Below are 72,089 nucleotides of genomic sequence, written 5' to 3'. Positions count from 1 at the left end.
ATAGGTGCCTCATTACTATGAGCATATTTGTGTAATGTGTTTCTTCAGTGGCATGTGATGGAGCACTCTTCATTTTGCAAATGTTCTAGTGTAATGAAGAGTAAACTTAAATGGACGTACTAAGTTTGCATGTGCATCATGGTGGGTGACCCTTCTACGAGGCCCAAATAGTGACACTAATTTATAGAGCCATAGTTAGTTGGTGAGTAAGTGAAAGCCTTGGGATGATGGCCTTGAATAGATCATTTGTTGCCTTGAGTCTATACTCCACTTCAAATACAGCTTTGCATTTGATTTAGTTGGAGTGGGATATCTGGCATATGCTTCATCTTGAAGATGGATTGTTAGAGCAGGCATGTGACATATGCTTTAGCCAAAAGATTGATTGTTCCCAAGCTATGCCATGTATTACATGAGAGTGATTCTTTCAAAATTACATAACATCATTGTTTGAACACTTTTGAAAGCAAGGCCAAGATGTGCCTTGCTATGCCAACAATGGTCAACCATGACTCTTGTTTGATCTACATCGACTCTACATAATAGAATTGGATAATGAGAGATTTATTGAATGATTAGTTTGGAATTCCTCAATATTTACAATCTTGGGATCCCAAACTAGATTGCTAGATGTAGCATCCAACTATGAGAATCTTTTTTTTTGCCATATTGTTGGTGTAGGTAGAACCCAATTGTGTTGTTTCCCTTCTTGTGAGCAAAATTGTGCCTATTGAACCTTTGTTCTAAGATCCCCTGAAAGCATCATCAAACATTAGGATGATCTTACACTATTTAATCATAAAACATTAGGATGGCCTTGCACTATTTAATCATCATAACATTGTCATCATGTTAGTGCAAACTTGCATTGGATTCTTTTCCTTACATGTGAGATTAAAATTTGGAATGAAAAAATACAACACAACAAAAGGAAATTTTGGAGTAAAATAATATAAAACAAAAGGCTAGGCTAAGGCACTATTGGGTAGGCATTTTCCCTCAGCACCAGGCACACTTCTCGGTAAGCCCTCAACATGAGGCACATTCGACAGTAATCCCTCAACATGAGGCAAATTTGACGGTAAGTCCTTGTTATGAGACAGTCCCATCTACATTAGTGTAGGCTGATCCTAGTGATGTATAGCCACCACATTCACGCATGGATACGACTCCATCTTTTGCCACAAATGCTACAGATACTCAACCGGATTTTACAATTGATCATGCAGTTATTCAGCAACAAGTAAGTCCTCAGTAAGAGGCACTCACATCTTTTGCCACATGTAGAGATGTATGTCCCAACGCATTCTGTTCCTCAGGTGATTCCATTCCAGCATCCATCACTGATGCTTTTACCTCTAATGTGGGGCACAACATCTCCTTGGACACAGTTTCCATGACGAGTAGTACAGATGAGCAAATCAGTCTTTAGGACATTCCAACATCGGCTCACTCATGTCGCATTGCATCCTTGGATCCAGTTATCACCACAACCTCTTTCAATTAGCAGATCATTTCTAAGCACAAGGATACCCATGCATCAGTGCAATCCTGCCCCAGTGCAGTGGACATTATCAAGTTTAGCCATAGTGCAACTTGGGGAGACTCAGTGTTTCATCTTGCGTATACAGTCCATACTTGATGCAGATCAGTGGTTGGATCCATGACTTCATATCGGTCCCTACATCAGCATTCGGCACCTCATATGCCTCAGGGACATCTTATGCACTTTCAATTGTATTTCAGGCTTCTGGGCCTTTATACTCTCAGCTCCTTCTCAACGAGCCTTTGAGAAATGCTACATCCCATGTTGATGGATGTTTAGCTATGCACACATCAGATCCTTTAGCTCACGACAGTTGAGCATATAGGTTTGACAGGTTGCCATACCTTGTCATTTGTACAGGCCTCTTCTTCAATAGAGCAATGTATCATACCTACACATTTGGCCCCAAATTTTCAGCCCCTAGATCACTCTGTCCACACTGACTATGCGGTCTTCTTTGACCCCGCATCATTTGACAAAGATTATAGTTCTACTACAGCATACCTCACCCATTGCTATCAGTTCTTTTGGGTTGGTGACACTCTCATATGTCACAACCTACCGGATTCTTTCTCCATCGCTACATTGACTAGCCTCACATCCGGATGCCTCAGAGTAGTAGCTACATAGTCCACGGCGACTTATGACATGTTCAGCATGCATATTTCCTTCCTCTTCCTTTCGGCCTATCTTCTAGGTTTTATTCCCAAAGGCGAAGGATGATCCACAATTAAAGAGGGGGGGAACCACATTATGTACAAGATAAAAAGTTGTACTCATCATTGTACATGCTTCTGCCACATAGTCACTGTCCTCACACATGCACATACTGCTCTGATTTTGGATGCTAGCATATGCACCAAACGAAATCCACAAAAATATCTTGTACATGCACCCTCTACTTACACAATGCAATCTAAGAGGGGGTGTTGAGCATGGTGTAAATTGCACCATCTACATAGGACATAGGGGCAAACCCTAACCCTAACCCTAAGGGGCTCACATGTATATCTTCAAGTTCATTGTCAATACACTTAGTGTACAGGTAGCTATATCATGTGCACTCCTCTCTCTCTCCCTCTCTCACTTTCGCTATCATAGAATACAAGCTACACATGCTCAATCCTTACGCACACTTTATGAACTACTATCTTTGAACTATTTCCACAAGCTCAGGGGCCCCCTTTCTAAATCTAACATAAGAAAGTTGGACAATGTAGAAACTAGAGGGACTTTGCTTTTTACAACATCTTGAATGGATGTCAAGGACAAAAGTTATAACAAATTTGGGCTTTATGATGCTAATTAGCATAAGCCATTCAAATTGGAGCATCACTAAGAACCCACTATTATTTGATCTTGACCATCCAAATTGGAAATCTCAAGAAATTGAACACTTCTCCTTTTTATAGCATGGTGAGATTCTTGTCCCATCAAAAGATATGGGCTTCAATAATTTTCACTTTAACATTACAATATATTTAATGTATCCCCCCACATATTACATGAAAATACACTCAGCTCACTGATAGATTCAAACCCTGAGAAGGAACCCATAGAGCCACATCAACGATGACATCATTAGTGCTATGCCATCATCATACCATGTCAGGAGTAATATGCCAATAATGCTACATTATCAACATGTTAATAATGCTACATCATCAACAACATGTCAATGATGCCACATCATGAACAATGCATCAATAGTGCCATGTAATAGGAATGGCATGTGGCAGTGTGAATACTCAACACATGTGAAAATGTAGGTGGAGATAGGTGGTAGCACATGAAGTGTGAAAGTGTGAATCATCAACACATGTGAAAGTGTAGGTGGGGATAGGAAGTGGCACATGAAGTGTCACAGAAGTAAAATGTGGTGGCATCAGGTACTACAAGAATTGCATACATGGCATGGGTAGATGGGATAAGTGGCAGGCAGACAACAGATGTGCAATGAGGCATGGAACAAATGCACTAGAGGTCGTAGATTAGACACAAAGTGGGGAGCAAGGGAACACCTAGTAGAGAGGTAGAGGAGGTACATGTTAGTAGAGAAAGCGAGGGGTGGATATTGCCATCATGGCCGGGGAAAGAGGTCTATGGGGTGATTAGGAGGGAGCAAAGGTGGACGCGGTGGCAAGGGGACAAAAAATCCAATGAACGAGGGCCGAAAATGTGGCAAGGATAGCCAAGCGGAGTTGGCAAGGCGCGGAGGGAGCGACAGCCAAGTTATAGGTGTATGCAAAAGAGTTTAAGGCGAAGTGAAGGACTAGCTGGCAAGCAGGAGAAGTCAGAGAGGATAGTGCAGCCAAGCGGTCGAGTGGCAACATTCACACAATACCCAAGCCAACATATGGGAGACACAAACGATGACTACAGTAGACAGGGAGATTAGCAACAAGAGGGGAGAGAGAAAGAGAGAGAGAGAGAGAGAGAGAGAGACACACACACACACACACACACACATACATAGAGAAATCATCATAGCTACAGTGACATGTGCGTACATGCATATGTGCATGTGTGTGTGCATGTGTGCATGCATGCGTGCATGTGGGGGCTAGGAGGGGGGAATGGTGAAGGAAGGGAGGGAAGTGTGAGAATGGATTGGAGAATCAGAGGGGGGATTGTCACAAATTCTAAGTGGAGAGAGGACCGATGTGAATTTGAAAGTCTCCTACATGTCAACTTGCATGAAGCTTGCATTTCTTGTTGACATTTTATGCAACATGTGTCTCTTTATGAGGCTCTGTTATATTAGAAGGGGTGTGAATCTCAATGCCACCCCCAACATCTACATTATGACAAGTTGGAATCTCAAAACATTGAGAAACACTTGAGAAGGTGACTATATTATGATCCTACACTTAATATGAATTTTCATCCTCTTCTTTCAAAAAAGCTGTTGGTCCTCATCTCAATTTAACAATGGAAGCTTATGCCACTCCCACTACTTTGAGCTTCAAGTGTTGATTAAAGAAAGTTTATTTTAGTGCTAGCACTATCCACAATAGTTTTTAATAGCTTTAGCACTATCCACAATGTAACAAGACTTCTTTTGTTTATGGCATGTTCGTCAGTTAATGCATCAAGTTAGGGTTTTTGGTACCCGTTTCCTTTAAAAGCCAAACCCCTTTCTCATTATCTTATTTAGGACCAAAACATAACAACAAACTCTTCTTATTTTTTCAATCACTCTCCTCTCAATTTGATTGTTTACTCTTTTTCTCTTTAACCTAAGGAAACTCTAGCCCAAAAGTAAAGAGTAACTACAATATCCATCCTTTGAAGGACATTCAATCCAACCCACCCAGCAAGACACTAAAGAAATCAAGGCTTAGATTAATTCTAAAATATAGATCAAAGGTGTGCCTTGACCTTAAGTACTCTTTTAAGGGCTCGTATTAGAAGAGCCAATTCTAGAGTGCTTAAGTGGAAAATATGACATGGTGAAAAACGTGGCTCTCTCTCTCTCTCTCTCTCTCTCTCTCTCTCTAAGAAGTGGAAAGCATGAAGGGAAAGATACATCAAGGACCTAATGAATGCCCAAACCTGTTCACCACATCTCCTTCCCCCCAACGCATACACCCCCTCAAAGCAAAACACATGAAGGGAAAGATACATCAAGGGCCTAATGAATGCCCAGACTCGTTCACCATAGCTCCTTCCCCCCAACTCACACACCCCCTCAAAGCAAAACACATGAAATGAATTTTTGATTGACTAGATCACAAGTATTTTAGTGACCAAAATAAGAATATTTTACATTCCCTTCCTCAAGTCATAGAACCCCTTAAGGCAACAACTCACCACATACATTTACTTGGAAGGATAACCCAAATAGGAATAAAATCAATCTCAATTCAATTGGGTATCAAGACTCCTGCTACTAGCAATTTCAAACTCTTTTGTAGAGGCTATAAGAGGACAAAAGGTATATCCCATTAAGACAGAAGATGTCTTATTCGTGGCTTTTGCATTCTTACACATTAACTATGAGAGGAAATTCCTTTCAAGGGGTTTCATACAATTTGGCTCCACTAGTTAAGTGCTCGTATTAAAGGCAATTGTTGGGTGCTAAGTGAAAACCTTGAGCAAGTTCATTCCTTTTATCTTGGGCATAGCATGATTTATAAAGCATCAAACTAGAACATGGGCTTTCCATTTCTACAAGGCTTGTCCTAACATAGAACCCAACTTTGTGAGGAAATGCAAACTAGGATGGAATATTTTTCAACCAAAAAATTTGTAAAAATTATGTGCCTAGTTTCAAAATTTCAAATTTTAATATATAGTCCTAGGGACAAGGGGGTAAAGCTAGGTTAATTACTTAAATCCATATCCGCCACTCTCCTAAAATGGCTTCCAGTCCCAATTCTTTCTGCATCTTCGCTACTTCCAGGATATTCCTTGCTAAGATCATTTCATGACTTTAGGAAATGTACTAATCAAATGCTTGGAATCTGCTATCAACTATCCTACAAATGTCACATGGTTCGAGACAATTCCTGGTTTTGTTTGTTAACATATCTTTAACTAAATTGGTGTTTGTCCATAGGACTAGCCCATCTGTATTTCTCTTAACAAGCAAAGAGCATAAAGGTCGAGAAAGAGGTCGATGAGGAAATCAAGAGTGAGAAGTGTGTGGGGGTTAAAGGTCATTGTGCCTTAACCCCAGTTATGTACAATACTCAAACACATATATAAATGAATGAAAAAGAAGATTAGGGTGGTTCTGCACCCACCAAAACTTGTGTGGCTCTCTGTCTCCCTCTCTCTCTCTCTCTCCTTCTTCCGTTCTTGCTTCCGTTGAGAGCACTCTCAACTAGTATCAGAGCCCGGGTGATCTAGCTGAGCGTGCGTGAATGCTTGAAGCTCAGCAGCTCTGTGGGAGGAAGGAGAAGCTCTGTGGGAAGCTTTGTGGGCGACTTTACTTGCATCCGAGTATGCAAAGACCTTGGAGGAACATTTGGAAAAGTCACTTTGGCTTTGCGAAGTGGTTTTGAGAGCCTGTTAACTGGTTTGAAAGAAAAAGTCGTTTTTTGAGCTTTTCCCTATTCCGTTCGATGATAGAGACTCCATATTGACTTGTAGAGGCAACTATTGCTTGCTTTTGGTGTCCACATTACTTCAGGAGCTTGGAAACACCTTCATTCTTGAATCTAGGATCATTTCATTCTTGAATCTGGGATCATTTCATTGTTAGTTCCTGCGTTTTTTGCCCGGGTGTTGGAACTCAAGTTTGGAGCAACCATTTGCAGATCTGTCAGTTCCGATGGACTCAGGGGGTCTTAAAACTTCTATGTTGCTCATCATTCGCACTCCGGTGGAGTTTACAAACAGCTCTATTTCAAAAAAAGTTTTTCAGTCCGTGTGTTGGACCCAGTGATTGAGACCATGGTTTCCAAAACCGTCTGTCCCATTGCGTTCCGGACGCCCAAAAACCCCTACCTATCAGTTCTTGCGTGATTCGGTGGAGGATTTTCAGAGTTATAAATCTTTGTGTATTCGATTTCGTCTCTCTGTTATGCATTTTTCATTCTAAGGTTTTGAAACCTTAGATTTATGCCACATGGCAGTGTATAAGTGTTGACTCCCATTTCTCACTCATCGGTTGGGATTTTGGAGTTCTGGCAAAAGAGAGATATTTGCAGATTTTCTTGCCAGTAGCGCTCATTACCGTGGGACTATGATTTCTTGAGCATACTGTGACATGAAGTTGGGGGTAATAAACTTCACGCACCTCTTCACTTCCTGTAGCATTCGAACTGACTGCCAAAGATACTTATCATTGAGAATGAGACATTAGAAAGAAGCTTTTATGCCAAGATACCACACCATACTTTCCTCCCTTAGATGAGAATGAAGATGGTAACATCCCAAGTGATGTTGTAGTCAAGCATAGGGAGAAGGAAAGGATCAGCAGAGGCCATAATCTCAGCGAGCCGGTCTGCACCAAAGAGAAGTGCGATACGTTGTTGAAAGAAGATCTTGTGGCTCAACATGACATGAACTGATATATATTGAGGAGTTTGAAGGGGCTGATTAGGTCGGATGGGTAGATTCCGAGGAAACATTGCACCTCCTTCATAGACACCTTTATACTTACCTCAAAACACTCTACAAACTGTCATTAGACACAGAGGCCTATAACTTTCAATAGAGACATGATATCAAAAATTCAAGTACATAAAGAGATGCCCTTGAGATGGGCTTCGCGCTGATATAAGTTTCATTGAAAACAGACAGACGGTTGAAGAGATATGGACAGTTTACTGGAAGGGGGTAAAAACTGTCATGATAACAGACTGTCAAACACAGAGACTCATAACTTTTTGCAGCAGTATCTGATTCAAGATCTGATTATACAAGAACATGCGCCTTGAAGAGAGCTTTGCGCTGATATAAAATTCATTACAATCGGACTACCGAGCAGAAAGTTATGAGCAAAACACTAACAGGGGGTCAAACTGTCATGAAAACTACCCTCCACCTTAATTTCGCTTGAGCAGGATGCTCCCTCAAGACTCCACCTTCATCAACGATCCACCCCTCATAGATTTCGCCTAGACGAGGGGAAGAAGTTTGCATAGTGGCTCGGGAAACAAATGGACCATGTGTCCACAGTGAGCAGCCGAATAGAAAGAACTTTTAAGGCTTTGAAAGAAAGAAAAGGGAAGAGACACTCAAGAGAGAGAGAGAACCTAAAGTGACCTTCATTACAAATAGAGTGAGAATCCACCTCAACACTACAAACACAAGGGAGAAGAAGAGGTTTCATACATACAAGAGGGAGCGGAAGCTCCAAGACTACTCATAGAGAGAGAATAAACTAGAGAGAGAAGGACTCAAGAGTCTACATAAGAGAATATCTACAAGAGGAAGAGAAGGCTCATGGAAGAGGCTTGGGGAGACTAGAACTACCACAACATAAGGCCCAATGGTGGAAGAGATTCTGATGAACAAGGGAGAGGAGGGCTCCTTTTATAGAGATTTTGTTACCCTCCTTCACCCATTTACAATTGCTGCCTGTAGATTCCTTTCCCCATCAATCACATAAGCACGTATGTCACCATCCATGTCCTTTTTGGCTACTCTTGCCATGTGTCCCATCAAAAGATGCTCAAGACTCTTAAAATATTAAGAAAGTCAAGAGTCTCCTCACATGGAGCCCATAGGGACCCTCTCTTTTCCACATGTCCACATCCTCCTTATTCCACATAGGAGTTCTAGAAGGATTCCTCTTGACTTCACACTCCTCCACATGCCTTCCACACGCTTGGCATGTGGCCTCTCTTATATTCTTGGAACACATGGACATGAGCCCACCTCTTTATATGACTCACTCTTCCTATTTTCTAAAAAACTCATAATATCCCATACAGAAATAACTCTCACCCCATACCAAGGTATTTATAATTCATACCTATGGTATTTACAATGAGCCATTCCACTCATCCTCTCAATCCCATACAATATCATAGAAAATAGAAATAAGTGAGAGCCGCTAGGCTATCACTTGATACTCAAACTCTTATCAAACATAGAGAGAAACAATATCAATGCCAAGTTAAAAATATCAATTTTTGGCATCACATCTTTCCCCCCCCAGCAGATCCTCTCTAGTATAGAGAGGATCTGCTGGCCCTCAAGGTGGTCGAGCATAGAAGAATTTAAGGCGATACTCATTGGTGCGTCCGGGTATCACCATGCCATCAACATCCTCAAGCTGAAAGGTTCCATTCATGACATTCATATACATCCTTATGGAAGCGTGGCCGAAAGTAACCAATCTCTGCTTCTGTTGTGGAGTTAACCCTCGAGGAAAGATGCCTTCTTCCACATATTATTGAACATCTTTTAGTTTTGGCCATCCAGTGTCTACCCAAAAAACCACCCCCCGATCTGGCACTACAATGGCTTTAGCTAACTCATCTGCCCGTTGATTTTCTTTTCTATTTATATGAACAACCCTGCAAAAATCAAACCGACTACATTGTGCCATAGCCTTTTGATTAAGCTCCTTCAAATGAGGACTTCTTGTCTTGTAATGCCCTTGCATTTGCTTTATAATAAGCTGAGAATCTCCTCTTACTTCCAATTCTTTAACTTGACTTTGAAGACAACCCTCCAGACCAAGAATCAAAGCATTATACTCAGCTGCATTGTTAGTTGTGATACCTGAAAGCTCTTGTCCTCTTGCCCATACCTCTTGACCTTCAGGATTCATCAAGACTATCCCCCTGGCTCCTTGTTGGCATGAAGGACTAAAAGCCCCATCAAAATACAAAACAAAAGCTGTTGGTGGTGTATCCCTTTCATCTTTAATGTTCTCCTTACATTTCTTTTCTTCTCCTAGATCCTCCCGCCCTGTGAGCAAATCTGCCATAGTGGACCTAGTGGTATTTTCAGTGACAAAAGAGAAAGAGAACTCTTGAAGCTGTGACAACCATTTTGCAAATCTCCCCCCAGGATTAGGCTTGCGAACTAGATATGCTAATACAGACTGAGAGGTAAGGAAGAAAAATGGTCGAGGTAATAAATAGGAGCGAAACTTTCTGACTGAAAACACCAAAGAGAGAGCTTGCTGCTCCATTTCTTCATACCTTGTTTCCACATCTGTAAGCTGTCGACTGGCATAATAGATGGGTTGCATTCTACCTGCCTCTCCTTTTTGTAGCAATACAGCACCAACTGAATGCAAAGGTACACTTGGATTTACATAAAAGTCTTGAGACCAATCAGGAGGCTTCAATATTGGGCCCTTACTCATGGCCTCCTTAAGTTGCTGGAAAGACTCTTGTTGCTCCACACCTCCACACCCCATTGGAAAGAAACTCCTTTTCTTGTCAACAAGTTCATGGGATGCACTATCTCTATGAAATCATCACAAAAGCGTTGATAATACTTGCTCTTCCCTAGAATTCTGCGAACACCAGTGACATTTTCAGGACTTGGCAATGCCATGATTGCTTGAACCTTGGCAGGATCCATTTGCAGGCCTTCTTCAGACACAATATGCCCCAACAAGACTACTTTTGTTTGAGCCAAATGACACTTGCTAGGATTTAGACACCCTTTTGCTTCATCAATCCTAGCTAAGGCCATCTTTAACTTCTCCATGTGATCTATGCGCCGAGAATAAATGCAAAAATCATCCAAAAACACCCTTATGAACTTTCCCAAGTAAGGCTCCAGGACTTGACTCATGAACCTTTGAAATGTAGCTGGTGCATTGGTCAACCCAAAAGGCATCACTCTGTAAGCAAAAACTCCCCAAGTTGTGATGAATGATGTTTTCTTTTGATCCTCCTCCCGAATACAAATTTGAAAGTACCCAGAATACCCATCACATACAGAATACATCTCATGCCCTGCTACTTGGTCTAGTATTTCATCTTGGAATGGCAAAGGAAAATGATCCCTCTTAGTGCATGCATTCAAAGGACGAAAGTCCACACAAATTCGCCACTTATTTCCTTTCTTTGGTGTGACAACTACAGGAGATATCCATTCTGAATCATCAACAGGAAAGATGAATCCTGCCTCAAGTAGTTGTGTTACCTCTTTCTTTAGTGCCTCAGCTTGGATCACCCCCAATCGCCTTAAGCGTTGCACAACTGGCTTGCTTTCTGGCTTCAACTCAATCTTGTGCTCCACAAGAGGGACTGGTCGAACCTGTGAATAGCTTGTTGCAAAGAGACATGGAAAATCATCTAGCATATCCAAGTACTGGAGGTTCTCACTACCTGATAGAGAATCACCAAGAAGCTCTTCATTGCGTTGGCGTCGTTTAGTGTGCTCCACATCCTCCACATGAAGTGTCTCTACAGGATCTTCTTGCACCACGACCTTGTTCCTTCCTGACTCATCCCGATCAGCACCAAGACAAAGACCAAAGGCCACTCCTTCCACCTCACCCTCTGAGTTGGACTCCTCGGAGCTACACCCTGTCTCTTCTTCTTCATCGGTTAAGTCAGAGCTTGAACTCTCTGATGTTGAAGACTCCTCCTTGGCAACTTCCTTTTTGCGGCTTCTGATGTTGTAGCGCACCTTCTTATCATTTCCCTGCAAAATCAATTCTCTAGTATCCCACTTTTGAACAGCCTTCACCTTGCGTAACCAAGGCCTTCCCAAAATCAATGGATAGGCACGTGCATCTGGCTTGGTAGGAATCACCTGAAAAGTAGTCGGAACAGAAATTCCACATACATCCACTTCTAGATTCTTCACAACTCCCAAGGTCTTAACCCTAGTGTTGTCAACCAATTTGATGCGATAAGGAGAGGTAGTACTAGAGTATTTTAAATTAGCATCAATCATGGTCTTCTCACTCATGACATTAATCGATGCACCTCCATCAATGTACACATTAGAAATCACTTGACCATCAATGATCACATCAACCACAGGTACATCATCACCAACATCTATATCTACCTTTTGAACAACAGGAATGACACTTTTCTTCTTTTTCTTCTTTGACCCTCTTGTGCTTGCTAGTTTTCCCCATTCCTTCCGTAGTTTTGGAGACAAAGCAAGTAATTGACCAAAGGTGATATGAGCTTCCTTTTCTTTAAGGTCGGACAACAAGTCATAGCTTTGAATTTCTTGTCCTAAAGGAAAGTCTGACTGGCTAACTCTCCTTCTAGATGCCTTCTTTTTCTTACTATGGTGTTCCTCTTCCTGATGTTCCTCATCTACTTCTTTATTGCTTTCTTCTTCTTCTTTTGCTTTACCACGCCCTCGTTTAGCCATCATTACCTCTCTTTCCTCATCCCCTGAAGAAGCTTCTAACAAGGATACTTGTTTTTCTTCTTTCTTTCTCAATCTAGGACACTCGGGGCGATAGTGACCTTTTTCATTACATTCATAGCAAGTGACCCCACTCCTATCTCGAGGCCTATCTTCACTCTTTGCTGCTCTAGGTTGTCGTGCATTAACCAAATGCAATTTCAAATCAGCAAACTCTGCCATCAATTGGGAGATATTATGATCTAACTCAGAGGACTTTGGTACCTGAGGAGTGCCCATTACCTCCACCTTAGAAGTTGAAGCTGTTGAAGACACAAAAGAGGATTCGATCTTAAGAGAAGCTTCTTTCTTGGTCGCAATGCAAAGCGCCTCCACGTATGTTGTTGGATCTTTACTCATTACCTTTGAACGAAGACGAGGCTCCAAAGCCATAACAAATTTGCTTATCTTTAAGTGCTCCATCCCTGAGAGACTTTGAGGGCCGATGATGCAGATGCCACAGCTCGCAAAGCTGCCCTTTCATACTTTGTCCATAAAGTTTCATATCGGATTGCCAACGTAGAGACCAACTCACCCTCTCCTTGACAGAACCGGTCCAACTGCAACATCAAAGCATTTGGTGACTCCACTGCCCCAAATCTCTGCTTCATTGCTGCCACCACTTGGTCCCAGTCCTCCTTGGTAGACCTTTATCTCATACAAACACATGCCTCTTCTAGGCATAACATGCAATCAAGTACACCCGAGACTGTTCAGTAAGGTGGGATGAATCCAATACCAAATGTACCCGGCGTCTCCACCAAAAGATGTGACATGAAGTTGGGGGTAATAAACTTCACGCACCTCTTCACTTCCTGCAGCATTCGAACTGACTACCAAAGATACTTATCATTGAGAATGAGACATTAGAAAGAAGCTTTTATGCCAATATACCACACCATACTTTCCTCCCTTAGATGAGAATGAAGATGGTAACATCCCAAGTGATGTTGTAGTCAAGCATAGGGAGAAGGAAAGGATCAGCAGAGGCCATAATCTCAGTGAGCCGGTCTGCACCAAAGAGAAGTGCGATACGTTGTTGAAAGAAGATCTTGCGGCTCAACATGACATGAACTGATATATATCGAGGAGTTTGAAGGGGCTGATTAGGTCGGATGGGTAGATTCCGAGGAAACATTGCACCTCCTTCATAGACACCTTTATACTTAGCTCAAAACACTCTACAAACTGTCATTAGACACAAAGGCCTATAACTTTCAGTAGAGACATGATATCAAAGATTCAAGTACATAAAGAGATGCGCCTTCGCGCTGATATAAGTTTCATTGAAAACAGACAGACGGTTGAAGAGATATGGACAGTTTACTGGAAAGGGGTAAAAACTGTCATGATAACAGACTGTCAAACACAGAGACTCATAACTTTTTGCAGCAGTATCTGATTCAAGATCTGATTACACAAGAACATGCGCCTTGAAGAGAGCTTCGCGCTGATATAAATTTCATTACAATCGGACTACCGAGCAGAAAGTTATGAGAAAAACACTAACAGGGGGTCAAACTGTCATGAAAACTACCCTCCACCCAGGCTAATTTCGCCTGAGCAGGATGCTCCCTCAAGACTCCACCTTCATCAACGATCCACCCCTCATAGATTTTGCCTAGAAGAGGGGAAGAAGTTTGCATAGTGGCTCGGGAAACAAATGGACCATGTGTGCATAGTGAGCAGCCGAATAGAAAGAACTTTTAAGGCTTTGAAAGAAAGAAAAGGGAAGAGACACTCAAGAGAGAGAGAGAACCTAAAGTGACCTTCATTACAAATAGAGTGAGAATCCACCTCAACACTACAAACACAAGGGAGAAGAAGAGGTTTCATACATACAAGAGGGAGCGGAAGCTCCAAGACTACTCATAGAGAGAGAATAAACTAGAGAGAGAAGGACTCAAGAGTCTACATAAGAGAATATCTACAAGAGGAAGAGAAGGCTCGTGGAAGAGGCTTGGGGAGACTAGAACTACAGCAACATAAGGCCCAATGGTGTAAGAGATTCTGATGAACAAGGGAGAGGAGGGCTCCTTTTATAGAGATTTTGTTACCCTCCTTCACCCATTTACAATTGCTGCCTGTAGATTCCTTTCCCCATCAATCACATAAGCACGTATGTCACCATCCATGTCCTTTTTGGCTACTCTTGCCATGTGTCCCATCAAAAGATGCTCAAGACTCTTAAAATATTAAGAAAGTCAAGAGTCTCCTCACATGGAGCCCATAGGGACCCTCTCTTTTCCACATGTCCACATCCTCCTTATTCCACATAGGAGTTCTAGAAGGATTCCTCTTGACTTCACACTCCTCCACATGCCTTCCACACGCTTGGCATGTGGCCTCTCTTATATTCTTGGAACACATGGACATGAGCCCACCTCTTTATATGACTCACTCTTCCTATTTTCTAAAAAACTCATAATATCCCATACAGAAATAACTCTCACCCCATACCAAGGTATTTATAATTCATACCTATGGTATTTACAATGAGCCATTCCACTCATCCTCTCAATCCCATACAATATCATAGAAAATAGAAATAAGTGAGAGCCGCTAGGCTATCACTTGATACTCAAACTCTTATCAAACATAGAGAGAAACAATATCAATGCCAAGTTAAAAATATCAATTTTTGGTATCACAATACCTTATGCAGATCACTCTGGTTGCAGTTTGAGCAGTGTGCGCTCATTCGTGGTATGCATTGGGTTGTAATGGATGATTTATAGGCCATTTGGATGCATTGCGGTCCTTGTTGGATGCGTTGATAGGCCCAAATTGCCTTGTGGGATGCTATTTTTTATGGACGCTTTGCACATGGATGCTATTTTATGCTGAGGGACAGCTTTGACACATTGTTGGTGATGCACTGATAGTGCTATGCTCTCTTGGATGAGATATAATTGATGCATATGCCAGTGGACGGTGTTTATGCTTGAGTCATTTGGCACTTATTAGCATTTTCTTTTGGGTCAGATTTGCTCATATGGATGCATAGTGTATGCACATGAGTCAGATGCATCTTTTGATGCTTTGAGCTTTGAGTTTTTTGTGATATTTCAGTCTATTGTGGCATACACATTTGGGTGCACCTGGTATTTGGTGTGATTCTCTTTTGTAGGGACTAGCATTTGGGATTTTGTTTCATTTGCATCATGGCATCCTCTTCCATGCCTGAAAAGGAGTTTTTCAGCATTAAAAAGTTTGATGGGACAAACTTTTCTTTGTGGAAAGAACAAATAAGGGATGTGCTTATTCAAAAGAAGCAGATTAAACCCTTGGCAGGGATTGAAGCTAAGCCTGCAAATATGTCTGAGGATGATTGGAATGAGTTGGATGCATTAGCGAAGTCTACTATTAGACTTCATCTTGCAGAGTCAGTTTATTTCACAGTAGTATAAATGAGCAGACTATGGAAGATTTGTGGAAGAAACTGTGTGCCACTTATGAGAAGGAAACTGCCTCTAATAAAGTTTACCTCATGAAGAGGTTGTTTGAGCTGCAGATGAAGGAAGGGGTCTCCATTGCTTCTCACTTGAATGAATTCAATATTATTTTCAGCCAGCTTCAGGCTCAGAAAATGAATTTTGATGCGGAGACTAAGGCAATATTTCTCTTATGTTCATTGCCATCCTCATGGGATACCTTCCGTACAGCTGTCAGTAACTCTGCACCTGGTGGAGTACTGAAATTTGATGATGTTGTGGGTAGCTTGTTGGCCAAGGAGATTAGACGGAAGTCTATGGATGGCAACAAGCAGGATGCAGCCTTAAATGTGCAAAGGGGTAGATCACAGTTCAGGGGGAAGTCCCAAGAAAGAGGAAAGTCTCGTAGCAAATCCAGGGCACGAAACATTGAGTGTTACCACTGTGGCAAGAAGGGCCATATGAAAAAGGATTGCTACAAGCTGAAAAGAGAGCAAAAGGATAAGAAAAAGAATGCAAATTGGGGTGCAAATCAAAAGGAAGAGAGTCCAAGGGAGGACAAAGGAAAAGTGAAGATCGAGGAGATCAATGCAGTCGCACATGATAGTGACAATGATGTTCTCTTCATGTCTAGTTTATCTGCAGAGTTGCTTACCACTTCAGATGATGCATATTCCCAGGATTGGACTTTGGATTCTGGTGCTTCATTCCATGTTACTCCCCATAGGGAATGGTTCTCCACTTATAATAGTGGAAAGACAGGTTGTGTGCATCTTGGAAATGACTATGCATGTGACATAGTGGGAGCAGGTGACATAAAGTTTTCTTTTTCAAATGGGTCTGCATTTGTTTTGAAACATGTGAGACATGTGCCTAAGCTGACCAAGAGTCTTATTTCAGTGGGTCAGCTAGATGATGCTGGTTTTCACACCACTTTTGGCTTTCAGAGTTGGAAAATTCAAAAGGGCTCTATGCTTTTGGCCAGGGGTGCCAAGTGTGGGACTTTGTATCCCTTACATGTATCAGGGGTATTTGATCATGTTGTTGCAATAACCGAGCAACCAAGCACTTCTTTGTGGCATTGCAGGTTGGGGCACATGAGCCAGAATGGAATGAAACTCTTATGCCGTTTGGGTTATGTACCGCATTTGAGTTTCTCTGATTTTGAATTTTGTGAGCATTGTCTCTATGGGAAGCAGACTAAATCAGCCCATAAAAGAAGGGGAAAGAAAGAGTTTGAAATGCTTGATTCGGTACATTCAGACGTATGTGGTCCCATGCCTACACGGTCATTAGGCGGGGCTGAATACTATGTGACATTCATTGATGATGCAACTAGGAAAGTGTGGGCTTATGCTATAGCTCGGAAGAGTGATGTGTTCCAGGTATTTCAGAAATGGCTGGCCTTGGTTGAGAATCAGTCAGGTAGAACGCTTAAATGCCTACGGACTGACAATGGTGGAGAGTATCTCTCTCATGACTTTCAGCATTTCTGTGATACACGTGGGATTAAGAGGGAGCTCACAACCCCTCGTACTCCAAAGCAAAATCCAGTTGTAGAAAAGATGAACCGTACCATTCAAGAAAGGTTGCAATGCATGCTTTCCAATGCAAGTCTTTCTGGTGGTTTTTGGGCTGAGGCAATGAAGACTGCAGTGCATGTGATCAATAGATCACCTAGTAAGAGTTTGGATGGTGGTATTCCTGAAGAGGCATGGAGTGGAAAGAAGCCCTCTTACTCTCATTTGCGTATATTTGGGTGTGAGGCATATGCACATGTGCCAAAAGAGCTTCGAAAGAAGCTAGATCCTAAGTCTAGGAAACGCATCTTTCTGGGTTATGGTGAAAGTGGAGAGATGGGCTATCGTCTCTGGGATCCAGAAGCAAAGAAGATCATACGCAGCCATGATGTGGTCTTCAATGAGAAGAAGATGCATAAGGCACCCATGAGGGATGTGGAAATGAGGAGAATCACTTTCCAGGATGTGAATCCACCTGCATATGTTGATAGACAGCAAGCTGTCCATGCACCAAATGTGCAAGAAATGGTACCACCAAGTACTCCCACAGGTATACAATCAAGGGTAGATGATGGATCATCTATTGGTGGAAATGATGAGCCAAATGTGGCTGATATGCAGGTGGCACAGCAAGCTGAAATGCCCTTGAGAAGATCATCTAGAGTGTCTAGACCGCCTGATAGGTTTGTTCCAGGGGTAGACTATGTGATGCTTACTGATTGCGGGGAGCCTTCTTGCTACAGAGAGGCTATGATGCGTGAGGATAAACACAAGTGGGAGTATGCTATGCAATCAGAGATGAGTTCACTTATGAAGAATAAGACTTGGGACTTGGTTTCTTTGCCACATGGAAAGAAAGCATTGCCATGTAAATGGGTCTACAGAATGAAGGTCACAGGTGATGATGTGCCTAGGTACAAGGCTCGTTTGGTTGCTAAAGGGTTCAAGCAAGAGAAGGGTGTGGACTTTGATGAGATATTCTCTCCGGTTGTGAAGATGACCACACTTAGATGCATGCTTGGACTAGTGGCAGTAGAGGATATGGAGCTTATGCAAATGGATGTCAAGACAGCTTTCTTGCATGGGGATTTGCATGAGGAAATTTACATGGTGCAGCCGGAAGGCTTTGAAGAAAAGGGCAAAGAGCATTTAGTTTGCAAGCTGAAGAAGAGTCTCTATGGTCTTAAGCAAGCACCTAGAGAATGGTATCAGAAGTTTGATGCTTTCATTCGGTCCCAGGGTTTTAGAAGGAGTGAAATTGATCACTGCCTCTACACTAAAAGGGCTAAGGATAATAGCCTTATAATCTTGGCACTATATGTGGATGATATGCTATTGGCTAGCAAGAACACTTATGAGCTAGATGCATTAAAGGCCAAGTTGCATGAGGCCTTTGATATGAAGGATTTGGGATTTGCAGGTCATATTCTTGGTATGCGCTTCACGCTTTGGCTTTCACAAAAAGAGTATGTTACAAAAGTATTGCAGCGTTTCAATATGGAGGGGGGGAAGGCAGTGAGTACTCCATTGCCTCCATATGTGAAACTGAGTCATACAGATAGTCCCAAATCAGATGAGGAAAGGGCCATGATGGCCAAGGTTCCTTAGCATCAGCAGTTGGGAGTCTTATGTATGCTATGATAGCTACTAGACCAGACATTGCTTTTGCAGTAGGAGTTGTTAGCCGGTATATGGCTAATCCAAGAAAGAGGCATTGGGAGGCAGTTAAGTGCATCATGAGGTACATGAAGGGTACCAAGGAGATGTGCATTTGCTTTGGTAAAGGAGACATGCGTGTACTTGGGTACACAGATTCAGACTATGCAGGGCATGTGGATAGTAGGAGATCCACTTCTGGTTATGTATTCACCTTTGCAGGTGGTGCAGTGTCGTGGATGTCTCGCGCACAGAAGTGCGTTGCTTTGTCTACCACAGAGGCTGAGTATGTTGCAGCCACAGAGGGTTGCAAGGAGGCTATATGGCTTGATCGGCTAGTGGGATATTTGGGGATTCATACAGGTGTACCGACATTGCATAGTGATTCCATGAGTGCTATTCAGCTAGCACGGAATCCGGTCTTTCATGCAAAGACCAAACACATTGAGGTCAGGTACCATTTCATCAGGGAGGTACTTGAGGACAAGTGCATAGAGCTTGTCAAGGTTCATACAGATGATAACCCTGCAAATATGCTGACGAAGAGTCTACCTAGTCAGCGGTTTGAGTATTGTCGTGTATTGATGGGCATTGGATAGTATGCTCACTGGTTGTTCTCCCTTAAAGGCACATTGTCCTTTAAGTGGGAGGTTGTGGGGGTTAAAGGTCACTGTGCCTTAACCCCAGTTATGTACAATACTCAAACACATATATAAATGAATGAAAAAGAAGATTAGGGTGGTTCTGCACCCACCAAAACTTGTATGGCTCTCTGTCTCCCTCTCTCTCTCTCTCTCCTTCTTCCGTTCTTGCTTCCGTTGAGAGCACTCTCAAAGTGTTGGATGAAGTGGCAAGGGGACCAAAAAGCCGACGGATAGGAGACAAACATGTGGATGGGACAATCAAGCGGAATGGACGAGGCACGAAGGAGGGAACGGCGGCCAAGTTGCAAGTGTCTACAAAACAGCCGGAGGCAACATGAAGCAATGGCCATCGAGGAGGAGAAGGCCGAGAGGATGACACAACCAAGTCGACGAGTGGCACCGGTCACACAATATCTAAGCTAGGTGGCATTTGATTGACATCATCTATGAGATCACATGGATGTATCTTGGTGCCTATATATTGGGCCTTCTACTCTTGAATAAATAATGCTCTTTACCATCGTCTAATGTCTCCATCATGTTCCAACACGGCATTGATCAAGTCCTTGGCGTATCTTTCCCTTCATGCTTTCCACTTCTTAGAGAGAGAGAGAGAGAGCCATGTTTTTAACCATGTCATATTTTCCATTTGAGCACTCTAGAATTGACTCTTCTAATGAGTCTTTAAAAGGGTACTCAAGTCAAAGGGTACTCAAGTCAAGGCGCACCTTCGAAATGGCTTTTAGACTTAATCCAAGCCTTTATTTCTTTAGTGTCTTGTTGGGTGGGTTATATTGAATATCCTCTAAAGGGTGGGTATTCTAGCTACTCTTTACTTTTGGGTTAGAGTTTCGTTGGGTTAAAGAGAAAAAGAGTAAACCATCAAATTGAGAGGAGAGTGATTGAACAAATAAGAAGAGTTTGTCGTTATGTTGCAGTCCTAAATAAGATAATGAGCACGGGGTTTGTCTTTTAAAGGAAATGGATACAAAACACCCTAACTTGATGCATTAACTAAAGGAAATGCCCTAAACAAAAAAAAGGCTCATTACATTGTGGATAGTGCTAAAGCTATTGAAAATACTCTAGCAATAAAATAAAACCTTTAATCAACACTTAAAGCCCAAAGTAGGGGGAGTGGCGCAAGCTTCCATTGTCAAATTGAGATGAGGACCAACATCTTCCATAAGTGCAAATGTATGGCCATCAAGAGGCTCCCTTGAGGGTGAAGAACCATAAGATGAAGCTAATGCTTTGGATTTATTTTTTAAAGAAGAGGATGAAGATTCATACCGAGTGTAGGATCATTATATAGTCACCTTCTCAAGTGTTTCTCAAGCGACTAGATAAGTAAGTATAGGATTTGCATAAATGTATTGTGAAATCTTTGATTTTTAAAAATTCATGAACAAGAAATGGTTTTTTATTTTCAAATTCCAACTTGTCACAATGTAGACGTTGGGGGTGGCATTGAGCTTCACACCCCTTGTAATATAATAGGGCCTCATAAAGACACATGGTGCATAAAGTGTCAACAAGAAATGCAATCTTCATGCAAGGTGACATGGGGGAGACTTTCAAATTCAAATTGGTCCCTCTCTCCACTTGGGATTTGCAAGACAATCCCCCTTCTAACTCTCCAATCCCTTCTCAGACTTCCATCCCTTCCTTCACCATCCTCCCCTCCTACTCCCGCACATGCACGTGTGCACACATGCAAGCATGGACACACGCATGCACGCAAAGTTGCATGCATGCACATGTATACTTGCACGCATGACACAGATATGATGCTCTCTCTCTCTCTCTCTCTCTCTCTCTCTCTCTCTCTCTCTCTCTCTCTCTCTCTCTCTCTCTCTCCCCCCCCCCCCTTCTTGTTGCTAATCTCCCTCTCCCACTCTCTCCCTCTCTGCTATCTCACTCTACCCCATGCTCTACCGCACCTGCATTGCAGTCATTGTTTGTGTCTTCCATGTGCCCATTCCTTCATTCTCTCAGTCAGATCCTAGAATCTCTCAATCACACCTACTAGAACCTTCTACCACCTAATCTAGTCACAACCACCCCACACACAATGTGCTTACACACTAATTCACATGATCACACTCTACCATAGCTATCCTTGACTTTGTAACCCATACAATAATAGATGGCATGGAACATATGTTGTCCCAACAATCCCCCCTACAAACAGATGTTCAATTGCCTAGATACCATAGCTATCCTTGACTTTGTAACCCATACAATAATAGATGGCATGGAACATATGTTGTCCCAACAATCCCCCCTACAAACAGATGTTCAATTGCCTAGATAATGATACATCCTAGACTCTCAGATGCTCACACTCTCAATACATATTGGATACAATAGGGATTCAAATCTCCTTCGACCTGATACAAATCTGATTGGAAGATGCCTTTCAAATACCTTTCAAATGTTGGGCCAAGAGGTCCTGGATGCAAAAGTAGCCTAGAACTCAAAGTGTAAAAAACAAAGTTAACCTCAAGTGAGGCATCTGCTCCTTCAACTTCTTTAAGATTATCTTCAACTATTGAAGCCTTTGTCCTTTTCCTCAAGTAGCAATCCTCTTCCTTATGACTTGCCACAAAATCCACATCCAATAGTGCCTTTGAAGTTGTTGTTAGTGAAGTCCTTGTTCTTCCTGAAATATGCTCTTCAGCTTGAAATCGCACATCATGTCCCCAATACAAACTACTTGAATCCCAACTGGTTTTTTGACAATAACTGCTCAATCGATGCAACAAACGAGCTCAAATTTGAACAACTACTTCATAGCATCACCCAACTACTCCTAAGAGGGTTTGGCAAATTTGTGGCAGAGCAGGTTGTATGAATCAAAACTTTGCCGTGCAATAATCGGAGCAACACAGGCAATGGAGGAGAAGTCTCTCTAATTCCTTTGAGGTAAAAGTGTGCCTACATGAGGGAAAAATACTACCCAAGTTTGGTAGGCAATGGCTGAAAGTTGAGGGAGAACTAGCATTCACAAATTTGGGGAAGAAGGAAGGAAAATTGGAGAAGAGGGAAGTGGAGAAGAAGATGAAGACGTGGCATAATAGAGATCTAGAGGCTCAAGGAGGGTGAAGAGAATCTTATACTAAACATTGGAACATGATGGAGACACAAGATGATGGAAAAGAACTTTATTTATTCAAGAGTAGAAGGCCCAATATATAATATATAGGCATCAAGCTACATCCAAGTGATCTCATAGATGATGTCAACCAAAAGCCACCTAGCTCCTTGATTCTCTCAATCAAATCCTAGAATCTCTCAATCACACCTACTAGAACCTTCTACCACTTAATCTAGTCACACCAACCACACACACACACAATGTGGTCACACACTAGCTCACATGATCACTCTAGCATAGCTATCCTTGACTTTGAAACCCATACAATGATAAATAGCATGGAACATATGTTGTCCCAACATACCCAACCCCCTTCACCACCCCTCCTTCCCCCCAACACACCCCCCCCCCCCCCCTCAAAGCAAAACACATGAAATGAATATTTTAGTTACTAAAATATGAGTATTTTAGTGACCAACATAAGAATATTATACATTCCGTTCCGCAAGTCATAGAACCCCTTAAGGCAACAACTCACCGCATACATTTACAAGTCCTTCCAATGGGATAACCCAAATAGGAATAAAATCAATCTCAATTCAAGTGAGCGTCAAGACTCCCAAGACTCCCGCTAGCAATTTCAAACTCTTTTGTAGAGGCTACAAGAATACAAAGGGTATTAAAGATAGATGTCTTATTCGTGGCTTTTGCATTTTTAAACATTAACCAGTTTCAAAGGGTTTCATACAATTTGGCTCCACAGGTTAAGGGCTCATATTGAAGAGGCAAGTGTTGGGTGCTAAGTGAAAAACTTGGGCAGTTTCATTCCTCTTACCTTGGGCATAGCATGATTTCAAAGCATCAAACTAGAACATGGGCTTTCCATTTCTGCAAGGCTTGTCCTAACATAGAACCCAGCATTTGCATGGAAATGCAAACTAGGATGGAATATTTTTCAACCAAAAAATTTGTAAAAAATCTGCACCTAGTTTCAAAAAATTCAAATTTCAATATCTTAGTCTTAGGGACGAAGGATAAAGCTAGGTCTATACTTTAAATCCTTATCCGCCACTCCTAAAAGGGGCTACCAGTCCCATTCTTCCTGCATCTTCGCTACTTCCACGATCTTCTTTGCTAAGATCCTTTCGTTACTTAGGAAACATACTAATCAAACACTTGGAATCTGCTACCAACTGTTCTGCACTTTTGCATGGTTCGAGAAAATTCCTGGTTTTGTTTGTTAACATATCCTTAACTAAATTGGTATTTGTCCACAGGAGTCGCCCATCTGTATTTCTCTCTAACAAGCAGAGAGCATAGCTTTTTCCTGATGCTTTGCTTCTCTACAGCACTAATTTAAGATCCATTTGATCAGGTTTAAAGCATGCAAGTTTGTAATGCCGCAGTAGGATGTCTTGGAATTGTCAATCTTGATCTATGACATTTGTGTGAAAATCCCAGGTGGGATGTATTCTTATTGTTGCCACCCTTATTGTAGATGAAATTTACTTAAAAGATAAATTAGACCATTAATGGAAGTTTACAACCCTTCCAAAGCATCCTGCTTTGCATGGCCAGACTCAAGTCGTTTTTAGGCAGATGGACTTTCCAAATAGAAGCAATACAAGGGTTCACAGGTATTGCCATATTGATTACAGCATCTGTGAAAAAATAAGATGAAAGAATAAGGGCTTCCGGTGATTTTCCTTGTTGAGCCTGTTACTTCTCTTACCATATAGTGATGAAGAGGCTCTAAATGAATATAGCATGTACAAAGAAAGATCAGAGACAATATGAAACAATTACAGTGAAGCATACTTATTGGAGAAATGACTACGGATCCAGTTTGTTAATGCACTTCAGACATTGCACTTTTGAACCTCCTCATACCAAAGTTCCTCCGGCACATTCTCATTCTTCATGCTCTGTGGATACACATCTTCGTTATCCTCAAACAGTTCAAGCTCAGTCCTTAGCATCTGCAACATATCAGACTCCTCCACTTCATTGGCTTCTGCTGCAAGGCGCTCAGCCTCTAGGGCTGCTTCAGCGTCTTCAGCATCCACTTCAATGAACTGAAATTTTACACGCTCAGCCGTCACACACATCGGACAAACAGTTGATTTCTGAAACCGAACCTCTAAAAGCCGCTGCTGACATATGGCAATCTCTGTTGCATGCTTTCTCTTTAATTTTTCTATCTCCCGATGCAGTACATCAACATCTTGTTCAGCAAGTGCGGCAGCATCCTAGATTGGCATACAATCAGCTAGATTAGCACAGTGTTCCACTACATTTGCAAAAAAGGAAGATTCCTATCCTTACAGATCTATCACCACAAAACTGAAGACAAATCCTGCAGGGTAAAAGTCAATGGCAAGGCATATGTTGAAGTGAATGAAAGGAAGGCAAGTAGTTTTAATAGACTAGCAGAGGTCTAAAGAAATAACTTACTTGAGCTATTAATACAGATTCTTCTGCCTCCTTCAGCCGCACAAGGAGCTCACCTGCAGCCTGGACTGCTTCAGCTGTGTCCCGTACCTGGGCTTGTAGGCCCTCGATCTGCTCCTTAGCCACTTGTCTTTCCTGCTCCTGCTCAAGCTTGATACTTGCAAGCTCCACTGCCTCAGCTTCAAACCACTTTGCTTTTTCAAACCCAACCTTCCCCACCACCTTTTTAGCGTCAGACATAGCGTCTCTGATTTTCCTATGTTTTGCCAAGAGAGAAATGTGCTTCTCTTGTAGTTCTGCATATTGATCAAGCAGCCGAGCATGCCCTTCCATGGCCATTTGTAAAGCTTCCTTCATCTCCTCCACACAGCTGCGCTCTCCCTGAGCTTCTTGTTTCCTCTTTTCAGCAAGCTGTTTGTACTCCTCAACCTCAACTCGCAACTCCTCGAGCACTAACATCCACTCGTTCTCACGTTCACACTGCTGCATCTTTTCCTTGCATTGAAGTTTGATAAAATCAATATCAACCTAAAAGTTTCAAAAGAAAACAAGGATTGAAGATCCTCGCAACCTATAGAAGTAGGACCAATGGCCTATGTGAGAGACGTCTTATATTACCTGAGTAAGATGAATTTCAGATTCTTTAGGGGGATTCTTTGGCTCCTTGGTAGCCAAAAACTCCACATTTGCGCACTCACAACAGGGATCAGATAGAGTAGGAGAATGAGTATCTTCTGTGACTGTTAGCTCCAGAGTTTCTGGCAAGTCCATGGTCACATTGTCAGAAAACCTTGCCGGGGAAGTCTGTATACTTTTGTCAACTGCATTTCTTGATTTTAACTTATCGGACTCATGATTCTGAAAGGAAAATCGAGCTAATGATGTGCGAGTGCTAGTTATCTTTCTCTGATGGTTTTCAAGGATCTGCAAACCCCGATGTAGACTTGCAGCCAGTCGATCAGTGGGCGAGGACAAAGTTTCATCAAGGCACAGTCCTTTCTTATTCAGTGAAAGCCAAGGATCAGCCTTAGGTGATTGGACTTCGCTGGTTGATGGGTTTATTGCATCAATGCATTCCACACTTGCAGCCCATCGATCGGTGGGAGAGGACAAAGTTTCATCAAGGCACAGTCCCTTCTCATTCAGTGAAAGCCGAGGATCAGCCTTGAGTGATTCAACTTCGCTGGTTGACGGGTCTATTGCATCAATGCATTCCACACTTGCAGCCCATCGATTGGTGGGAGAGGACAAAGTTTCATCAAGGCACGGTCCTTTCTCATTCAGTGAAAGCCGAGGATCAGCAGCCTTAAGTGATTCGACTTCACTGGTTGATGGGTTTATTGCATCAATGCATTCCACACTTGCAGCCAGTCGATCAGTGGTGGGCGAGGACAAAGTTTCATCAAGGCACAGTCCTTTCTCATTCAGTGAAAGCCGAGGATCAGCTTTAAGTGATTCGTCTTCCCTGGTTAATGGGTCTGCGGGATCAATGAATTCCACACTTGCAGCCAGTCGACCGGTGGGTGAGGACAAAGTTTCATCAACGCACTGACCTTTCTCATCCAGTGAAAGACGAGGATCAGCCTTAAGTGATTCATCTTCGCTGGTTGATGGGTTTATTGCATAACTGCATTCCCCGCTTGCAGCCCATCGATCGGTGTGCGAGGACAAAGTTTCATCAAGGCACAGTCCTTTCTCATTCAGTGAAAGGCGAGGATCATCCTTAAGTGATTCGTCTTCGCTGGTTGATGGGTTTATTGCATCAATGCATTCCACACTCTCATCATCAATCTCCATTTCTTCATCAGTGTCACTGTCAGTATGGGGCACTACCATTGGACTTCTAAGACTCATCCTCAACAAATTGTAGCTCCTGCGAGCATTCCAAGCACTTGAGTTGCTGCCAGCACCTGCATTTTGAGTTTCGGTTGACTTCATTCTCGTAAGTTCATCCTGTTCGAAGAAAACATTTAGAATTAAACAGAAAAACTGGTGATAAGCTTGCACTTCTCTAATACCTTCCAATGGGCAAAATGCACCAGCAACAGCAACTAGATTCCTAATTTTGTTAATTCTTGCCATTTAGTATATTTTTTGGTGGATCAAAATAAACATAAAGAAAAGACGGTTTACCTTTAGTTGGCGGATTTGTTCTCGCAAAAAGTTGACATTATTTTCTGTTTCTTCATTAACTACTGCTTTATTTTTAATAGCCTTAGCCCGTTGGGCAAATCGTAACGTGCTCATTGTTTCACTTCTACAACTGCATAAAGCAATGAAACTTGACATTAGCTCATCCCACATTCTAGATAACAACCTGAAAATCTCTGACTGCAAAGCTTGTTACCTGCTTGCAGGCGAGATTGCACAGATCATTGCAAGTTTTGCATTTCCACCAAGTGATTCCTGTAGAAGGAAAGTGAGCCTTGAATCACGATATGGAATATGTCTTGGCTTGCCCGTTTGTGAAACCTCAGCCAGAATATTTATCAGATTGCTGCAACAGAAAGCAGGAGCATATTAATTATTGCTGTAAATGCAACCATTCAGATATACTGCATGACGTAGAAAAAAGGGTAAGCAAACCTTAAAGGCATTCTCACCCAAGCTGTGAAAGCGAACGATTAATATTTCCTGCTTCTTTTAAGCGTTCACCAGCAGCACCTGTCAGCTTCTGTCGCTCGGACCCGGCCAGATCAACAAGGTTCATCCTGCTCGTCCTAACACTGCTCATACCATCTGTAAAACTCTGCAAATATGCCAATCACTATAAACCTTCAATTTGGCAATCAAAATCATTACTGAATTTGTCCATCACTGGTAAGCAAGGGCTTACCACCTTACAGTCAGTGTTCAAAAAATAGTACCACCATCCCCCATTCACATCAGAATGTTTGGAGAATGGGTGGTGTTTAGTATTGCTTGTCCCACTACCCGTCATCAGCACATAGCAGAAGGTATGGGAAATAGTAATCTACCTTGCACCGTGACTCAATGACACATGTGAACATGCTATGGGATCGAGAACTCTCCACATTCATACTTGTAGATGCAACCCTTCTATTTCCCAGGCCCTGTACATATACTGCTTGAGATTATTAAATCTGACAGCAGATGCGTTAAGGGAGACAAATTATTGAGATATAGGAAGATAAAAAATGATACAAAAAAGGAGCAGATGCATTAAGAAATAAAGAAATTATTGAGATATAGGAGCAGATGCACAGAGATCAACAAGAGTGAAGGATCACCTTGAGCATGAGGTGAAAAACATCATTAATAGTAGAAACATACTCCTCTGTAAGATTCTCAACATATACACCTGTTTTAGTATCCTCCCTGACCTGCAAGATTTTGTATATTTTTTTAGCTTTTTTTAAGCACATACTGGCAGCATGAAGAAGCAGACATCAAGCCAGAGAAGTTCATGCTAAAAAAGACTGTAGGGACAAATGCAGGAGCCACTATACAATTCAATCTTACCTGCAGAACCTTTTGCACTGGTTCCAGCAAATCTGTGATCTGTTCATTGTAGATCTGCGTACCAAACCAGGAGATTAACCTACCTCTCTCTCTCTCTCTCTCTCTCTCTCTCTCTCTCTCTCTCTCTCCACACACGGTCTGCCTTCTCCTCCTCCTCCTTGTGGGTTCCCCACCCCTCCCTCACAAGGGTTCCCTCACTCCAAAGAAGGCAAAGTTGTTCGGGCCAAATTTGTGCTGTGGAAGGTTTCATGGTTTCTTGGCTCCTTGTGATGTCCCAGACAACTTTGCCTTTTGTAGCATGGTGAAATTCCTCTTGGATTTGAAAAAAATGATCATCACAATTCCTAGAACTAGCCAAGAGTATAATACTGACCACGATGTATACAAGGCTAAAAAATTATCTCGCCTCAATGTGCTACGAACATGGCCTCGTCAAGATGAGAACTCATCGGCCTAATCTTACCACAAGATCCTTCTACTATTTGCCGGCTATCTCTAGACTCGAGCCCGCGTGCTCCACCTCGAGCGTCTATAGACTTTCTGTCCAGAATGATCCTCTCCACCTTGCTGTCTGGAAACCAGCCTAGCTCAGTCTGCAGCCCTCTTTAGGTCTCCTTCACCTCCTGGGGAAAGGCCCAAGGAACCCCTAACTGCTGCTCCTGTTTGCTGTAGATCTGCTGCTCCAGAGAATATGATGAATGAGGGCCTGGAGGCCCTCCTTGTATAGGCCCGCAAGAGGCAGAAATAAAACCGACCATCAGCATCATTCTGGCCGACCCAAACAAGCCGACCAGTCTGCTGCAAAACTGCCCTTAAAGGGCTCTCATAACAAGGGCCCCTAGCCCACAACACTAGGGCTTGTCCCTCACTTCAAGAGCAGATGCCCTCCTATATATTCAGGGTCCAGCCCCCTCCAAACCTGCTGCAAACAGTGCGCCTCCATGTACTAGATCTGTTAGAAATTACCCAACAGAGGGTACACACAGCGGAAGACTGATAGTAATGCCCAAGAGCTCACACAGTGAGCGTGTGGGGTGTGGAATCACAAACTTATTTACTTAATGTGCGTCACATAGATTAGATGTGCAGATTCATCAATAGACAATGAACCAGCCAGATAGAGAAACCACCAATATATATTTCCGTCCAAAACTATGGACACAATACAAGAGAGAGAGAGATCCAGAGTCCCACCAATGGTGTGGTCCTCTGATCTTACCACAAGGTCCTTCTCCTATCTGCTGGCTATCTCTAGACTCGAGCCCGCGTGCTCCACCTCGAGCTTATGTGGACTCTCCGTCCTTTGACCTCAGCTCCTTGCTGCCCTAGAAGACAGCCAAAGTCTCAGCCTCACACTTGAGCTAAGTCTGCAGCAATACTGGTACTCCTTCAGCTTCTGGATGTAGGCCCCAAGGGTTGTGCTCTGCTGCTCCTTTCTGCTCTGCTGGAAGCTGCACTACTGGATGTGAAATGAGGCCTGTGGCCTCTGCTTTTATAGGCCCCCAAGGGCCCCTTGAAGTAACCGACCAGCCAGCCCTAAATGGGCCAACTGGCTGGTCTGTTTGGGCTGACCAGTCTGCCCCAAAACCAGCCCTTTAAGGGCTCCAAAACTAGGGCCCTTTGGCCCACACTTTTAAAGCTTTTGGCCCTCCAATCTAGGCAAGGGCCCAGCCTATATAAGGCATGCCACTGCCCACTGTCAGCCACAATTTGCTGCTCCACCAGGCCTGCTGGTTCTGCCCTCTGCCAGGTTCTCTCCAGCCATGTGTGCAGCGCCGTACACTGCTGATGTCATCGTGCCCTGCCAGGTCAGATCTAGGGCTTGCTGTCCCCACCATCTGCACTGTAATTTGTGCCATCTGTTGCAGCCTTCTTCTCTTGTGAGGTGCTGCCCATGTGGCAGCCCCCTCTCTCTCTCTTCTTTGGGCATCTTCTGCCCTAGGTCTCCCTCCCCCATGCTCTCCTCATCTGGGGGCTTACAGATGGGAGGTAACCTTTCCAACAAGATCCATTGCAATCTGTCCCAGACTATCTTGCCTCTGCTCCAGGCTTGTTCCAGCTCTAGGGCACCTGCCCAAGCTCCGTACGTATCCCTGAAACCAACCGTACAGCAGGTGCAGATCTGCCATGCTTCCGTACTATTCTGGCCCTCTAATCTGCCCATAACAGCTCCATACTGTTCTTGTTTCTTTTTTAATTCCTGCCCACATGGCAGTCAATACTCTGCCCATGTGTCAGTCTCTCAGACACCAGGTTCACCCCCCCCTCCACGCTCTCAGAGGACATGATATTGTATTGCTCAGGTCCCATAGGCCGGTTTTGGTCTTCAGAGGACGATAATATATTCTTCTTCTTCTTCTTCTTCTCCTCATATGGGGGCCCTAGCGTGCACATGACCTAGAGAGAACTCAGATCTAATTCCTCCACCAAATAGTAGGCAAAACAAGCTCCAAGGTGAGCACCATACAACCAGCAAAGAAGCTGGACCAAAAGGCTGAGGACTCTGGTAGATAACTGCCTGCCTTGTAGGCTTCAGTGGGGCTGCAAATAGTGGGGGGTAGGGGGGTTTATAAAGGGGCTGACTGCCCTCTGAAGTGAACCAACCAGCAGGTCAGTTTTGCCAGGGGCCAACGGGTAAACCCCCATGTGCTACCATCCAGAAAAAGTAGGAGATCTTCCTTGGTCGCAAAAGGCACAAATCTTTGGACATCACCAAGTCAGCAATAAAACCCCACCCCTAGCATTTGCAAGGAGGATCAAGTCCTAATGGACTTGTGTCGTATCTCATGTCCATATTTTTATTCTCTCTCTTTTTCCTTTAAAAAATATCATAAAATGGTAGATTCAAGTTTAATTTCAAGTTAGTAGTTACATGCTCCATGACAAAAATGGGACTCTAAAGTATAGGAAGCGAGCAATGAATGAATGAATACATGCCAAGGATTGTGATATATAGGGAGTGATCAATGAATGAATGAATACCAAGGACAAGCAAGGGATGTGATGATAAGCAAATTTAATTTGTGACCGTCTCTCAAGGCATTGTGCTACTCAAAAAGCCATTGAAAGAGCCATAATCTCCTATTTTTTTGCGATATGTTATTGTGCTTTGTTGATGGAGTCTAGCCTTCTACTCTAGTCTACAGGCTGCCTACCCAACCTAGTTATATTACAAAAAACAATCCCCTAAGAAGGAGACAACCAGCTATAAACACCAGAATACATCATTATATGACAAGAACACAAGATGATCAAGATCCTACGCTTAGACACAATCATAAAAGATTGTCATAGAGATGCCCGAAAGAACTGTCATAGCTCCAAAGCGCTCACCCAATGTCTCCATCACAAAGGATGTAAGAGAAAAGATGAATCATAAAGCATACATTCGTAGTAAGCCTTGCAAGCCTCTAGGATTGAGAGCAAGATGAAGCACGAAGGAAAGAAGAGGCACTTCTCAATGCCAAAAACCAAGGTTAGCAAAACACTACTTGCATTCAACCAACATGTGTGTGACCTTCCTCGATCATATGAGCTCGTAGCTTCCTTTGTTTGCTTATTTCTCTCTCACACCACATGAAATACTAAACGGACAATGAGGCATACCACAAGAGGGAAGAATCATTGGAGAGGTGCTCAACCACAAGAGAGAGGACGATTGCAACCACAAGAGAGAGGACAAGACCATTGCAACACAAATGTCAATACTTCAAGAGTGCTCCTACTATTGCTTGTGTATCTTGTTTCAAATCCATACATCTCCCCCATTTATAGCTTTTAACAAAAAATGGCCCTCTAGCCTAAGATTATCACACCCGAAAATGTGCACTCAGTGCTGGGTGACCATTGTTGCCCTTAATTGGATATATAGACCAACTATCATCAGCTGATGATGCTTGACAGTTTGTTTATACCATAGAGCACCTATGTTTCTCAATTGGGAGATCGTGCTTTTGAAGATACCTGCTTGCAGATACATACACACAACAGATCTTACATAGGGCAGCTACTAAAAGACAGGTCAGAATTTGGACAGGATTAGCAAGATCGGCCATCAACAAAAACAAACTAAACTATGATATTGAGAGCTATTTCTGTAGAGCTGCAACTGTAATACTTGATACGAAACCATCCTTCATCCCATAAATCATTCTCAGCTCTCCAATGCATCATACTCTTGTGTACTAGAAGAGTAAATAGTGATACCTTCTCCTGGATACTAGAAAACTAAATAATGATACCTCAAGGAAGGAACAACGGCATTGATAATGCAGCTGCTTGTCAATATTGTTGTTTTCTTCCTGTTCAAGACAATATATAGAAAGGGGTCAAATTTCAATAAAGTGCAAGGCCGGTAAATTCACGAGCTTGAGACCAGATTTGTATTGTGCTTAGTCGCTCAATTATGCAGTCAACATTTACATAGCTTACCTCTTTTATCCGCTGAAATAGACTCTCAAATAAACGTGGAGTTAGACCTCTTCCTTCGCTTGGTGGATGAGCTGTAACTAGATCTTGTGTCACTCCCCACATTGTATATGTCTTCCCACTTCCTGTCTGTTCCACCAAAGGATAAATTAGCTATGCTAAACAACATCCTGGGGAGTAAAAGATGCGGACATCAGCATCGAAATAAGAGGAAATCTGGTTTAAGGACTGGGTGACTAAAGCACCAATTTCAGGACAAGAATGAGAAGTGTTTTACCTGTCCATATGCAAAGATGGAGCTGTTGAATCCTTGGAGACAATTCTCCACTAGTGGTAAGCCAACCATCTCAAACATTGTTTGCTGTCACAGTACAGAATTTCTTATAGAAGATAAAGAGTGACTCCTACTTACGTAAGAAGCATTGACCTGCTATGCATTCAATTGTGCAAAGCTTCATTGGAATGGAACTAGATTCATTGCAATTTACTTACCTGGGAAGTGTCTGTTCCTGCTACATGATCAAAGGTGAAACGTTGATCATTGATACACAAAGAATCATCAGACAGCATTTCAATTATCTGTATGGCTTCATCAGATTCCTCTCTCTTATTTAGGGGACGCATTCTTACAATCACCTGCAACCAATGTCTCAAACCTATCAGAAAAGGTGGAAGTATATACCAAACATTTGTAATAAAAGAAAAATTTTGACTTACATTAGGGGGAGTTAGGACTACTCTGCTAGGGTCATTAGGAAACAATGTATGGAACTATAAAGATTACTCAAACAATGCAAGAAGTTATATCCGAGTGCATGAAGGTACGATCTGCCTCTACTTGCAACGCAACCCCCACTCCCGTGTGTTCTGCCCTGCCTACGCGAGGACTGAGTGGATGTAAGACCTCCTAGAGGGGGTGCATCTATCCCGCAACCCCCTCCTGTCGTTTTCCTTCGCCACAGCCCACCGTATGGGCTGTGGCCATTGTATGGTCACCTGCCACCGCCACAAGCAGCTCAGCTGCTGTCGTTTGCAGCAAGGCTGATGCATTGCAAGTTATTTCCAGCCCTGTTCAACATGCATTGCCCTCGCCATTCAGCTCGACGTGAAGCTGCTCTCGAGCAGGCAGCACACCCACAGCCCGCTGTGGGTCATCCCATCCTCTCTTTGGTACACTTTGACTCCAAACCACATCTTCATTGACCAAAGGAGGCACTAGGCTGCTCGTGTAGACAGCTCATGTTCTAGGGGCTGGCATTGTACGTCCAGTTTCAAGCCTTCCTTCAATAGCTTGACCAGTCCCCCTCAAGAAGAAGAAGAGTCGTAGCTATTCCCGAGCTTGTGGAAATCTTCAAAGTTTCTTTGTGGCTTGTTCTTCCTCGTGGCAGCACCCTTTGTGCAGTTCACTATTCTCTTCGAGTTCGAGAGCTTGCTTGTGGCAAAGCTCCACGCTTGTTTTACTTCAAGGCTGGGCTGGTTTCCCCGCCTTTTGCAAGTGGTGCAGTTTATTGCTTATTGTTTGCTAGTGATTGGGACCTTGGTGGCAACCTTTGGTCTGGCCAGAGGGGCTCTATGGCAGCACCCTAGACTCCCCGACTGTCAAAGTTATTATGTCACCAACAGATAAGCAACAGGTCAGCTGTGTAACAATGGTTCTTTCTCACTGCCATATCTTTTTATCATTGTTTTTACTTTCTTGAGATCTAATTTTTACTGACCACGCGTGCCTATCCTTCTATGTGAGTTCTTGTGACAAGACTTCACATCTCGACTGGGCATCTTTTGCTACCAAGTGCATATCTTCATCGGCAATTCAGAGTACTCTCTTTTCGTGACCGATCACCATGCATTGCTATCTCCAGTAGAGCACTTGTCACATTCAATGTGACCCTTTCTAGACATCGGAGCTCCTATCGCCTCCAGTGAGATCTGTCCCCTTCAACGTGACCAGTCGACTACCTTCGACGTGGCTCTATCGCCTTCAGTGTGATCTACCGTCTTCAATACGGTCTTGGTTTGCCATCTCCAACATGGCCTATGTTTACATCTTCAATATGGTCTTTTGTTACCATCTTCAACACGGTCTCTCTTTGCCATCTTCAACATGGCCATGGATCTTCAGTATCCATCATAGTCACATCCAGTAACAGGATGTCAAAAGCTAGTGCATGGGATGGACTTCACACCAATGAAGTTACAAGTCGAATGACTATCTTACTGGATCACCCTCCACTTGGTATTGAATTACCAACATACAGTACAAGAGTGATGACACTTCGCAAATCCACAGGGTTCTGCATAACTAATTGTTCTCCTCCTAACACCTTCAATGGCCTTGAGGGTGAGCCTTGGTGTGTTAGGCTATGATGCTTAGTCAATGAGATCACATAGTCTTGTGAGTTGGAAGTGATCTCAAAACCCAGTCCATGAGTATCTAGTTTCTAGGGCTTTTTGGCTAAAAGATGGTTCCAATTTGGTAGAATTCTAAGTTGTTCAGAGCTAGATACAAGCCGTTTAAGTTCTTGGGTTAACAAAGTCCTAGGGCCCAAATTAATTATTTGTGTGCATTGGTAGAGGGGTCACGGGGCAAAATTTTTAAGTGACCTATTTAAAGTATTCAAATAACTGCTAAAAACATTCTGACATAGAATGATAAATCAAATACTATAATTAGAAAATAAAATATTAGATATCGTTTTTCAGCTTTTCACACCCTTTTAGCATGCTTTTAGTGCTTTCTCAGCTTTTACTATGTCACATGCACCCCTACACTTGGGTGCAAAGCGACACACTGGCTACATCGACAAGTGTGTAATAGTTCCCTAATAGAAGTTTTTGTCATATGATGTGACCCCTTCGTGAGCCCTTGTCCAGGGACAGTAAAGCACAAGCTACATAAGTCAATCTCTCAGCCTTAGGTCAAGTCAAAAGATCAATCCTTGTTTACTAGTACCCACTGGAGAACCGTAGGGTAGTGTTTCCGTTTTAAGTTTAGGTCAAACCTAGGATAGGAGCCCTTTTGGGCCCCCTCAGGGCTGGAACAAGAGAAGAGAATGGCAAGGGAAAGGCTGCCTTTATAGGCTACCCTGCACCCCTCCCTGGGCTGCCCATTTATGGGGCCTAGGGCTGCCTTTATGGGGCCAAGGGACCAGCCAACCAGCCCCAAAAGCCCTATAAATGGGGGGCCCCAAGCCCGCAATCCTCATTCAGTTCTCCCAGCACTTCAGCCTCATACAGCTCCTCCTCAGCCCCCTCTGAACAGCCTGACACTCACCCCCAGTGGCCCTCTAACCAGCCTCAACCTTTGGCATCAGTTCAGCCCTCTAGGAAGGTGTTCACGCAGCGCATCAAACAGGCAGTCGGAACAACAAACAGAGTAAGGTTTGGGGTCTGTTTCAGCAGCTCTTTTCAGTTATCTTTTACAGCTTTACACAGCTCACTCTCAGCTCTATATTTCAGTCCTCTCTCAGCTCTCTTATAGGATCTATCATTCCTAGCTTTCACTCTCTCACTCATGCAGTAACCCTGCATTCCGGTGGACAGCACAAGCCTCTCCCTTGCCTTGCAAAAGCGTCCTACATCATCAATGTGGACCGCATCAAATTGGTCGGTGTTTCCTCTCAAGTCTTTGGGTTTGCTATACGTGTGCACAGTGAGCTCTTCAGAACCGCGTTTTTCGTGCTCTCTCAAAGAGTGTTCTTTGTATTTCTCAGTTCTCCAAGTATAAAGCAAATTCTCCCCTGATTGGGGGAGGGGTCCCTCAATGGGTACGGGGACCCAATCGGTTGTCGACTCTACCCTCATCTCTTTTCTCTCTCTATGGTGAACAACACTAATTCCTCGCTAAAGGTTTAAAGAAGGTATTGCTGTGAATTACACGATCAGATTACCGTTGCATATCACATACTAGCTTTCTGCTTTTACCCAAGGTATATATAAAGTTTGGGCTCAGTTCTAAGCAGTCACAATTGCTCTTTGTGCAAAGTTGCACCCTCTCCCTGTTGCTCTCTTTGCAAATTCGCCCTCTTCCTAGCCATCCTCCTGCTGTCCAACTTGATGATTGCTGGGATTTCTGCATCAGCCTACCTTTAATCCTTTCTAGTGCCCAAGACAAGTCACGGGGCAAGTATTCTACATATTTCACTTTTATCAATCAATACGCGTTGTTTTTCTCGCATTCAGTTCCGTTTTTTGTCTTTCAGCCTACCAGAAAGTGCTTTTCAGATTTCGTTTTTCACTCATAGGGCTTTCTAAACCTGATTTTATTTTTATTGAATATGTTCCCTTTAATTTCCAAAGGTTCTAACCTAGTTTAGGTTGAAAACGCTAACTGCCTTTGTTGTGAGCTGTGTTTTTTTTTTGAAATAAAAGTGATATATTCCATTCAAAACGAATCATACAACAAGTGGGAGAGAAAGTACTCTATCCCTAGCCTCAACAATGTGGCAAAAAAGCCATGGTGGTGGTCTAAAATGCCACGACATCCCAAAAGGGGTCAAATGAAAAAATAATGAGCAGTCCCATGTCCTCATGAAGGATAAAAGTCTCCCACGAGCTGCCAAAGAGGTGCCTGTACACCGCTCCCACTGACTCTTGAGAGTGAAGATAATCTCCGCCCAAATGGAAGCTAGAATGTCAGCCTTCGTGCATAAATGACCCCCAAGGACAAAAGAACATCGCGAACACCATATCCGCCATAGGGTAATGCTAGAAATCACCTCCCAAGCTGAACCTGCAGGTGAAGTAGGCCTGGAATCCTGAGCTGGTACTGGTACCAAAAGTAAGTCCTGCGGCTCCATGATGCTAACATCAGTGGGACCCCGTCTCTGGCGACATTGCATGAAGAAACTGTGGTCTCCTAGCTCTGACTCATAGAGGGCAAAGGCTCCACATGCTCTCCCCCAAAGGGCAACACCCCATGTCATCAGAAAGGACTCGAATGTAACATATGAGAACAACCTGAAGATACATGTCCATACCACTCTAGAGCTGGGGCAGCTCCATAAACAATGCTTACTAGATTCCTCTGCAAGCTGACAACGCATACACAAGGAGGGTCTACCCATCTGCTGAAGCCAAGTACCCACAGGTATACCCCTATGAATAGTGAGCCAAAGAAAGTAGGAGACTTTCCTGGCTCTACTGATGCCCCAAAAGTGAGTCCAGTAGCTCTGCAAGAGCTCTGCAGTAAGTCCCTATGCGTGCCAATGCTGTGAGGCAGATGGTAGGTGATGAAAGTCTCTCTGCTGAAGCCTGTAACTTGCCCTCGTCGAGTACTGGAAAAAAGAAAGAGAACGAGCGCCTGCCACCGGAGCAGGCTACGCCCACTTACCTAGGTCTCAGTTGAGCTCCGCAAGAGGTCGACCCTGAAAAATCCAAAGTCTCCATCTAGGATCCTCTGCAATGGTCAACCTGGACGAATCTGTGGCCCATTCCTTACCCAGGCAGCCAATGACCCTGACTCTCTGCCAAAGGAGCTTCTGTCGATCCAGGGGCTGACTGGGATACAATCTATGAGAGGAATCCGTCTCAAAATAAGTAAATGGTGTCAGTCCTAAACTCCAATGCATAGCCCAGACTCACTAAAACAACCTGACCAAGTAGAGATGGGATGAACATAGTCTCGATTTGTAAGCATATCCCTCCACCTCTGAGGAATAGCTCTCATGATCAGTAATCTGGTGGCAGCAATTTGTCCAAGTGGCCCGTGTCTATCTCTGATCACCTCCTCTGACATCTCCACACCTCCCCTAAACCAATCTCCGACTGTCACAACCCCTTGAGCATGCCATCTGGCCAAAGGAGTCCTAAGTTCTGTACCAGGGGAAGATCCCTAATACCGAACCAAGGGGTTATGATATAGTGGCTGTCAGGCAATTTCCTCTCTGGAGGAGGGAACTGCTCTGATGAGGTGTTGTCGAAAATGATCCCATATCTGAATAAGCCTCTTCACTAGTGGTGAGGAAGGCTGAGAATGCTGGTCCGTCAGGAAGATCCAACTGACTCTACCTACCCACTGGCCTACTGCTCTGGGGGTGCACTGGTGAATCCCATGCAGTAGGAACTACTTTCACGGTTGATCTCCTGGAGTCAAACCTCTAACAAGAAGTTTGACTAAAAGGGCTCTGCTCTGCATCTCAGGATCAAGAACTCCAAGTCCTCCCTGCGAGGCGGGTAAAGTATCCCATGAAACCTTGGCCCTAGTCATGAAACCCTGGCCCTAGTGTCCTCAGAACCATCACCACCACTCCACAGGAAGTTCCGGAGCAATCTCCTCACCTGACGGATCGAGTTAGCATGAAAGCACCAACATGACGCAATGTACCACATAGTCGCTAGTAGAGCCTGGTTGAGTACCAACGCTCTTCCGGCCAAAGAGAGTCTAGTTGTACTCCAGTAGGCTAGCTTTCTCCGGATACTCTCAAGAACTGGGGCAAATTGTTGCATTGGGGACACCTCAATGCCAACCTGGAAGCCTAGATATCTCGTGGAGGTGCCTCTGGGTATCCATACAAAGCCTCTATCTCCTTCCCATGCTGGTGTATCCTACTGAGCTCCAATCCAGATGCCTTTTGATTTGTTCCAATTGACAAGTCTCCTTGAGGCTAGGCAGAACTTGTCAATTGCATCCGCAGCAATAGCAAGACTATATGCATCTCCTCTGACTGTCAGTGCCGTATCATCAGCAAACTCAATGTCCAGAAGCTCCTGCTCCTGTCGGATAGGTAGATGAAGGCCCAAAGTGCCATGACTGGTAGCCTGCATAAAGTATCCCATAGCCTCCGCTACGAAAAGAAAAAGGAAAGGTGCAAGCGGGCATCCCTGTCGTACCGATCTGGATAGCTGAAAAGCTGGTCCTCTGTCTCCACAGACCACCATCCTGCTAGAAGAGTGAGAGTAAAGTGAGGAGACCCATAAAATCCATCTATCACTGAAGCCTAGTCTCCTCATAGTGCCCTCCAAGAAACCCCAATCCACCCTGTCATAGGGCTTCTCAAAATCGAGAAGGAGAACTGCAATCTCCTGCTGACTCTCCTTCGCCCAGTGAGTGGCCTCCCAAAAAGTGAAGATATTGTCCAAGATACTCCTATCTTGGACAAATCCTGTCTGAGTAGCTCTGATGATATCTGGCAGCATAGGCTTTAAACGAAGGGCCAAGGTCTTTGCTAGGATCTTATAAGCTGTCCCTAAAAGTGTAATGGGTCTCCAATTTTGTAGGACTGTCTTGTCTCCCCCTTTCGAGATGAGACCAATCATACCTGTGCATAAAGCCTCGCCCAAAGATCCTGTATCAAGAGCCTCTGAAAAGGCAAAAAGTAGATGAGGCCCAATCGTATCCCAAAGAGCTCTAAAAAGAAGAGGCGACAGACCATCCTCCCCCGGGCATCTGTCTCTCGGCAGCTCATGTAACGCATCTGTGATCTCCATGAGTGATAGCGGGCTATCCAAAACATGACTCATCCTGTCTGAGACCATCTAGGGGACATGACTCCAAATCTCCTCTCTGGCTCTGATCATCTCCTTGGTGACTGGATCGGCGGTGTAAAGAGTGGAATAGAAATCAAAAGTGATCTCAACGAGACGATGAGGATCCGTTTGAAGATACCCGGCCTCATCCACAAGTCTGTGAATGCTGTCCGAAGAGTATCTCTGACCCACTGTCCTGAAGAACTCTCTAGAGCATCTATCCCCCTTCTGGATCCAAAAGGTCTGCTAGGAGTAAAACCTGAACTGGGCCCTCCTGCCCTGAATTTCCTCTAGTCTCTCCTGAGCCTCTGAAAGCTACCCTCTGATGAAAAGAGAATGAGGAAAGCTCTGAATCAATCTCTGAAGTCTGGATACCTCCGCTCTAGCGTTCCGATCTCTGATTCTAAGCTTTTCCTTCTCCTCTTTTGCCCTCAACTGGCAGGCCATGCTGACTCTAGCCAAAGCCCCTTCTACCCACATCAACCAACCCTGATCCTCAGGAGTGTCCTCTGTCAACCAAGCCTCTCTCAACTATTCCACGAACTCTGTGTCTTGAAAAACAAAGTCCAGAACTCTCAAAAATCATGTGCTCTCCAATCGAGAGGTAGGGAGAGGGAGAATCTGTAATAGGACTGGAGCATGGTCAGATAAAACATAACCCGGGCGGATCCCAATCTGTCCTCCCAATGGCCAATATAAAACCTGTCAAGCCTAGCCAAAGAGAGGGAGCCATGGCAAACCCCAGACCAAGAGAACTGAAGACTATCAGCCAAGTGACGAAAGTCGTCCAATCGAGCTGCATCATGAAGTCCAGCATGCAAAACAAAACTATCCCACTCCACTCTCTCCCTATCAAAAAATCCACTCTCAGTCTGGCCCGACTTGTCTTCAAAGAATTCAACCATGTTGAAATCTCCTCCGACAATCTAGGTGTCTGCCTGAGGAAGGGACTCTCTGTGCTGTCTCCAAAATGCACGTCTGCGGGCTGGATCCGTGGGAGCGTACACATTGAGAACACCAACTGCTGTGCTCTCAATCTGAAGAATAACATAGCAAGCCCTGCTCTCCACTAGTGTACCCTCTTGGGTGATCTCTGGGGCCCACCTGGCTGAAACTGAAATGCAGACTCCACCCCTCGTACCATCCGCTGGGCTCCAATAAGTCCGGCTCTGTCCTCTAAGTAAGGATCTGCATCTGTCAATCCTATCCTGGAAGAGCTTATGCTCTTGGATAAGTACAATGTCTGGAGGGGACCCTGAGGAAATAAATCGAAGGGAGTCCCTAAGCAACTACAATCTAGGAACTCCGGATCTACGACCATCTGCATCTGAAATAAATCTGCGACCGTTCAGTCCTCTCACATTCCAAGAAATGATGGACAGCCTAGACATCGGATGGAAGTGATGGGATGCCAGTGGCAGCGGCACAAATGACTCTCTCTGACGGCACTATCCAAAGTCGATCTCTGATCAAGCTCCAAATCTGCCCCAACTCATGTAAAATGGCTCCATCCAATGGAATAATACTCTGTCGCGAACTAAGGATCTGAAAGTCAAACCAACCGGCACTCCTAGGCAAATCGAAGTCTCCCTGGACCTCAAAGAACAGAAATAGAAAGGCCCTGCCACCGAAGCCAGGTCGAAGAGTCCTAGGGCAAGAATAAATCTGCGAGCCGACAATACAGCGAACCGATGAGAACTGAGTCATGCTCAAAAGCTGTCTATTAATCTCGTTGTCGAGTAACTCAGCTGACCAGCTTTCGCTCCCCTGAGAACGAAAGATGCCTACAGAGAAACGAAGAATGTGCCCCTCTCTGAATAGAGTAACAGATCCCAAGTATTCCTCTACCTCCTCTGACCATCGACAAAATACCGAGAGAAGTTCCAATCTAGTGAGGGAGTCTGTGGAGACCCCTCGAGCCAAAAAGGACCAAAACTCAACGGACAGATCTCTGTCAACCATCCTGGGGTCAAGTCTAGGAGTCAGAAGAGCTAAAAAAGGCTGAGCCGTCCTAACTCTACACCTGGAATAGGTGAGAGGGAGAGGAAGAATCTACGACGAGGTGCATGTACACAAGGGTGACTGAGAATCTCGCTCAATCTCATCTGCTAGGATCTCCCAACCCTCACGCCTGTCTGGGTACGCCTGTCTGGGTACTGAGCGAAATCTGTGACCGCACTCGCAAAAGATCTGGATAAGCCAGGAGTGAAAAGCTGCGAGGACGAGGTTGTATTGGGAGGGGTGTCTGAGAGGACGCTCTGCATAGCAACAAAAGAAGGTACTGTGCGACAGGAAAGAGAGAGAGGTCTCGAGGGAACCTCATACAGGCGCATGAAATCTTGGGACAGGCTCTGGCTCTGAATTGTGTCATGAAATACCTCTCTCTCACTGGACTGCTGTGAAGAGGCATCCATCACCGTGTCCGCAACCTGAGCAACCTCCAGCTTCCGGGGTAGACATCAAATCCTGAGCTACTGTCTCCTGCATAGTGTGAGGCCCTGCCTGCAGATGGTCCTCTGCATCTCCCCTTTCCGAGGTCTCCTGCACGTGTGTCTCAACTCCTTGAGCTACCATCTCCTACACAGTGTCAAGACCTGTCTGCGGATGGTCCTCCGTATCTCCCCTTTCCGAAGTCTCCTGCACGTGTGTCTCAACTCCCTGAGCTACCATCTCCTGCACAGTGTCAAGACCTCCTGCAGATGGTCCTCTGTATCTCCCCTTTCCGGGGTCTCCTGCACATGTGTCTAAACTCTCTGCCAATTGTGAGCTCGTACCTGGGGCTGCTCGTACTGCTGACTCTCCCTCTGTCTCCGTCTCCTCCGAGCTCTCCGTGCTGGAGGCATCTCCAAGTCCTCTGAGTTCAGTAGAGGATCCCCCAAAAAGGTCTCCTCTCGCTCTGCTGAATGAGTCGAAGTAGGCTCAGAGACCCCTGGAGGCTGCTCGTACTGTTGACTCTCCCTCTATCTCCGTCTCCTCCGAGCTCTCCTTAAAATCTATTCCGCTGGGGAGGCACCTCCAAATCCGCTGAGTTCACTGGAGGCTCCCCCAAAGGAATCTCCTCTCGCTCTGTTGAATGAGTCAGAGCAAGCTCAGAGACCCCTGGAGGCTGAGCTGTAAGTTTTGGGTCACTCGGAGGATGAGATGTATCAGGAGTCTCTGATCGATGCCGACGACTGGGGCAATCCCTAATAAAGTGACCTCTCTTCCGACAGAAAAGACACTGATCAGGAAGACCCTCGTACAAAACCCTCTGCTGCATCTGGACCCCATCTCCAGTGGAGTACGAAATCAAAGTAGGCAAAGGTCGAGGAGGGGGGAAATCTGAAATGAGTCTGACCCTCGTAACACCTGTGCCAGTAAGTGACTGAGCATAGGAAAGTCTAGCACCTGAAGAGATGACTGTACCTGCCACACTAGCCATATGCTCCACAGCTCTTCGACAAGAGCTGACCTCATCAGGAAGTCCAGGGAAAAGGATCCAAAAGGAGACCTGACCCGGTCCAGGAGAAGTAGAACTGAAGTGCTTCCGCCAAGGCCACAAATGGATGACTCTGCTCTGAAATTGAATCGGTGAGCTCATAAGTACTCTTTGAGCCTGCTCTACAGACTGAAGGCCAAAAGAAAAGTACCCTCTGCCAAGCAATCAGAAAACCGTAACAGAGACATCCAAAGAAGTCATGCTGGTGTACACCCAATCACGTAACCGTTGGCCTCTACCGAGTAGAAAGCCAATGATGTGTGTCGAACGAAAACCCTCCTCTGCTACCTCAATCATCTGCACAATGTCGGGAGGAAAAGAAACTGTGACTTCAATCTCCTCAGGTTCGGCGACGGGAATGGCATTAGTGTCCTCCATTGTCTCAGCTTACGCTGTCCTGAAGGGAGGAGCTACCTCTGCTGAAAATACCCACCAAGAACTCGCAACCAACCACAAGTAAAACCCCAAAGAAACCTGTAAAAAGAATGCTTCGATCTTCAGCCTGCGTGAGATGCAAACAGGTCGCTCAGTGGTGAAGCAGACAGCTCCGCCAATGCGTGGAAACAGCCCAGGATCTCAGCTCCCCGGAACACGAGTCGAACAGTCCCAGAGAGGGCCCTGAAACTGCCTAACCTGAAGCAAGGGAGAGCAGGCAATCAGCAAGGCAGAGGGCCTGAAAGGTGGCCTGGCACGGCCAGGACAGCAGGCTGAAGAGGGACAGCAGGCTGAAGAAGCAGGCTGAAGAGGAGCGCGACCGAGGCAGCAGAGCGCAGGGCCAAGACGTCTACGCAGCCAAGGCCTGTGCGCTGCCAAGGGGCCTGCGCGGCCTGTGCAGCTAGAGAGCGAGAGGCTGCCAGGGGGCCTGCGCGGCCTGCCAGGGGGCCTGCGCGACCTGTGGCCTGTGCGCTGCCAAGGGGCCTGCGCGGCCTGGCAGCTAGAGAGCGAGAGGCTGCCAGGGGGCCTGCGCGGCCAAACTGATTGGGAACGGGGCTGCCAGGGAGCCTGCGCGGCCAGGCAGGTAGGGAACGGGGCTGCCTGCGGGGTCTGCACGACCGGTCTGCTAGGGAGCGGGGCTGCCAAGGGGGGGACCTGAGCGGCCAGGCGCTAGGGGACAAGGGCTGGGCGAAGGCAATGGCGGGCAGCAGCAGCTTATCCTATCCTTCTCAATCTTACATTTTTGAGCTATGTGTTCCAAAGTCTAAGGTTTCTATACTAACCCTAACAGGTGGAATCTGAGTTTCCTGTGTGTCAAGGATAAGTGGGACCAAAGACCCCTTTATGCAGCTTTCTCCAGCTGGTATCAGGCCAAGGGTTTCCAATGGTTACTTTCCTAGATGATTCTCAGTCATATGTACATCTGAGTCCTAGTTTGAAAAGGAAGATCATTGTAGCAGTCTTGAACTCTGGATTTCCCAAAGGGGGTTTTGTCCAATGATCTGTACTACCATAGTAGTGAGACTAAGCATCATTGAATATAAAAAATACAGCTAGGTTTACCCAGTTGGGGGGAGCGGCCTCATTCTCAGCCGGTGTACTTGTCTCCATCTCCTTTATTTTCATGTTGTTGTGTGGTGTGAATGCATTTAAAGTTGTATTCTTATGTGGAATTTATAAAAGTTTTAAAATTCTAAGTTTATTAAGTTATTTGACTGGAAATCATGCTTCTGTGTAAGCACGACTTTGACAAGCAAGCAGTGAATCTCTTACAAGACAAGACAATCGTAGGCAGGATACTCGGCCTCACTCCCTCGAGGAGGCAAATTAGGGATTGGATCAAGGCCAACTTGGCACGAGACGGTGACCACATTCAAGAGGTCACTATCTAAGGACATCGTGTTTTCCTCCTCCAGCTAGGCTACCCAGATACCACTTTGACTCTCGTGGAGAGAAGCCCTATCCTCCTTGGTCCTCATTTGGTATACCTCATCCCTTGGTATCATGGATTCACGGTGGATGACATGGACTCATTGACTCACTAAGTTCCCCGCTTCCCAATGACGCTCGCTTACCGAGGCTTCCAAGGGAATACAAGTCCATCCTCCCTTCCATCGGACGAGCTTTTGGCACAGTTTTAGAGTACCCCTCAGAGTCGAAGGCAGCAGTGGTGACAAACAATGGAATTCCTGGACTCTGACTGGTGGTAAAGAGCCCACATACCCTCCCAAAAGTGGTTCTCTTAGAGACCTTGGAGGAAGATACTCTTCGCTAACGCCTAGAGGTTTCAAGCTTACCATGTCATTGTTTGAGGTGCACATAGAAGAGACACCTAGTTAGAGATTGCACACGAGGCCCGTACAAGACGCATCCCTCCCCTCAAGAGACACAAGGATAACATAGTGACACGAGAGGGGAAGGGACTCGAAGGCCACCTAGACAAACAAAGGAGCAGTTTCAGCGACAACAAACCCCCTAGATTGAGCCTTCGAAGGGAAGGTAGACCAAGGTGAGGAAAAAGAAGCGCAGTAAATGGGCCAAAAAGAACCAATCACAGTGCGCCAACTGTAAGAGGCAAGTAGAGGCAGCTACACAATCACAAGGAGACCAAATTGGAGGCCCATAGATACCACGTGATGTGGAGAGTGAGCCTTCAACCTCAAGAAATTCTTCAGACCCCTCCCGAGGAGAGACGTCTCAACCCCCACAGGATCCTCCACCGCAACAGAAGCAAGCACCAATGCCCACGGCCCCATTGACTCGCCCTCCTCAAAGTTCAGAGGAGGAGCCTCAGAGGATGCAGCACCATCACCGACAATGCCCTTCTACTAGGACAACGGGCAGACTCTGCACAACCACCTTCCTCGTCCCCCTTGGACCCGCCAATCCCCTTTCGCGCCTCCCCCACCCTCGTCTCCGCCGCTCACTCCTCTTCAATGATTACCCTCACCACCCACCTCGCTCCCCCTCTAGCCCCCTCTCCGTCCCCTCAGATAGCCACAACCTCACCTGGGGCCTTTGAAAGATCATAGTAGTAGGGAGAGAAGCATGCTAACACTAGGAATGGAAAGAAAAGATAACAAGCATAATGGAAATGAAATGAAATGAAAATGAAAGCAATGGACAAGTACTCACATGATACCAAATAGCTTGATGTTGACTGATATATTAGACAATAGACAAGTACAACACTATATAGTGTGCCACTAGACTCTAGAAAGTCACAATGTCTATGGGATATCTCCCAATATGACACATGGCATGTCTACGACTCACTAGACTATAAAACCACTCCTAGACCACCTAAAACACTCATTTTAGACTCACTTTGGCTTCATATTCCAACAAACCCCCCGTGAAGGCAAGGTGAGAGACTACTGGAATGGAACCAAGAACATAACATGACAATGACGGTCTAAGGTGAGGGACTATTGGAATGGAACCAAGAACAAAACATGACAATGACAGTCATTAAACTATGCACCCTATGTAACTCAAAGGCTAAAGTCTGAGCGTGTTCAGAGGTTGATCCAAGCACTCTCATGGCTTGAGACTCAACATGCTCAAAGGCTCACGTTATAGCATGGCTATATGACCGGAATACACCAACATCCTGAAACTCGGCGAAGCCTGATAACGAGACCTATCAAATCCAATATATGGCTCCCACAATACATCCCCCTCTAAACCTATCAAAGCCAATACATGGCTCCCACAGTACATCCCCCTTGGCTTCATAACAGGACATGTTAGGAAGCCACACACCAAAATAGGAAAACCAATACATCTTTTTAGGAGAACTATCCAAGGCAAAGGACCTTTAGACTCAATGAAAATCAACCACTCAATACATATCATTTTAGAGGGACTACCTAGTGCAAAGGACCCTAAAATAACATCAAGTATGTAGTAATCTCTTATGATAAGAGATGTCCTCCAAGTAGCCACTGCACATGTGAGCACATCCCTGCGAGTCGATGACGATGTCGATGAAGCGCTAGGTAGGAATGCCCCAAAATATGTCGGTGAAGTCCATGGAGTAGCTACATGGAGCACTTACATGATGACTCTCAAAATGCCGGAAGGAGAGTCACCAATGTCGAAGTAAAAGCCTTAGGTACCACGACCAATCGAGAAGTCAATCAATGCGAAGTACCTCATGCACCGATCGAATAAGCAATGTTGAAGAAGTCACTTGTTGATGTAGAGTGGTCTACATCAAGCTCGATGTAATGCACTAATCAGAGAGATCACTGTAGTAGAGTGTGTCGGAGTAGTATCGGAGAACTCACATCTAGCTCGAAAAGTCTTCACCAAAGTTTAGAGTAGTCACGTGAAGGAGTTACCGTAATGTAATGTCAAGAGCTCACATCAAGTGACGGGCTGAGAAGATAGAGGCAGCGTGGACAGCAAGTGTAACTATGGAAAGATCACCTTGATAAGTTCTTCATGAGCTGGAGCAAGTCTAGAACTTCTTCATGGCAAACAGAAGTAGAAGGACAGCAGCCCCAAGAGAATTACAAGCAAAATACGAGCACCAACTTGCAAGCAGCATCTCCAAGAGAATGTTAGACAAAAGGAGCAAATGCCAGGTTGGAGCAGAGGTAAACGATGAAGAGGATGGACAGCTCCATGTTGAGCTGGCTGCATCATGCTTGGGCTATCAAATCATTGAGCTCCCAAAAAAAAATTCGCGCGCAGAAACAAATTTCGTCACTTCTTGCAAGGGCTGTAACTTTTCGTAGTAAAAGTTATGTAAAAACGAAATTTGTGGTACTTAAGGTCCTCTACAACTTTGCTAAAGACACAAAGCCATTATTCTGCTTCTAGATCCGAATAGAAGCGTCACATCGTCCGCAGGTCACAGAAAGATGTAGCAGAAGGAAGGAGAAGAGAGGTGATAGATCATGGCGTGGAGAAGAGAGCTCAAGAAAGGAGAGAAGAGGGCAACCTTCCAAGGAGGAGGAGGTAGAGTAGCTTCATTGGCCTCCCTCACCTCAACCAGTGAAACCAAGGGTAGGTTTGGGTGTAGCAATGATCTACTTGCCACTAGAGACGATTCTCTCACAACCTCACTATTGGACGCTTCAGCGTTGCGCCAACCTTTCCGGCATAGATGTTTCTTTCATGCAATATTAGGCAAAGAGGGTAGGGATCGAGCCATTGGCAACTCTGGTCCATCAGCACACAAACACAGATTACTCTCCCTCCAAACCCCTAGCGGAGTCACTAAAGTCTGATTTCTTAGAGCAAGATCCCATCAGAAGCGAGCATTGTTCACTGCTGCCCCTTCTCTATGAGCTTAACGGTGGTGAGTTGGAATGTGCAAGGACTTCATGACCATGCACGCAACCAGCCACAACACCTGCTTCTCTATCATGAACTACATCAAGCTTTGGTAGAAAGACCAATTGACATTCTCTTGATCCAGGAGCACATGTTCTCTGCAATATACGTCACACGCCAACACCGCCTTCTCCCTTAGGAGGAGCCCAAAGGTTTGGTCCCTAACAATTGGTAGGAGTGGAGGGCTATGCACTTCAGTATCCCAAGCGATAAGCCTAGATTCATTTGCACAAGGCAAGCTCATTCCAAGTCGTGCAATGTGAATGGGGCCTTCAGGCAAGAGAGGCCTAGATCAATATCTTGGGTATGTACGCACCCGCTTGCAAACAGCATCGCTTGACTTTCAGGCGATAGATCACGGATTGCCTCTGAGAGGTGGACTCATGAATTGTTGTAGGGGACTTCAATAATATAGAGTTCATGGGGAGGATAAGCAAGGAGGAGCCTCTTTTGCAAAGATGCTAGCTAGGGAGAGGAGTACATGGGAGCAGTTCATTTTTGCGATAAGTGGCAAGGATCCATGGCAAGAGCTTAAGTTTACCAAGATTCCGAGCAACCTGCGTTGCTCTTTTGGCCAACGGCCACATGATGGACTGCTAGAGCACCTGGACAAATTTTACATCGATTACTAGGCTCTACTCCGCGGCAACTCCACCAACATTCTAGCAAGTACTACGATGTCAGACCACTCTCCAACGGTTCTTCACTTGGAGCAACCCTATCTAGCAAACTCCCCCAAAAGGAGGTCCATATACCAAATGATCTCTTCTAGGAGGCAAACGTCTCTCTCTAGCAATTGATAGCAGAGCTCTAGAGACAACCCAAGAGCAAACCCGATGAGGGGTGGGCGACATGGGCGGCTGAGAGGATTCAACAGAGCAGTTAGGAGCTCTAGGGTCAAACCCTTAGACGGAGAGCGGCTCTGTCGAAGCGAGAGAGAGCCCTTTGCAAAAACCTTGCATCTATTGAGAGACCCATAGGGCAAGATTCAGGGTCCCAGTGGCTTAGGGGCCGCCTGTTGTGTGCACGTTTGGAGCTGTAGGATTTGGAGGTCTGCAAAGCAGAGTTCTCATATTACTCTTCCTAGGCCAGGAGGGTCCAGTAGGGTGACAGGAAGACCAAACAATTCTTCCAAGCCACAAGACCACAGGCATATGCACAGACCCTCAAGAGATCCCCGAGATAACTACGGCCTTCTATCGCCAATTCTTCAGCTGGAGGAGGCTTCGCCCACCACTCTTTCGGCTAGAGAGGCGGTTTGGGACCAGGTCCCCTCAGTTGTTTTGCAAGGCTTTAACAGACGACTGGAGGCACTTTTCACTGATGAGGAGTTGTGGCCTTCCAACCCAGAAGTGCCTAGGAGAGGATGACCTAACCCGACCTTTTTTCGATGCTTTTGGGAGTATATATCCACTCCACTCAAATTAGTCTGCAAGGAGATCTTAGACTTCAGATCCCTCCAACATTCCCTGAGCAAAGGTTGGATATGCCTGATTCTAAAGGGGGGAACTAGTTAGATATTCGGCAATGGAGGCCGATCACCCTTCTAGACACAGCTTACAAAATATTGGCTAAGGTCCTGAGTCTACATCTTAGACCCCACCTTCCAGATATTATTCATGAGACGCAAACCAGTTTTGTCCAAGAGCGACAATGGACTGGGCCAAGGAGGCGCAATTGCTCACCGTTCTTCTCGATTTCGAGAAGGCATATGACAGGGTAGAGTGGTCCTTTTTGGAGATGACTATGCAAAGACTCAACTTCTCAAAGAGATGGATCAAGGGGGTATCAGCTCTTTATGCAAGCAACTCCAGCCAAATGATTATTAGGGGCCACATAGGCAAGGCCTTTCCTCTTTCCCGCTCAATGAGGCAAGGCTGCTCGTTGGACCCTTATCTCTTTCTCTTTGTGGCAAAGGCCTTAGGATATTTTATGCATTCTCAAGCACTTGGCCTTACAGGGATGTGGCTTCCGATCAAGCAAGATGAGGAGCTCCTAGACTCTAAGTTCGCAGATGACAGCGCTCTACGTGGACGGCTTCGCAGCCAATCTAGAGAGGGTTAGAGGAGCCCTATCCATTAATTGTGAGGCTTTCGAAGCTCGCATAAATTGGACCAAATATGTCGGTTTCTTCATAGGCACAGAGGGGATCCAAGAGGTTCGAGATTGGGAAGCTGATTTTGGCTTTCAAGGGATCCCAAGAGGGGAGATCGTGAGATACCTAGGCTGCCAAGTAAGCATCAAAATTTCGGCAAAGCAACAATTCAGCCCAATCCTAGAGAGTGTTAGGCTAAAGCTCTTCTACTGGAGCTCTACCAAACTCTCGCTAGCGGGCCGAGCACTAGTGAACCAAGTACTCCTAGCCACACCTGATACATTGCCTCGTGTTGGTGTTTTCACTAGGGCTGCATGGGGCAACTATGGCGCGCTTAGTGCGAAACTTCCTCTGGTCGGGAATGGATGGCACACACAACACTAAAGCCAAGGTGGCCTAGCAAACAGTGATTTTGCCCCTCGCGCAAGGTGGACTGGGCATTATTGATCCAAAAATGCACAACAGAGCCCTTTTAGGCAAGTTGGTAGTGAGAGGCCTCACCCCACTCTGGCAGGGGCTTCTTGGGAATATTCCACACACCGGCAAGCAATGGCAACAGTCCTGCATGTTGATCTTCTCTAAGACTCCTTTAACAAGGAAGTGTTCCCATTGATGAGGAGTCTCTATCGAGTATGGCAGAGATTGGCAAAGGACTCATAAGGGCTACACCGTCTTGCAGGGAGGAGTTTCAGAGAGAGTCGTTGATTTGGCACCCGAAGATCAGAGATTCGAAGCGACCCATGCTTGGGCAACGAACTCAAATTGGATGGGCACAGTGAGACAATGTACCAGCTAGATCCTTTGGGGCATGGAAGCGTCTTCCCCAACATCTAGAGGCTCGCAGACAAGCTCTCACACACCTTTGAGGAGCAAACACTAGGATGTTGGAGATTGAGGCAGCAATCGCAAACTCATGGTGGGAGGGATTACAGAGTCCTTGGACCCCCCACTGCTGGTCAGGTTAGTTCTCGCACACGGGGGTACCACTCCGGGAACGCTTCTTTCGTGAGTCCCTTGGATCCTACCAATCTCGTTTTTATAGTGTGGGACCGAGAGGCTCGCTACATGCAAAGTCAAAGTTGGAGGATGAGGCAGAGGTGTGGACTTGGAGCCGTAGCAAGTCAAGATAGTGGGCCGAGTGGGTAGGACATGGTACATTGACCCCTCCATAGTCTCCTTGACCTTGGAGGGTGCAGTGTAGCGCCTTTGGATTTGGGAGAGCAGACCCTTATGTGACATTCAATGACATCTAAGAGAGTGGTTTTGGCCCGGGCTGCATAGGGCATTCAGACCGAGTGGAGGAGGTCCCCTTCTTTTCTTACACTACTCGCATCGGACGTTGTTTACAACTTGAGGGAACACCATTGGTTAGAACAAGATCTCCGCATAGCCGTCTTTGGACGAGCTTGCACCCAGGTTTTCTACTTTTTTTGGCTGATGGCTCATGGGGGTCTTGGGTCACTCAAATCTCAATGTCACAAGAAACATTTCTAGATTTTGCCAAGCGTTTCGTCTAGAAACGAGTTTCAAAAACGTATTTCATATGAATTATATATAAAACATAAATAATAATCTTCAGATTCTCTCTCTCTCTCTCTCTAAAAAGAGCTCTTAAATACACATATACACATTGAGCACTCTCAAAAGATTCAAGACACAATTGACTACTTGTACTAGGGTATTTCGCTCAATGCACTGGCATTTCGCCCGTTTCAACGAAACATTTCGTTCTAAGTGTTTTGCCTGCTAGAAACGTGTTTTTTTGTTACACTGCGCTTGATGCAGTCGAGTGATGGGAGGCCAATCAATTTCTCCGACGGCTACTTTAGTAGCCATCTGGCAAGATATCATCTTCATGTTGCACGCCATTTGAGGGCATGGTGCTCGAAGCTTGAGAGCGACAACCGAAAGGCAAGAGCAATTTTTCCAAGCATGGCTGGCAAGAATCTTCTACACCCTTTCTACAAAGGGTATTCACTGGATGTATAGACCACCACCTTGGTTGCTAGCTCCTGTTTTCAAATCTCTATAGGCAATGAGCCTTCCGAAAACAGGTGGTTCTCTCAACTGGCAACTTGTTTTCTCTTTTGTATTTGCATCAACATCTCCTTTTGAAAGCTATTTGTATGGTTGTTTTCAAAGCATTAATAGAATTTACCTTTTTTTGGAATTTAAAAAAAAAAGATTATTTAGACTCATCTATCACAAAAGTTTGTAGAATTCCATATTTTTTGGCACAAAATATCAGCATCTTCTAAAGGTGACAGGAATCAAACACAAGATTGACTTGTCTTTTAAAAGAGCTAAGAAGGGTAACTTGTGAGGCAATCATAAGCCAACAAAACTCCTTGTAAGGTAGACTTTTGATGTGATCATCAACCCCTGCTCCAATGGAGCTCCTCTCCCTCATCATTGAAGAAAATCATAACCACATAGACAATCTAGCGCATTTATTTATTTTTGGGCATATCACGATACAACTAATTAGTTTGTGGAACTTAAGTAACTGGTTGTCTTTGTGTTCTTGCTACGTTGTCGACCCATTACAGAGGCAACTTATGGACCATGAGTTTCATCATAAGGATTGGAAACTTTTGCTTTTTCTCATCCAATTTTCCAGCTTCAATGGGACCCTGCAAAATGGAATTTGCCATCCACAAAGCTCTCCAAAAAGACAGTTCGATTCTTGCAACAGTACCATATAATTTTCTAAAAGACCCATCATCAACAGCCCACACTGATTCAGGAGCAGCACCATTAATCTCCTTGATGGCAACAAAATTGAGAGTAAAAGCATCGTCTTTGGGCTTACACGTAGCTAGTATCATGTCATACACGTATCCCGCTGACTCAAAATCACACAATGCCCAATCCTTTGTCAAGGGGATATTTATGGCAATTCACTGCAAGACAACCTTTTCCCTATGAGGCTAAGCCAACATCAAACGTATCTCAGTTCTTTTAACTCAGATCTATCATCCAACTATTGCAAATTATGTCTGTTTAGTGTAAAATCAGCAAACATATTGTGCAATAGAAGTGATGAGGACAAGAAGATATGATCGTACTCTTGGTTGGAAATCATGTATAGTTGCCGAAGGATCTCTCTCTCTCTCTCAGAGACAAACAGAGAGAGAGAAAGAGAGACAGACAGACAGACAGACAGACTGACTTTTCAGAGAGAGAGAGAGAGAGAGACAATCGCACACGTTGAAAAAAGTCTCAGAAGTGTGGGATTGTGCGAGATGGCCTTACATTGGCTCCATTGCCTTTTTCTCAAGACCAAATGCCAACTCAATTGACCCTCGGACCTAGTTCAGCTTCTTGAAAGTTCTCATATGTAATTCCTTTCTCATGATTGGGTTCAAGTACTTTCTGTCCTCCCGCACGATGCTTTTAGCATGCGTTTAGGACTTTCCTTATCTTCTTCTCTTGAGACGTAAGATATGCATTTCTCTGACTAAAAGTGATTAATTACAACTACATGCGAAACACATCCTATGGTTCTTCAGAAGTCTTACCTTTACACCGGTGTCCTGCTCATTCGGGGGGCTGCTGTGCGACATATCTGTGAAGATTGGGGCTTCCAAAATCAGCTTCCTCTTTGCAACAACTGGTGCTTCCTGACCACTTCCTGCTGTTCGATGTACTGCTGAAGGCGTTCGGGAGGACGGAGGCCGAGGAGGGAGAGAAAGACTGCCGTGGGTCTTGGACTTGGAAGCGGACTTGTTTAATGAAGGCGACGCATTTGCACCGGAGAAAGGGCTATAAGCTCTTGCGTTGGGAGCGCTCTCGGGGGGCATATTCTCACTATTGTGCCGAGACCTTCGGACCGGAGTGTTGACACAGGGGAAGGAGCTCTTGGAGCGAGAGGGCGCCACAGAAAAGGGCTCCCTGTTGGGAGACTCCCCCTTAGATAAACGAGAGCGATGGGGAGCCATTGCGGACGTGCGAAGATGATTCCTGCTAGGCGAGCCAAAGCCTGGGATGCTACGAGCTGAATTGGACCAAAATCATCTCCTGCAAATACTGAATGCAAAGCCTAAGAGAACTCGAATCATGTGTGCGAACAACGCATGCACGCGCAGTGAAAGGCGAATCGATGCAATGCAGCCATGGAAGGGCACCTGCTATGTGTTGGAACACGCTCTCGTTGTGCGCATCTGCGCTGCGGCTTCCTGTTGAGGGCTAGCCAAGACGGGCGTCGCTGCTCGTGATCTATGGCTTGATCTATGGCGTGGGATCTGGAGGCGGGATGAGCCTGAGCTTGCAAAGAGACTGTGCGTCGCTAAGATCTGGAGCTGAAGGGCTGAGCGAGCTCTGTGTACAAGATCTGGGGGAGCTCGGAGCTCGAAGATGATGCAGAAGATCTGAGGAAGAAAGGAAAAGAGAAAGAAGAAGACGAAGAGGAGAGAAAATAAGCCGGCTCTCAAAACAAAACAAAACAAGAAAATAAGCACTCATTTCCCTCTTGAATTCGAAGTTCAAATTGTTGAGGACCCCTTCGAGAGAGTCCGCATGCACCGCCTCCCTAGGTGCGGTGATGCACCGTCGGTGATGCACTAGTGATGCGACCGCTCTATGATGTCCCCAGTGGCGATGAGGACGTATCTGGGAAGGTGCTTATCAGAGGGCCCGATCTGGAGGTGCAATCCCCATAGCCAGGCTATCCTCCCAAAACGTCCGGTTGCACTCCCCTCACCTAAACATTGACGCTTCCTACCTGCCCAAAAAACATGCAACGCCATCCCGCCATCTTCTCGCGCCTCTACTTGCATGAACGCCAGTCTTCTGCCTTGCCAAGCTTGCCTCCAATCTGCTTTCCTACGAGCTGTCTCCTTCCCAAACTCTCCCCCCCAACTCCTTCCTGCATCCACCTTCACATATGCCTACACGTGAACCTCCAACGTCGACCTCCACGTACACCTCATGATCTCCCTACGCTCCTCCTTCACGTGAGCTCCAACTTCTTCCTCATCAAACGAAGCTACCTGCAGCACCTCCTCTTTAACAATCTCCACGTCCCACGACACTCTCCTCCTCCTCATTGTAGAAGAGCCGCTTCCTCCTCCAAGTCCACGCTCCTCTTGCTTCACTTGCACTCCCCTCTACTACCCTTCTCTTCTACCCTCATCTCTCTACTCTTCTTGGCCTCTCTAGCCATTCTACCGCCATGGATGTCAATGACAGTGTTTTGCCATCGCTCGTCGCATCCCGGGGGTCATGTTGGCCTTGCAGGAACGCTTGTCGTCTATCCTTGGCTTCGAAGAGGATGACGTTCATGATCTCGTGGAGGATGAAGACGAGGTGGATGTGGAGGATGAAGACAAGGTGGGTGTGGAGGATGAAGACGAGCCTCTTTCCCCTGAAGAGGCTACCAATTTACACATTCTCATGGTTGCAGTGGGAGTAAGGTGAGACCACAAACTTGAAGGATTCAGCCCTCAGGGTTTGGTATGTGAAGCCACAAAGCCACGAGTTGTGGGAAACTTTTATGGAGTTCTCACGTGGTGATGATGTCCGCTCCGAAGAGCATCTCCAATTGCCCAGGGAGTGCTTCACCTTCGTGTGCGACTTGGTCAGAGCTGATTTGTCCCATAAGCCAATACCGGAAGGAATTCTTGTAGGTGTTCCCATGAGGGAGTTGTCAATTGAGAAGGTCGCCATGTCTTTGCATCGTCTTGGCGGCCCTCTTCATCATATTGTCGTGCTATATGGAGTCGGGAAGTCCACTCTAGGGAGAGTGCTTCAACAATCCATTCATGCTATTTTGAAACACCAAGCACGGTCATGGCCCCACGAGCCTGGACCTCGGCTTCAAGCGATCAAAGATGGATTTGAGGAAAAGCAGGGGTTTCCAAATTGTTGTGGAGCCATTAATGCCACTCACATAAGTTAGAGCTTCCATACAATGAGGTGCACACCCATTGGTATGATCGAGATCGTAATTATACCATGATAATGCAAGCCATTGTCGACGTAGACATGAGATTCCTCGACATTCTGGTGGGGATGCCAGGATGTTGCAATGACATCCGAGTCTTGTGCAATTCCAGCTTCTATGCGAGAGCCACAGTAGGGCAAATACTCGAAGGACCCAACTACATCCATGGGAACCACAGCATTCGAGAGTACATTTTGGGAGACGGTAGGTACATGGATTTGACATGGTTGCTCATCCCATTTCCTGCTCTTGAAACAGAGGATGAGAAGAAGTTCAACTACAAGTTGTCATCAACTCGTATAGTAGTAGAGCGGACTTTCAATAGGCTCAAGCAAATTTGGGGGTTTCTTCACCAGATTGTGAAGCGTCCTGATGTCGAGTTCTTGCCCAAAATAATTGCTACAGCTTGTGTACTCCATAACATTTTTTCATTCATGAACTTTTGCAAAAATCATGGTATTCGAAGACAATTCACATGTGCAGATACTCCTCAGCATAGCTCCCTTGCACTCCGCTGAGGCATTGCAATCCTTGAGAGTGAGAGAGTGATTTAGAGTTCTCGGGTGTTCTCTTCCACTAAGAGAACTTATGTTTTCTTTGAGAGAAATTTGTGTTCATGTGAGAATTCCGTCCATGAGAGATTGAGAGATTTCCGTTAATCTACTTTGCTCATTCCGAGACATTTCTGTCCATTGCAATTCTTCTTGTGAGAAAGAAAGAGAGAGAGAGAGAGAGAGAGACTCTGAGAGAGTCTTCTTCTGTTCACTAATCTGGGAGGAGAGAAAATACCTATGCGCCTTTTGTGAGCCTTTGAGAGGAAGAGAGCTTCCTACTACATGCTACTACAAAGCAGCACCAGTGCCAATAGCGGCTGCGAATCTATAGCCAACTCCAATAATATGTTGACATCGTACGTCTCACTCTGATACCATGACAAAATATGAAGAGAGGAGAGGAGAAGAGTGGAGATGAGGAGAGAGGGCACAGCTAGAGAGCACACCACAAATGACTAACTGTACACTAGATTTAGTTGAAAAAATAGAATATATACAAACCCATTTAGGGTTAGGGTTAGGGGATCTAACCCTTTCCTTTATAGCACTCTATAAGGTTAGTGCTATGCACATATGATCACATGATGGTGCTATGCACACGTGATCACACGATGTTGAGTGTGAACTCTCAACATGTACATCTTTTCTTACTAATAATTAGGACTATTCATTATATGAAAATAATGAATACGTGTAAATGGTCTAACTTTTATGTGTAATTGTGTAATGTGTGTAACAAAACGGGGATGCATGAACTAGGATTTGTGAGCTCGTACGAACATAATGATTACGTGCAAGTGGTTATTCTTGTGATGTGTGGATTGTCTCGCAAATCATAAATCTTAAATGCGTGACATTTGATGTTGGTTGCGGCATTATGAGAATGCAAGAGAACTCTTTCCATGGTCAATGAGTAGAATTGCAATGTCAAAATTATAATGTCGTTGTCATGGAACAAGTTATGATTTGCAACATCATTTGGTAATATTGTGCTTAAAGTCAATTTAACATACTCTCCTCTAATGTCTTCCCAAAATGAAGATTGCATAGCCAAAATGTATTGCAAGGGAGAACCTCTTTCAAATGGTATGTAAGAAATCAATGCACATTTCGAAGAGCTACCGTATATAGAGCATACGGTTTAAGATTTCAAATGCACAAGTATGAAACTCTTTTGTGCTATGCAAAACATGACAAAACGTCCTAGGTGTAATATTTAAAAACTACCCACAAGTGCTTTGCTTTTCACATTCCAAACTATGTAAGACTCTCATTGGGGTTGTCTTGATTTAACTAAAATCCCTACAAAAAAGGAATGGAAATATGAAATAAATGGCACTATCTAAATACAGAATCTATACAAATGATCACCTAAACTTGCATCAGCTATGTCATTGTTGTACATTGCTCGAACATTGGTTACTTTAATTGCATTGTTGGGTTACTTGAATTGTTACTAATAGTGTCACGTATGGGCTAAAGCTCAAGTCTTATGAAAGAAATCTTAAAGACATAGATTTAATTTAGAGCAAACCTACCTAATTAATAGAACATGCCGTGTGTATAGTTGATGACTAAAAAGAGAGCATGGGAGTGATCTCTTAACGACCAATGTACATCTCTTCTTACTAATATTTAGGACTATTCACATAATGACTTCTGTCCCTTTTTATGTTCTCTATGTTCCTAACCATCTACCCCATGCACACAACATATGCGCATATGTCCCACCATATGTACATGAATAACCACCAAAGACCATTGCTAAATAGTGTCTTAAAGATTTATTATAACCATTTGATTCGCCTATAAAAGCTAATGTGTAACTAATGATAGCTAGATCTTTAAAAAGTATGCTCAACATGTATAGCAAAAAATGAAGCCTGGTTTGCCACAATACAAAGATAAAATTCACTTGAAAATTTACATTTCAAAGAAGGAAATTCACTTTCACTAGTTATTACACGTGTGATTATATATGTGCTATTGCGACGGAGTTGTTTTTCGGTTCACTCTTGGGAAGCTTTGGCCAAAGTCATCAGAAGATATAATGATGTCATCAGAAGATATAATGATGGTGTTGGGAGTGCCTTGCATCGATGGAGGGGGACGAGAAGGAGTGTCACTGAAGGGCACCGAGGGATGTAAAGGTTGAGGAGGAAGTGTCCCGCCAAAGGCTTGTGAAGGACCTGCATGAGGGTGAAGATAGGGTCCAAGGTGTGGAGGCAAGCATGATGGAGAAGGGGAGAGAAATGGAGTTACAAGAGGAGTGGAAGGGAAGAGAGGGGGTGCTACACTTTGCATCCTAGCAGGATTGGGACGAGGACGAATGTGGGGGTTGATAATAGAAGGAGGAGGAGGAAACGTTGATCATGGAAAGGAGGGGGACTCGTGAGGTAGCCAAGGCGGCCATGGATGGAATGACTGTTGGGAATCAAGCGCTTGGTTATTGTTCTTTTTGTGTGAGTAGGTGAATAAGGTGAGTCACACTAACTCAACCATAGTTAGTTCTTATCTATTATGTTTGGGTGTGACCTTAGTAGTGCTCAATTGTATTGTGTGGGGTGAATATGAGCTGATTGTGGAGGAGACTGTTGCTCCCTCCTGGTTGCTTCCTATATCTCTCTTCTTGTTTTTCTTAATATGGTATCAGAGCTACCGCTCCTTGCCTTCTGGTTGCCCACCACTGCTTGTGGAAGCTTGCGGGATGCTTCTCCTACTCTGAAGCTTCGAAAGGATGAGAAGAGATCTCGTTTTTTGGACTGAAGTAGCAATTTCCAGCTTCTATTTGGCTTGGGAGCTGTCCAATTGATGTCTTCTTGCTAAGGGGAGATCGCTATTACCCATAGGTTGCTCATGGGAGATGTATTTTGACAAAACACAACTCGTTTTTATTGTTTGGGTGTGATAGAATGGACTGATCTCTTTTTCTGGACAACTACTACTTGGTTTGAGCCAAAGCAAGAGGTATATACAACAGTAAGAAGCAAAAACATCTTTCCAAACCTCATCGCTCAACTCTCTGGAGGTTGTTTATGAAACGTCTCTCCAAACCTCATCGCCCGGCTCTTTGGAGGTTGTTTGTGTCTGAAAAAAAACAAACTCTCCTACATCTCCTATCAAGTGAGGAGAACCTTCAGCTTGTAGATCTCGTTTTTTTGCTCCTGGACAGCTTTTGGAGACTTCAAAAGTGATATACGACTTGCTTTCTTCCTTTTCCAGCATCCCAAAGGTTTGCTAGATCCTCATACATCATTTTGTGGAGTCTTATTCTCTCTGTAAGCTACCAGGACTCCCGTGTTCCTCCAAACACAAAAAAGTGTTGCTGCTATTTTTTTGTTCAAAAGTGATCAAATTGTCATTTTTTGGACTGTTTCTCAAACTGTGTGGATTTGGATGCTGGTCTGAACTGACAAGTTGGAGGCAAGTATACAAGCTCCAACTTTGCTTTTGAAAGCAAGTTCGTTTGGATTTACTGTCAAAAGTTATGAGCTTGGGAAAATCAGAAAAAGTCACAGCTTACAACTTACTGTCAAATTGTCAGATGCAATTGCAGGCATGATATTGCAATGTTCATGGATATATGTGATGGTATTTGGATGCATAGTGGTTGGATGTTAATGTCAAGTAGCTTGATAAATGCTATGTCTTGCCAGTGATAGTAGCAAAGTGGCATTTTGAGTCCGGTTGATCCATTGAACTAGTAACTGGAAGTTTCCATATTGCTGTTAAAAGTGTGTAGGTGCCTGTTTTCAGCAGCAAATATAAGAAAATCCTTAAGGAATTTGGATCTACACTGAACTGAAAGTTTGTAGAGCCATGCATTGGCTACATTTTTGCTTTTGACAGTATTTGCATGCAAGCTAAGGTGTGAAAGATATTGACAGCCCAAAACAGTAAAAAGGAATCTATTTTTTTGTAATTATGGCAAATGCAAGTGGGTCTGATAATATCATCCAGATTGTTGGTGAGATATTAGATTACCATAACTATCCCATTTGGAAATTTAGAATGGAGAATTTTTTGATTGGAAAAGGCTATTGGGATTTGGTTACATGTGATGAGAAAGAGCCTAATTTGCCAGAAAGAAATGCTACTTCAGAACAAGTTAAGAATCATAAAGCTTGGCTGGAAAGAGCACGGAGCGTGCTTCATTGGTTTTCAATATCTATTTCAGATGCCATGGTTATGCAAATTATGAACTGCAAGTCTCCCAAGAATGCATGGGATATCTTGACAAGATATTATGGCACAACTACAAGTGCCAGAAAAATTCAGCTAATGTAAAAGTTCAACAATATGTCAAGGCGGGGTAGAACAATACAGGAATATGTGATTGATATCAAAACTATAGCTGATCAATTGGCCTCTGTTGATGCTCCTATGGATGATGATGACATGGTTGCAGTCACTCTAAATGGACTTGGTCCTGAATATAAGTCATTTGACACTTCTACTTCTGTGAGACAGAATATGCCGGATTTCACTGAGCTGGTTGCTCTTTTGATCCATGAGGAAGTGAAGCTTGGGCTGAATACCAATGGCAGTAGCTCAAGGAATAGTGATGCAGTGTTCTACTCTGATCAGAGAGGCCGTGGTGGACGACACAGAGGTTCATTCCGTGGTAGAGGTGATGGCAAGCATGTCCCTAAAACCTTTAGTCAACAAAGAGGAGGTGGAGCCTTTAGAGGTAGGGGGAGAGGTGCTTCTCATGGTAGAGGTACTTGGCAGCAACCGCAATAAATAGTGCATAATCCTAATAGTAAGATATGTCATTACTGTGGCAAGGTTGGCCATATTGCCAGAGACTCTATTTCAAGAAGCAAGCAAATCAAAGAGGAAAGGCAAATCAGCATGGTCATTTTGCCTCTTCTAGTCATGCGCATGAGACATCCTCAGATAAGCTATTTGCTATGACACATGTGCAGGATCATAAGTCTATTGATGGTGGCTTGGATGTTATATGGTATATTGATTCAGGAGCATCTAATCACATGACACCACATGGAGAGTGGTTTGATGAGATGACTCCTGGTGTGCATGGTTATGTTTGCACAGGAGATGATACACAGCATGACATTACACACAAGGGTGTTGTGCCTCTGGTGATGCATGATGGTCAGACCAAGAAGCTGCATGAAGTGTTGCATGTGCCTTCGATCACCAAGAACTTGTTGTCTGTTGGACAAATGGCTGAGCAGAACTTGCAAGTCCGGTTTAATAAGGATGGATGCTTCATTGAGGAGTTTGGTAATGGCTGCAAGTTGATTGCGAAAGGGAAAAGGCAAGGAAGAATGTTTACTTTAGATGCAGGCATGCCGGAACTAAAGGCTGCCATGTTTACCCATGGTACGGGTGTTGTCTCTGATTTGGAAATTTGGCACAAACGCATTGGTCATAGTAATATTCAAAAGCTGAAAAATATGCAGCATAAAGGCATTGTTATTGGCCTACCAAAGTTTAAGTATAATGCTTTGGAGCATGTTTGTCCTACATACTAGTTTGGAAAACAATCAAGGTTGCCATTCACTAAACATCTGCGGGAGAGTAGTAGACTTTGCAGTTGATTCACTTTGATGTTTGGGGTCCAGCTCAGACTACCTCGATGGGAGGTTCACCATATTATGTCACATTTATTGATGATTTCAGCCGGTATACATGGCTGTATTTTTTGAAACATAAGGATGAGGTCCTGCATGCTTTCAAGCATTTCAAGCAACATGTTGAAAAGGAGTTTGGGTCATATATCATGTGCTTGAGATCAGATAATGGAGGTGAATATCTGTCAAATGAATTTGATGACTTCTTGGCCTATCATGGGATTAGATGGGAGCTTACATGCCCATATACACCACAGCAGAATGGAGTGGCTGAATGTAAGAATGGGGTGATTGGTTCGTGTGGTAGAGTCATGTTGAATGAAAAGAACTTACCTGATTATTATTGGGCAAAAGCACTTGCAACTGTAGTGTATGTGTTGAATCACACTCCTACTGCTGGCATTCATATGCTCACACCATATGGAAAATTGTATCGACAGAAGCCTGATGTCAGTCATTTAAAAGTGTTTGGTAGCTTGGCATATGTGCATATACCAGATGAAAAGAGACGGAAGTTGGATCCCAAAGCTGAAAGATGTGTGTTTATTGGCTATGCACAGAACCGGAAGGGTTACAAATGCTACAACCCATCGACCAAGAAGACTATGGTGAGTCGGGATGTTGTTTTTGATGAGCTGGAATCTTGGTATGGCAAGCCGAAAGTGGCTGTTCCAAATGATGCATCTGTAGGTCATGCATATGATAAAAATCAGCAAATTAGTACATCCATATCTGGGCCTACATCTATTGGTTTCTACTACAGTGAATCCTTTGTTTGGCAGGTTACACAATTCCATTGACATTGCTATGTCAGTGAGGGGGAGAGATAAAGGGAAAGCCAAGGTTGTTGAGGTGCCTTTGCAAGCTGAAAATGATGTCCCTAGGCCATCAAATTGTGGCTATGATTCGTCATGTAGTGACAGTTTGGATAATGAGCTGGGTATACCATCTGTGTCTACACCTGGAGTCAAGGGAAGCAAGTACATACCTCCTCATGAATGAGCAGAGTCAGGCACTCCAGTGAGAAGGTCACAGAGAGTCAAGTATCCTATTGACAAGTTAACTTATAGTGGTTATGCTACTCGGAATTATGCATATATGACAAAAGTTATGGGACATACTGAGCCAACTATCTGTGGTGAGGCTGCGCAACATGGTCATTGGTGGAATGCCATGGATGAGGAGATGGATGCTCTTGCCACTAATCAGACTTGGGATTTGGTGGAGTTGCCTGAAGGTAAGAATCCTATTAGTTGCAAATGGGTCTACAAAGTAAAATGCAAGTTTGATGGATCAGTGGAAAGGTATAAAGCAAGGCTGGTTGCCAAAGGGTATGCACAACAGTATGGGCTAGATTATGAGGAAACTTTTAGCCCTATTGCAAGGATGGCAACTGTGAGAACTGTCATAGCATTGGCTACTGCAAATGGCTGGAAATTGTAGCAAATTGATGTCAAGAATGCTTTCCTAAATGGTGACTTGTTGGAGGAAGTCTATATGGTTCAGCCTGAGGGTTATGTCCACCCTGACTATCCCAACTATGTTTGCAGGTTGAAGAAAGCTCTCTATGGACTGAAGCAAGCACCTAGAGCATGGAATGAAAGGATCAGTAGATACCTGTAGGAGCTTGGTTTTGCAGTTGGGAAGGCTAATCATTCATTGTTCACAAAGAAGACAATTGCTGGATATGTTGTGATTGTGATTTATGTTGATGATCTGATTCTGACTAGTAGTGATGATGATGGCATTGCTGAAATTAAGAGCAAGCTGAAAATGGAGTTTGATATGAAGGATCTAGGGGACTTGAAGTTCTTTCTTGGCATAGAGGTGTTGAGAACACCTGATGGCATTTGGCTTCACAAAGAACACTCAAGAACAACACTCTCGATATAAAACTAAAACATGCTGGAGAGGTTTGGCATGAAGGATTGCAAACCAATGGATATTCCCTTGGATCAAAACTTGAAGATGATGGATATCTAGAGCTGAGATTGATGACATTACCATGTATAGGCAAATGGTTGGAAACTTGATTTATTTGACTATTACCAGGCCTGATTTAATATATGCTGTGGGACTCATTAGTCAGTTTATGCAAAAGCCACGGAAGCCTCACTTGGATGCAGTGAGAAGGATTATGCGCTATGTCAAGGCAACATATCAGTATGGACTCTTTTATGAGTATGGAAAGGATATAGAATTGGTTGAATACATAGATGCAGATTGGGTAGGATGTGCCTATGACAGGAGATCCACAAGTGGTTATGCATTCAGCCTTGGTAGTGCAGTGGTGAGTTGGAGTAGTAAAAAGCAACCCACAGTGGCATTCTCTAGTACAGAAGCAGAGTACAGAGGTGCAACATTGGCTGCATGTGAGATTGCTTGGCTTCAGAAGCTTTTGCAAGATTTGGGATTGCATGTGGAAAAACCAGTGAGACTTTATTGTGATAACATGAGTAGTGTGCAGTTGGCAAGTAATCCAATTTATCATGCTAGAACTAAGCATATTGAGGTACACTACATTTCATCAGAGAGATGGTGTTATCAAAGAAGATTGATCTCATACATGTGAAGACTAAAGATCAGGTTGCATATATCTTTACCAAGTCATTGGGTAGAGATAAGTTTACATACTTTAGAGAGCTACTTGGTGCTATGCTCCCTACTTGAGCTTGAGGGGGAGTGTTGGGAATCAAGCTCTTGGTTATTGTTCCTGTTGTGTGAGTAGGAGAATAAGGTGAGTCACACTGACTCAACCATAGTTAGTTCTTATCTACTATGTATGGGTGTGACCTTAGTAGTGCTCAATTGTATTGTGTGGGGTGAATATGAGCTGATTGTGGAGGAGACTGTTGCTACCTCCTAGTTGCTTCTATATCTCTCTTCTTGTTTTTCTTAATAATGACACCCACAGCTCCATGGGAGCTTGCTACATTGCCATGAATAGGTTGAGAGGATTCCTCCTGGCCGGATGACATCTCGACGTCAGTGTCACCGTGAGTGCTTGGAAGGACTCTTCCTCTCCCTCACAAGACTTGTAGTCTTCGTTGAGTTCTTGGAAGGATGGGTAGGAAGAGGTGGAGCTCCTCATAGCTTCAAACTTGCAGATGAAAAAAAGGGCAATGTCAGGGACATGCACACGCAAAAGGTTGCAGAATGCAACAAGAGGACATTGCAAAGAGGTTGCACACACCTTGGCAATACGCTAGAGCTGACATCATGCAGAGGAGAAGAACGCTGATGCAGAAGAATGCCGATGCAAAAGCACTATCTCATACCTTCGCAATCTAGTGGACAAGAGGATGAAAGTGGAGGCGAAGGAAGAAGAATTTGTAGGCGTCGCCAAGTCTTTCTTCTTTGGTAGGAGCTTGGGTAGCGGGAGGCAATGAGTAGCCACCAAAAAGCTAGAGATGGCTATTGGCTGCACATTGCATGCCTTGAGAGGCAGTGAATGGTGGCCACCGTCATTCCTTCATGCCTTGCATGGAAGCGACCTCTCATAACCGATCGGTGGAGTGCCATGTCGACTGCATCTTTGAGTGGAGCTGTGGGGGGTACCCCCCCCAACCTTCCTCCATAACTGTGATGGTTCTGCTACAGGCTACAGGCGCAGGCCCATCATGGGGACCAACCCAATGCCTCTAGAACCACCACCGACGGTGGTTTGTAGAGGGTATGGGGATGGCCTCTTACCCGTCTGACTCTGGTACGTCCGTCTTCAGTAACACTGCAGTTCGGCCTTGAGCTATATGATGAGGGATGGATTTGGAGGCCAAGAGAGCTTCTACGTCAGAGTCATCCAACTCCTGGTCGAAACTTGCATACTCTGGTACGTCCATCTTCGGTAACACTGCAGTCTCCGATCCCTTAGTCGGAGTCATCCAACTCCTAGTTGGAACTTGCATCTAGTAGGCCTTCATGACCAGGCGGCATCTGTCAAGCCCTTTACAACCATGCCACAAATCAAGTCGGCCGCTGCCATAGGGCGTTCTTGTGATCAATGGTTCAAAACGTCTCTTAGTTTTAACACTTGGCATCATCACAAGTTGTGGATGACACTTGGTGGGAAAGTAGGATTTTATAGGGTGCATCGCCCCTTGTAAAGTGGTTGTTGAACTCTAGTTGTTCTATGATACAAAGTATTCTTAGCTCTGTGGCTCCCGGCATTCTCTGTGGTAGCATGGTAGTCGTATTTTGCATACAAGCATCTTTCGATTATTTCTATTCTTTTTGATTCGTGTCCGATGTTGTGTGTATAAATTGCGACTCGACCCAAATGTCTTGAGTTCCGCCTCGACTCATTTCTTTTGTTTTTGACACGTGACGTATTTTTTGTAACGTTGTATCGATACGCTGGTTAACAAAGTAGAAATAGATGATCAACTAACACTTTGGTGGCCACGATTGTTCCCTCTATCCTTAAGGTACATGTTTGTGCATGAAGCCCCATATCTTGTCGTGAGCAACGTCACTATTTCAACTTGCTAGACTTTAGGGGGCTTGAGGAGGCTGCTCTACTTGACGACACTCACTTTGTGGGTTCACTTGCCTCTTTCCTTTGTTTTGCACAGCCTACGGGGTGTCCTCCCATACCGCCGTATCATCCCCCACTGCTGTCATTTTTGGACAGCCAGCTCTTTGTAGTGATGGCCTTGAGGCTTTTGTGTTTTCAAGTCTTTCTTTTTAGGGTATCCCGTTTGCAATGGTTGGCAACAATCATGATTTATTTGGCATTCTTCGTGAAGATGATAAGTTGGATGGCACCAACTATCCGATATGGTCTTATCTCATGAAACATATTCTTTTTGCAAGGCATTTTTGGAACATTGTTTCTGGAGTTGATCTGAGGCCAGCCAATTGCTATAGTGGCTGCTCCTACTGCTGGTCCCTCTGTAGAGGGTACCCCTCCTGATGCTTTATCCTCTAGCACCCCTGCTATTGCTCCTCCAACTTAGGAACAAACAAGATGGGATGCAAGAGATGCAAATGCACATTCTTGTATTGCTTTATCATGCAAGAGAATCATTATTCCACACACCGGTCATGTAGGACAACAAAGGATGCTTTGGACAAATTGGCTTCTCTTTATCAGATTCGCAATGAGGCACATGTTGCATATTTAAGAAGGCAATTGTAGGAAGTTAGCATGAATGAAGGTGACTGTTGCTCATGCTCCCACACGTTTTCAACCAACCATGACGGTCCCATACCCCAAATTCTTTGAATGTGATAGTGACAATGTTGATGCCCATGTTATGTTGTTTGACAATGCTTGGCAGGCCAATGTTCCGGTGGCGCAATGTACCAAAGCAATGAAGATGTACACATTCCTTTCAACGAGTAACCTGACCCATCTACGACGGGCTAGAGACCCACTCCGCTAGGTCTCGAGGTTGAGATCATAGATTGCCTTTAATAAAATTCAAGGTTTCATTATAAATCACAAACTTTGAGGAATTTTACAAAATTTTAGAAAAACATATACATGCATAATAACACATGCGTGCGCGCGCACACGCACACACACATATTTAAGAATTTTTAGTTGTCTTTAATTAAACCAAACTTCTAAACACACAGTTGTCTCTCTCTCTCTCTCTCTCTCTCTCTCTCTCTCTCTCTATTTCTATCTGTCTGTCACCTCTCTCTCTCTCTCTATCTATCAATCTATCTGTACACACACACACACACACACACACACACATAGAAATACACTCATGGTTGAGATCGTGGAACCTGAAGAAGCACTCGTCGAGGTGCTAGATGGAGAACCATCAACGGCAACAATTGTGCAAGATGACATAGCCTTTGTACTAACATAATATGATGACATGTTCTAGTTTGTTGAAACCAAAATCCTCGATAGACACCTATCCCACAACAAGCGCAAGCAACTTCCCCTTCAAAGTCACAACTTTGACTTATCATGGGTTCTCTCTATCATCTTAGTCTCGATAAAGTTGTTCATCAATGTGTGCTACCACATGCATATCACTAATTCTGTGGGAGGCACACTAAGGGTTGGCCGAAGGACATTTTGATGGCAACATGACGGTGTCAAAAAGTCTGCCACATAGGCTTACAGTTCTCGATGATGCTCTCACCTTTGCCAAACACTGTGATGTTTGTTTTAACAGTTGGGCTAGTCAACCATTTGTGATTGTATGCCACACAACTTGGTGCTCTCTCTAGATTCGTTTCAGAAATGGGGTTTGGAATTCATTGGCCCATTCAAAAAGGAAGCCATCCATCTGGGAACGAGTAAACCTTAGTGGCAAAACTCACTGTTGCACCAACTGGGTGGAAGGAAGAGCCCCAAAGGACAATTCATTGACTTGTACAACAAAGTGCATTTATGAATAGATTGTGAGCCACTTTGGATGTCTTGTGGAGATTCTCAGTGATCAAGGTGGTCACTTTACCAACGATGTCATGTCTAAGCTTCTAAAGCAGCACATCATTATCCAAAGGTCTCCACTATCTACTATGTGCAAGCCAATGGCCAAGCAAAATTGTCTAACAAATTTATTTAAAAGGTCCTAAAGAAGGTGGTGGACAAGAACTAGACTGATTGGGATTAGAAGCACTACTTTGCCCTTTGTGCCTTCCATACCGCTTACAAGGCTGCCACTGGTCTCACACCCTTCAAAATGGTTTATGGCATTAAAGTAGTGGTTCCAAAGGATTTCCTAGTGCTAAGCCTGTGAATTGCAACATCTAAGTGATAGCCCAGAACAATCAATTGCTCATCTGATAGACCAGCTCCACGAACTCAACAAAGACCATTTCATTGCCTCCTATATCTTCGATATGGTACATCGCCGCCGAAAGAAATGGGTAGACCAACACATCAAACTCTGGGTCTTCAAAGAAAAATATGCAATTCTACTTTTTTGGCCCCAACAAACAAGGTCTCCACCCCACAAAGTTAAAGCTTTAATGGGCCGAACTGTATTGGATTGCTCATGGGTATTGTGATGGCACATTTTTATTGGGCACATTGCAGGGTGATACATTTAAGAAGCCAATTAATGGCTATCAACTTAGGCTCTATTTTGGCCCCATGACCTCATTCCATTTTCCTGAGAAGCAACTGGAAGTGACAACTATCACATCCGCACGCATGGAAGTAATTTGGCCACATGCTGAGCCATCATTATCAGGTGTCCACACAGGTTCCAATGCATAGCTAACTAAAGATCGTGCATCACATGTTTCTAAAAATAATCATCATGGGCCTACATGCATGCAATTGCTAGCCTTTACGTGGCCCCCTATCTCCTTGCATAGCAAAGCTCGTTGCCCTCATTCGTTCCATGCTTACTCATCTTGCTTCTCCTCTTATTTGCTTGTTTGCCTTTGGCAACATCCCTCACTCTTGCTTGTTGGGTGCTTGCCCCCTTACTATTCATAGTAAGGGGGGTGCTTGCTTCTCCTCGTATTTGCTTGTTTTCCTTTGGCAACATCCCTCACTCTTTCTTGCTGGTGGGTGCTTGCCCCCTTACTATTCATAGTGCTCCCATTTGCCTACTATTCTCCTCTGTGCAATTGCTCTGTCAAGATGGTGATCTACAACCCATTCGCCAAGGTTGACATTGAGCCAATTTCCATCCACCATTGGTTGGAGACCACTCGGCTCTTTGTAGTAGCCTCCCTCCCTTGGAGCACCACTCCCATTCACCTTGAGTCTAATGCCATTGTTGCTCAACACAATAGGGGCAACCATGTGCACATAGCAAGACATGATTACCTCCTCAGTCAGGAATGAGTCTCCCTTCTCCTTGGCTTGCCTAAGGATGGACATAGATTATGCACAATAGTTTTTCCTACAGAGATGGAGGGCCATTTCCGCAAGAAGATAGCACAAGAGCATCTGATCAGCAAGTGTGAGCTAGATACCAAGGTCCCCTACTATCGATTAGTGTGGCTCCAAAACAAGATAGCTAACATTTTTGTGTTGGCCATGGGATGGCTCCTCCAAGCTGAAGACATGAAGCTCATGGCTTGTTCATCCCTCTTCATGGAGTGGTTCAAAGTTAAGATTGCCCACCTGTCCATGAATAGGGACGACCAAGTCATGAAGAGGGACATATCTTCATCTTGTTTTCCTTCAAAGGACTCCCACTCGCCCCACTTCCCCCAAGGTTCCTTGTAGCCACTGGTGATACCAAAGATTCCAGTGTAATAGCTGAGAGCATGGCCTCCCAATGCACATTGACGCACAACAAAGAGCTTCATCAGAAGTGGGCAATCAAATTTCCTTGGTTTTTGAGCAAGAGAACTTTGATCTAGCTAACAATGATGAGTTTGATCCGGCCACTTCCTCCCACCTTGAGCCATACATTGCTTTTGAGTTGCCACCTACAAGGAAGCTCTTGACAATTAGTGGCATAGAGCATAGATATGATGGTAATGCATGAGCTGAGTATGTAACATGAAAATTTGATTATTTTTTAGGCATAGTCCAATTGAGTCACCATGCTAGACTTCTTTGTTGCTACAATGTGGAATGCCCTCACAAAGTACCTGACTCAGTTGTGTTAATGAAACCCATTGGATTGGCAAATTCCAAAAGTTAGTTGTTAATGAAACCCAACTCAGTTGTTAATGAA

The 72,089-nt window shown here is 44.4% G+C and overlaps 1 protein-coding gene across 5 annotated transcripts; it reads right to left on the bottom strand.

Annotated features, from left to right (window-relative positions):
* Positions 1–24,261: 24,261 nt before the first annotated feature.
* LOC147896298 (uncharacterized) lies at positions 24,262–55,793 on the bottom strand. Of its 5 annotated transcripts, none has more exons than XM_087382397.1 (15): positions 55,507–55,793; positions 54,901–55,421; positions 33,552–33,695; positions 33,337–33,420; positions 33,063–33,188; positions 32,873–32,932; positions 28,632–28,685; positions 28,400–28,492; positions 28,127–28,222; positions 27,752–27,897; positions 27,496–27,645; positions 27,282–27,411; positions 25,767–27,101; positions 25,152–25,643; positions 24,262–24,946 (listed from the first exon to the last, which is right to left on the bottom strand). In XM_087382397.1, exons 2-15 carry the CDS (start codon positions 55,318–55,320, stop codon positions 24,557–24,559), a joined length of 3,720 nt encoding a protein of 1,239 aa, XP_087238523.1. In that variant the 5' UTR covers positions 55,321–55,421; positions 55,507–55,793; the 3' UTR covers positions 24,262–24,556. The 5 variants fall into 5 exon arrangements, with proteins under 5 accessions (XP_087238523.1, XP_087238522.1, XP_087238521.1 ...); XM_087382396.1 differs by having other exon boundaries at positions 54,901–55,408; XM_087382395.1 differs by having other exon boundaries at positions 54,901–55,399.
* Positions 55,794–72,089: the final 16,296 nt, after the last annotated feature.

This window comes from Dipteris shenzhenensis, chromosome 12 (genome assembly GCF_047967505.1).
Source record: "Dipteris shenzhenensis isolate YYH24624 ecotype China chromosome 12, Dip_SZ_1.0, whole genome shotgun sequence".
NCBI classification, from domain to species: Eukaryota; Viridiplantae; Streptophyta; class Polypodiopsida; order Gleicheniales; family Dipteridaceae; genus Dipteris; species Dipteris shenzhenensis.
Note: the sequence above shows the minus strand (reverse complement) of the source record. Positions and strands in the feature narration are given on the sequence as shown.

Coding starts and splice junctions, on each gene's coding strand:
- LOC147896298 (XM_087382397.1), bottom strand. CDS start 55,320: ATGGCTCCCCATCGCTCTCGTTTATCTAAGGGGGAGTCTCCCAACAGG. Junction 28,686..32,872: donor GCCGTTGTTCCTTCCTTGAG/GTATCATTATTT, acceptor TTTGGTACGCAG/ATCTACAATGAACAGATCAC. Junction 27,646..27,751: donor CGTTCGCTTTCACAGCTTGG/GTGAGAATGCCT, acceptor TTTCTGTTGCAG/CAATCTGATAAATATTCTGG.